This window comes from Thermobia domestica, chromosome 12 (assembly GCF_964235325.1).
Source record: "Thermobia domestica chromosome 12, izTheDome1.hap1.1, whole genome shotgun sequence".
Taxonomy (NCBI): Eukaryota; Metazoa; Arthropoda; class Insecta; order Zygentoma; family Lepismatidae; genus Thermobia; species Thermobia domestica.
Window position 1 is genome coordinate 164049367 of NC_137465.1, and position 72089 is coordinate 164121455.

Consider the following 72089-nt stretch of genomic DNA (forward strand, 5'->3'; position numbering starts at 1 on the left):
TGTGTGATACGTATTGGTATCGAACCCGGGACCCTTAACACCAGAGGTGTACACTGTATTGTACTGAAAATGAACCTGGTACCCTTAACATTATTGGTGAACGTTGCATTGTACTGGAATTGAACCCCTGGTCCTTAGCAACAGAGGTGAACGCTGCATTGTACTGAAAATGAACTTGGGACCCCCAAGCACCAGAGGTGAATGTTGTATTGTACTGAAAATGAACCTGGTACCCTCAGCACCAGAGGTGAATGCTGTATTGTATTGGAATTGAACCAGTGGTCCTTAACACCAGAGGTGTACACTGTATTGTACTGAAAATGAACCTGGTACCCTTAACATTATTGGTGAACGTTGCATTGTACTGGAATTGAACCCCTGGTCCTTAGCAACAGAGGTGAACGCTGCATTGTACTGAAAATGAACTTGGGACCCCCAAGCACCAGAGGTGAATGTTGTATTGTACTGAAAATGAACCTGGTACCCTTAGCACCAGAGGTGAATGCTGTATTGTATTGGAATTGAACCAGTGGTCCTTGGCAACAGAGGTGAACGTTGCATTGTACGGGGATTAAACCCGGGACCCTTAACATTATTGGTGAACGTTGCATTGTATTGGAATTGAACCCGTGGCCCTTAGCACCAGAGGTGAACGCTGTATTGTACTGAGAATTATTGCAATCCTTACATGTAAATTGGCGAGAAAAAAAACATATGGAAAATACGATGTGTGTGTGTGATTTGAATGGTTTATTTATTTATTTAATATTCATCGTTTTTTATTCCTTATAGTTAACTCCGTGTTTACAGTCAAGTTTGAAATACGGAGCGAATGATTGTTGTTCCGTCTCTTACAGAAGACTAGCTTAGAATGAACAGAGTTTTATTTTTGTAATTGCCATTATTTCCGGGTCGATGCCTTACACGCTTTCTCCTTGCTCCCGATAGAACTATGACTTGTGACACGCATATATAGAGTGTCAATGCACTTTCTAATTTTATTTCCGATTGTACTGGAATAACCTTAGACGCTTTCCCCTTGCTTGTTGGAACTTTGACTGATGACATACTGAAATATTTTTCCATTAACGATGATTGTCACGGCGATACTTATCGGCAGTGATGAAGAAGACAGATAGAAATTCGATGTTTCTTCCCCCTTTAGAAGATGTTTTGGACAAACACGTAAATGTATTTTTGTGGCAATATCTGATTTTTGGCAGAATATCTAATATCTGATGAAAGTTTAACATGTAAACATTTTCCTTAATTAGATGAGATCCGTACATTGGTAGAAGACTTAAATGTTGATACCATGTCTGAATGAGATTTCTCCAGCGGTTGAGGAACTTGAAAATAAGAAATTTTTAGATTTTTCGCTGTGGCAATGAATGAATAAACGATGTTAGCGGATATGATGATTTTATTTATTTATAATTAATGAAATCGGGTTGAAAACATGATGCTTGGGGGAGGGACATAATGAAATCCTTATATATATATATATATATATATATATATATATATATATATATATATATATATATATATAGTATTGAAATAAAGTTTGTTATTATTGTTTTACACAGTTCCATAGTGTGTGTGTGTGTGTGTTGATCTTTTGTGTGTTGAACTTTTTCGTCAGTGATTTTAACAAAACGAACTCTGATTTTTAAGGTGAGAACTTTTTTAAATGCTAAAGTGATATGTATTATTCACTTAATTATAATAATGAGTTTTTTTTTAATAATTATTGAAAAACTACACGAGTTGCTTTTGAGAAAGATTATCGGGGAATAAACTTACGACCATGTAAGACGGACAAGATTTCAAGTGTTTGCAATTTATTATTATTATTATTATTATTATTATTATTATTATTTCATTATTTCGCTTCTTATTTTTTTATTGGTTCGTATCTTATTTTTATAATCTCCTTTCTTATAGAAAGTCGTAATAGCAGCTACGCTGCGAACATTTTATTCGTTCGTGTTATTTATAACACTCGTTATTAAAATTGGTTCGTGTTATTTTATTTTATTGGTTCATTTGCTTTTTTTTTGTTCAATCACTTCATTAGAAGTTCCGTGTTAATTATTGGATTGTATGCTAAAACATACTCCTAAGAACAGGTACCCTGTGAACCTACAAATAATTTAAAAATTGCGAACATATTAAAAAAATGTGAACCTACAAATAATTTAAAAATTGCGAACATATTGAAAAAAATGTGAACCTACAAATAATTTAAAAATTGCGAACATATTAAAAATGTGAACCTACAAATAATTTAAAAATTGCGAACATATTAAAAATGTGAACCTACAAATAAAAGGCCTAAAGACGGACCATTTACTTGTAGAGTTTTATTTGCTTAATTATAGGATGCTTAATTACAATATGTTTGATTCATTTGTTACGATTTTTTAACTGTTATATCGATTACTTTAAAATCAGTTATACCTAATATATATATATGTATGTTGTACAGATGGGACTTGAACTGTTTAAGTAAGCTCATTTGCTAATAGATGGCATAAAAGTACGCTTTGGTAACATAGCTGATAATCTTTTAGGAAGGCAAATGTTTGAACTAAGACGAGTATTTGCAGAAAGAAAGAAATGTTTTAGTCTTGGGGGGAGCACTTTTCCCCTAACATTATTGTGTTTTAATAGTAAATATTACTGAATGTTAGCCACATAACGCATACAATAGCTTTAATGTTAAGAAAGAAAATTTACGGACCCCCCCTTAAGTACATTGGTTATTGAACATTGTCTTTTGATTTGAAAGCTTGTTGTGTATCCGCGAAGCAAAATGAAATTATATAGTCCTATTTGTACTATATTCCTCCAACTAACTGGCTTTTGCCTTTTAGATAGATTGCTTAGATTTTAAAAGTATTATAGCAAAAGGAAATTAGGTACTCCTATTTGTAGCATGATCCTCAATGAAGGGGCTTTTGCCTTTCAGATAGATTGCCTAGATTTTAACAGTATTATAGCAAAAGTAAAATCACGTACCTATAACTGGCGGGCGACATTTCCCCATTAGTTATAGGTGCCCCTAATTTAAACAGTATTGTATTACAAGGAAGCAAAATGAAATTATGTAGTCCTATTTGTAGCATGTTCCTCAATGAAGGGGCTTTTGCCTCTTAGATAGACATCCATAGATTTAAACAGTATTGTATTACAAGGAAGCAAAATGAAATTATGTAGTCCTATTTGTAGCATGTTCCTCAATGAAGGGGCTTTTGTCTCTTAGATAGACCAACATAGATTTAAACAGTATTGTATTACAAGGAAGCTAATTGAAATTATGTAGTCCTATTTGTAGCATGTTCCTTAATGAAGGGGCATTTCCCTCTCAGATAGACCAACATAGATTTAAACAGTATTGTATTAGAAGGAAGCAAAATGAAATTATGTAGTCCTATTTGTACTATATCCATCCAACTAAGTAGCTTTACCCTCTCAGATAGATTGCCTAGATTTTAACAGTATTATAGCAAAAGGAAATTAGGTACTCCTATTTGTAGTATAACCGTATAACTGGCGGGTGCATTTGCCTTTCAGATAGATTGCCTAGATTTAAACAGTATTATATTATAGCAAAAAGAGAATTATGTACGGCTATTTCTATTATATACGTTGATATGCGTTAAAGTTTTCCATTAGTTAGTTTCTATAATTGCGGGTTTTTCTGAATAGGTAATAACATGATGATAATTATGTTCAACTGAAGGGTCATATGTGTTGGTGGGTCCCCCTTAGGGATTTGTAATATAATGAACGTTTGGTGGTTTTACTGATAGAAGAATCAACTATGCCCTCACAAATTATGTTTTATTAACAGAACACAACTGCGAGAAGGGTTCTTGGTACTTATTTAATGCTATTAGTAGTATTTTACGGATAAAAAGAAATATATATCATACTGTACCTTTAAAATATAAATATATATTTAGGACTAATAATAAATACGTCAACACGACGCACAGGCTAAAGTAAACTAAACTTAATTTAAAAGTTTTCCGACAGATGTCACTGTTAGTGGTGGGGGAGGGAGAACACTTGATAGAACATGATATAACATGTATTTGATGTGTACGATTATCATTTTTTCTTACGTCGGCGTGCGTTAAAGATCACAGAGAAAGCTTCCTGATTATTAAACCTATTTTAATAGTATTAAATAAAGTATACAGGATTACCACTCTATTTATTGAGACCTGTTTTATTACAGACATTGAAGCTGTGCTAAGCGTTGTGGTGCTAGCAATTAATTAAAAGTACCAACTATCCCAGCTGAGATTTCTTCTTTTTTCTTTTTGTGGATTGTGAGCGGAGAACTAAGCCTTGAAAGGTATGTATTTCTTATGGTTATTATGATTTTTTAAATTGTATTTGACTTGTATTTAACCAATATTAATGAACAAAGAGAGATTCTCTCTCTCTCTCTCTCTCTCTTTTTTCTCCTTCTGTGTGTGTTTGTGGATATTTTTAATAGAATAGTTTACAATTCAATATAAGTGAATATATATTTACTGATTTTTCATAAAGTAACTTGATTGATTTCTATTTACATATCAATAATTAACTAAAAATGATGATTATTTTTTTTCTTTTTATATGATATTATCATGTGAGCGTTGCTTAAAAGAAGTATTTATTTGATCTTTTTTTATTATTATTATTAAACTGTAGTTGATTACTCAAAATAGTTTTTCTTTGTTTTATTTTTTAGATGGATTTCTTTTGCCCGACTGAAGAATTTAACATGATTGATGAGATCTACCTGCAAGAGGTTTTGCGCGGTCTCAACGAGTACCCTAGGGTTTTTAGTACGTGGAAAGCCATTATGGAATTAAGCAGACTTGGCCATAGGGGATCGGTGAGATGCGAAGCCCTATTGCGGACCCTTCGTGTCTTTGAAGGTAATGATACACTAATTCTCCAGCACTGTGTAAGCAGTGCTGACGTACTGGATTTGTTTGTGTACGGTTTTTTCCGTAGTAAAGAATCATATGAATTGGCTCTAGATAAACTTATGTATTTATTAGCTTGTGGGGAAGGTCAGGTAGATAGGATAAATGATAGAGTTATCTGAGTTTTTTGATTTTGGCTCGCGATTTGTTTTGGAACCATGCTTAATCCCATCTGAAAATAATAATAATGCCATAGTCATGACCCCTCAAGAAACTCATAACTTGAGTCCTAATAATTTATATTTGTTATCAAATGAAGATTTAGCTTTCCTAAATGATAAAGCAGATGGGATTGGCAATTTAAATTCCGTTGAATTACCAATTGAAGAAGAAATGAGGAGATTGGTTGAAAATGAGGACAATGCTGTGGTTATACCCACGCAACAGGTCCAGGGAGAAAATCCTGTATACAATACAACTCAATATTGTGTACAGGATAATCATGACTATGGGAACCAAATGATTTTTTCTCCTCAGCCTGGACCGTCATCTGCTAGTGTCCCACCAATGGTTGGACATGGCAACATAAATAAGAATAGTACAAGTAGTACTACTGGTAGTTATAATAGTGGTAGTACAAGTGGTAGTAGTAGTGATAATAGTCATGGCGGGGATAATCAAAGCAATAGTAATTTCGAAGTTGTAAGACAAAGCAGACAAAGGTTTCGTAAGTTTCATCTTACGGGCCATGAATTTGTCGTCAGACCTGTGGATGATGAAAGGAATATTAATAACCCAGAGGCCTATATCGAGAGTTTAATCGATTTTGCGTTGGAACATGTGATCTCCAATGCACGCCCCATGGACTACATTGGTTTATACGTTGAAAGTAGTAATAGTACTAATAACAAACCAGTGTATGTACCGTTTAGAAGAAAGGACAATTTCACTGCTAGAACAGTCCTCACTTCAATCGAACGAGTACTAAATTCGAATGAAGTGTTCCTTTTAGGGGAAGAAGTATTGTTTCGATTCCATATAGCTGAAAATTTGCACGGACAAGGAAGACCTAATGCAATGAGTGCTGTCCAAAAATATTGCAAATACCAAGATTACTTGGAAAAGCGATTAATTTGCATTGAAAATAAGAATATGTACTGCCTCCCCATGGCCATAATATATGGAATAACAAAACATACCGCAAGTAGTCAAGTTTTATGTAATTTAAAAACAAGAGACTATGATAATTGGATTCTTAAAGCAGAAGTTCTCTGCGAAATGGCAGGAGTTAACGTTCAAAGTAAGCAAGGTTGTGACATCTCTGATTTGGAACTCTTTCAAGCATATTTGAAAGGGGAATATCAAATCGTTGTTTATGAGGAGGTTGAAAAGAATAATCGGGAATATGTAGTACGTTACCCGGGAGAACACGCAGAAAATAAGATTTTTATCCTATATCAAAGAGGTAACACTATTGGTCATTTTGAACCCATTCGTAATATTACAAGTTTTCTTAGCAAACGGAAGTATTGTTATTATTGTTTGGAAGGTTATGATGAAAGATATCGCGCACACAAGTGTAAAACTCGTTGTACTTTTTGCGAACATACTCACGAACGGGACTATACTGCAAACAGAATTAAATGTAATGCATGCAATAGAGAATTTGCTGAGGGTATTTGTTTTGACAACCATCTGACACATAATAAAGCGGCTAAATCCGTATGTGATAATGTAAAGCTCTGCATTGATTGTGGTATCATCTTTGATAAGAGGGGGCGAAAATCTGAACACATGTGTGGTGAACATTTTTGTTCAACATGCCGCGCGTATGTTAATACAAATCATACATGTTTTGTTCAGAGACAGCAACCTGTTCATACGAAAAGGTTTATGTACATCACCTATGATGTAGAGACGATGTTGAAGGCGCCGAATGAGCGCGGTGAAAGGGAACATGAAGTTGTACTGGTGTGTTGTCATCATGTATGTCACGTCTGTATAAGGAAAGGTATCGATGAGCCTTGTAAAACGTGCGGTGATAATATTGGAAATCGTTCGTTTTCTTTTAAGACAATGACGGATTTTATTAACCACGTGTTAGTAGAACGTCCTGTCTTTCAGAAAATCCTGGTGATCGCTCATAATGCATCCAGATACGATGGCCTCTTCTGTCTTAGAACTCTAATAGAAGACCAGCATATTGTACCTAGTGTTCTTATTCAGGGTCAAAAGATTTTTAATATTAACATAGGTAACCGTATTTTTTTTCGCGACTTTTTCCTCTATATTGGTGCTAAATTATCCAAATTACCGAAAACGTTAGGCGTTAGTCAAAATTTAAAGAAGGGAGATTTCCCATATTTGTTTAATACTGAAGAGAATCAAAATTATGTCGGTCCCTACCCTCCGCTTAAGTACTATGACCCTGAGGGACGAAGCACAGAAGAAAGAAAACAATTGGAAGCCTGGCACCAAGAACGTGCGGAAAGTGGCGAGGAGTTTAACCTGCAGAAGGATATGTTGGCTTATTGTAAAAATGATGTTAGAATTCTAACAGAAGCGGTCATCAAATTTAGCGATATTATTGAAGAGAAAACGGAGGGTTTGCAATGTTTCATAACATCATCAACCATTGCAAGTCTTGCAATGCGTACATATCGTACCTTGCACTTACCGGAAAATACTATTCCTATCATTCCCGCGTTGGGATTCCATCATAAGACCAAGTATAGTACGAAAGCTATGCAATGGCTTATGTATATGGAAGACCAATTAGGGATAGAAATCCAGCATGCTAGGAGAGCTGGGGAAAAGTATATTGGTAGGTACAAGGTCGATGGATGGCACGAAGGACTCAACGCTGCCTTCGAGTATTACGGATGTTTTTTCCATGCCTGCCGCCATTGTTTTCCCTTTAACCGTGACGCGGTTTTGCACGATGCACAAGATTCGTACAATACGATGGAAAAACGATATGAGCAAACCATGCGCCGCCGTAAGTACCTGAAAAGTATAGGTGTAAACCTATATGAAATATGGGAATGTTCTTGGGATAATAAGATAAAGACGGACAAGGAAGTGCAAAAGTTTGTTCAAGAACGTTGTACTAATCTACCTGATTTTCTTATTCCTAAGAACTGTTACAACGGTGGTCGCACGGAGGTCTTTCGTTCTTACGTCAATTGTACGAGTGATGAGCGTATATCTTATGCCGATGTAAATAGCCTTTACCCATGGGTAATGGCACGTAAACCTATGCCGGTTAAATCACCTAAGATTCACACGGGACCGGACTTTCCAGATGTGGAAAGTATTCACGGTGTAGTCAAATGCACAATTGTCCCTGCAAAGGACCTCTATTTTCCGATCTTACCATACGTTGCGGGAGGTCGATTACTTTTCGGCCTTTGCCGCACATGTATGGAAGAAGAAAACACTAATGAATGTACTCATAGTGATGCTGAGTGTGCTCTCACAGGAACATTTTGTACTCCAGAGTTACACCTTGCTCTTAAAAAAGGTTACAAAATAATCGATATACATGAGATATGGGAATTTGACTCTTAGATCCTGAAGAGGGAAATTCAGGTGGGCTGTTCGGGACCTATGTGAATTCCTTCCTTCAGATGAAGCAGGAAGCCTCTGGTTTTCCTGCTTACTGTACCACTGAAGAAGACAAACATAAATATATCGAAGAATATTATGCACATGAAGGCATACAATTAAATTATGATAATATTAGGACGAACCCTGGATTGAGGCAATGTGCGAAACTATACCTCAATTCATTGTATGGAAAGTGGGGGCAACGCACAGATATGTCACAGAGTATAATTGTTAGTGATGAGGTCACATTTCTTAGGTATTTAACTACGGCAAGGTATGAAATTCAAAGTGTGATACCAATTGATGATGACCATCTCATTGTCACATACAGAGACATTGAAAACGAAAACGTTCCGTTAGCGTTTTCTAATGTGATACTAGCCGCATTTATTACTTCGTGGGCTAGACTTAGACTTTACGAATTACTGACGACTGTAGGACCTGACAGAGCAATCTACTGTGACACTGACAGTATCATGTATCTACAGAAAAAAGATGAGGAACCCTTGTTACCGCTCGGAAACTATTTGGGTGATCTTACAAATGAAATTCCTGAAGGTTGGGAGTTTACAACCTTTATAGGTCTTGGCTGTAAAAACTACGCAATGCGGCTAACAAATGCCCAAGGGGATGTTCGCGATATATTCAAAATTAGGGGGATAACACTAAACGATAGAACCTCTCAAAAAATTAACTTTGAGAGTTTCTATAAATTAGTGTCTGGACAATTAGAGTCCACAGTAATAGAAAACCCAAACAGTATCGTTCGTAGACCGGGGTTCCGTATCTTTAGCTGTAGAGAGACAAAGACACACCGTGAGGTCAACAAAAAACGAAAACGTATTGACGAACCTGACGTAACTGACGATGAACCAGTACAAAAACGTGCAAGTGTACCTTACGGTTATAGACCCACGAATGAATGAATGTGAGTTGTATGAATGTCTCTTTTTTAAACCGGCTCGTATGCACAGCATAACCGTTCTTAAAATATTTATTTATTTTTAATTTATTCCTAATTTATTTTAATTTATTCTTAATTTTTTTTTCATTTCAAGCTTTAATTTTATATCCCAGTGATTTTTTTTAATGGTTCGTATGCCAGAGCAGCTACGCTGTAAACTTGTAAATAATTCGTTTGCTGTGCAATTTTAGTTGGTACGCTTCTTGTAGAAGCTCATTTTATTTAAATTTTCGTTTCGAAATTCAAGCTTTAATCTTATATCCCAGTGATTTTTTATCCGTTTCATTAGTATGTATACTCCGAACAATCAACGATTGTGAAAATATTAAAATTCACATGTTTGAAAATATGTGAATGTATGAGTGTGAGTGTGTATATAAAGCAGAGTCTCTATTGTATGCATTCATTTGATTACAATATGTTAAAGTTTCAACATCCCTCTACTGTTTTAATTGCTGGTCCTTCAAGGGCTGGTAAAACTTGTTTTGTAAATCGTTTACTTAATGAATGTGATCAAATGTTTAGTATAAAATTTAATGATATTGTTTGGTGTTATGGTGCAGTAATACCAAAATTAGATGCAAATGCAAAAATACGTTTTGTAGAGGGAATACCTGACATGAATAATTTTGAAATTAAAGAAAATTCATTATTAATACTTGATGATTTAATGTCGGAAACTAATGGCGATGTTGCTAATTTATTTACAAAGTATGCACATCATAAAAAGTTAACTGTAATATTTATTATTCAAAATTTATTTCCAAAAGGAAAACATGCACGTGATATTAGTTTAAATGCACATTATATTATAGTATTTAAAAATCCACGTGATAAATTACAAATACAATATTTAGCAAGGCAAATTATGCCTCGGTATAGTAAAGAAGTCGTGAGTGTGTTCGAAGAAGTAACACGGGAGCCTCACACTTATTTATTATTTGACTTGACACAAAAAACAAACGATGCATTGCGAATACGTACAAATATTTTTCCGAATGAAATCATGCATGTGTACGCTAACGTAAAAGACATGCATACAGAAATTTTTGTTTAGTTTGCATCAAGATGTTGAAGGTGAAACAACACTACATAACTCTCCGTGCTCTGTGCAAATGCAAAAATGCAAAACGAAAACAAATTTTACAAAATGCTTCAGGGGATTTAATAAGAACAATATCACAAGTAGCTAAAAACACAATAAAAGGGAACATTCCTTTAAATTCTCGTCAGAAGCAACGTTTACGTAGACATAAAAAGATCTTACGTGCTTTTTTTCAGCAGCGTACTGCATTGAATAAAAAGAAGAAGTTGTTACTACAAAAAGGTGGTGCGCTTTTACCGTTAATCTTGGGACCACTTCTTGCAGCAGTAGGAAGTAGTATTTTCAGTCGTTAAATATGTCAGAGTTACGTAAAATGATTTTAGTTCCTGAAAATGCTGTACATGAAATTCAATCAAATCTTAAATCCATAGATTCACATCAGTCACGTTTAGATGAAGAAATGAATAATATCTTAAAACGTCATGATCTTAGTGTACAACAAAAGTGGAAATTATATCAACAAGCTTTGCATCGTTATTTACAGTATACATCTTCTTCACATAAGCCTATTACTTTACCTATCATTCAAGAAGAAGAAGAAGAAAAATTATCATCAAGTTCCAAACAAAATAGCAATACTTCTATTTTACCATTTGTATCAGACATTTTACAATCAGTACCGAAAACACTTCGTAGGAAAACAGATCTATTATTAAAACAGTTGACAAGTTCTGATAAAATTCAGTGGGATAAGTCTGGCATTGTACGTATTCAAGGAAAAACAATACCAGGTTCAAATATTATAGATTTAGTAAATGATGTTGTTCGTACAAGAAAATATTCAAGAAATCCTTTAGGTATTCATGAATTTAAAAATTTATTAGAAGATCTTAATGTTCCTAAAGAATTTATTGGTACACCTATTAGCACACCAACATCAAAAGTGAATAGTAGTAGTAGTAGACAACGTATTCGTAAAGTAAGAAAATCTACTAGTCCTGCAGTAGTTGCTAATTTATTTAAACAGTGGAAAGAATATAGTATGTAAAAAATGACAAAATTATCAAAAATATATTATGATTATTCAAATCCTGATTCTTTATCAAGTATACAAACATTACAACGCAAAACAAAGTTATCTAAAAAGAAAATTAAAAATTGGTTAGCTTCTCAAGATGCTTATACATTACATGCACCAGCTCGTAAAGTTTTTGAACGTAAAAAGTATTATGTTAGTGCACCAAATGAAACATTACAAATGGATTTAGCAGATATGCAAAATATTGCAAAGTATAATAATAATTATAAATATATATTATGTTGTATTGATATTTTTTCACGTTATGCATATTGTGTTCCGTTAAAAACAAAGAAAGGTCCTGAAATGGTAAAAGCAATAACAAAAATTTTTAAAAATTTCAAGTTACCCGTGTTTAACGTACAAACAGATTTAGGCGGTGAATTTTATAATCGTCATGTAAAACAATTGTTTAAAAAATATGAAATTAATCATTATAGTGTTCATTCCGAAATTAAATGCGCGTTAGCAGAACGTTTTATACGTACATTAAAAGATAGATTGTATCGTTATTTTACTGCAAAGAATACTTATCGTTATATTAATGTATTAGATCAAATTGTAAAAAATTATAATCATTCATACCATTCAAGTATTAAAATGGCACCTGCACAAGTAAATGATTCCAATGTGAATCAAGTGTGGGAAACATTATACGGAAATAAAAATAATAGAAAGAATATAACATGTAAATTTAATCCGGGTGATTATGTACGTGTTAGTAAGTATAAACATGTATTAGAAAAAGGATATTTACCTAAATGGTCACAAGAAATATTTATTGTTGACAAATGTATTAAGTCAGATCCTGTCACTTACAAATTAAAAGATTGGAACGGTGAAGAAATTAAAGGAATATTTTATGCACAAGAATTACAAAAAGTAATTATAAATTCAAAGAAAACATATCTCATTGAAAAAGTATTAAAACGTAAAAAAGGGTGGATGTATGTAAAATGGTTAGGATATCCATCAAGTATGAATTCGTGGATTAGATCAGATTCTATTCAGTCTGCAAAATGAATTCGAACTTTACACACGACTTTTACGTTACTCTTCCTTCAAATGCAAGTAGCAATCTTTTTAATAATAATACCACATCATCGTTTCGAGTTAAATTGGCACAACCTATTGATTTAAGTGATGGGGAATGGGGTGTTGCATTAACACAAATTAATATTCCGTGGAGTTTTTACAATGTTGGTGAAAATGAAGAAATTATAATTACTAGTGTTATCGATGGTAAAGTTGAACGCTGCCATGTTCCAATAACACCTGGATATTATTCATCAATTGAATCAATTCTACAATTAATTCCTGAAAATGTTCGTGTTACACTATTTACAAAATAAAAATCAAGTTGTTATTAAACATTCTTTAAAATTAGAAGATCAATGTATGATTGGTGTTACACCAGGTTTACAACAGATTTTTGGATTTATTAATGAAAATACGCTTGATGTTAAAAATGTTATATACACAAAAGTTAAAAATGTTGATTTAATATTAGCACGTGGAAAATTTCCATGTGATTTAGATTATAATATTCCCAATACAATTAATGTTTGCATTGATATTGTAAAACAACAACAAAATATAGGTCCATTAGTTCGAAAACTTAGTGTATATAATGTACAACACGGTCATGTAAAATCTTTTGTATTTCACACACCACATTATGTTAAAGTTGAAAAGAAATATTTTGATACAATAGAAGTAAACTTAAAAGATGAACACAAGTTAAAATTACCATTTCGTTTTGGAACTTCAAACCTACCACTTCACTTTAAACGAAAATGATTTCTGAAAGTATTGATGATAGTTTTTACATTACATTAGTTTCAAATGCTAGTGCTAATGTATATCCTACAAATAGTCCAACACATTTTATTAATCAATTAAAAAATAATATTCGTTTATCAGAATCCGATTGGTATGTAGGATTAAGTGAAGTACATATTCCATTAACATGTTATAATGTTACTGCGGGTGAAAACGTTATATGGTACAAATTTAAAAATGCAGAACCTATGAAAAGTAAAATTCTTGTTGGATATTATCCATCCATTCATCATTTACTAGAAGAATTAAACGCAATATCGAGTTTTATAAGATTTAGTTTTTCAAATGTTGTACATGTTGAATGTGATGAACATGTAGAATCAGTTACATTGTCGCCTACATTAGCTTTACAATTAGTTTTTTCTGAAAAATCAGATCTTGTAAAAGAATCTCATGTATTCAAACAACCATACATAGATATCGGATATCCACATCAAATTTTTATTTATACAGATATTATACAATATCAATTTTTAGGTGATACAAAAGCACCATTATTACGTATAGCAACAATCTCTGATATTAAATATGGAAAAGTTCAAACAATTACATTTGAAAATATTCATTATATGCCACTTGCAAAATTTTGTTTTAATACAATTGAAATACTATTAAAAGATCATGCAGGGCGAAATTTGCCATTTCGTTCTGGGACACTGACCGTAACACTACATTTTAAACGCTCTCCGGCATCTTCTAAATAATAATAATAATAATAATAATAATAAATGAGAGCAAGACGTGTTACTTATCATCGTGGGCGCGGAATACCATATTTTTCAGGACCTGTATATCAAAGGGGACATGGTATAGGTAGTTTATTTAAAGGATTATTTCGTTTTGCTTTACCATTTCTTAAACAAGGTGCAAAAACTGTAGGATGTCAAGCATTACAAACCGGTATGCAAGTTGCGGGTGATGTATTAGAAAATCGACCATTTAAAGAATCGGTTCGTGCACGTGTAAAAGAAGCTGGTAATAGTTTAAAGACAAAAGCAATTAATAAAGTTGGGCAGTTGCTAACTGGTAACGGCAAGAGACGGTCACGCAAGAGGAAAGCTCCTGCAATTGTAAAGTTTGGACCACCAACAAAACGTAAACATATACAGGACATCTTTTCATAATGGCGTTCCTAAATTCAAATAGTTTTGAATGTTGTACCAATGAATTTGATTTCTTTTCTATACCAATGACACAAACATCTATTGAAGCAACTACAAATGCTGAATATCGTCCTATTTCTACATTAACCTCAGAAGGACCTATTGAATTTGTTATTCCGGGAGAAACAGGTGAATTTATTCATCCTGCATATCTATATCTTTATGTACGTTGTAAAATTACTAAAGCTGATGGTACAACTTTGGCTGACGATGATGATGTCGCACCCGTAAATAATTTCTTACATTCTTTATTTAGTCAAATTGATATTTCGTTAAATGATAAATTAATTAGTTCTTCATCAGGATCTTATCCTTATCGTGCATACATTGAAACATTATTAAATTATTCTCATGATGCTTCTCAAACACATTTAGCATGTGCCATGTGGCATAAAGATACTGCAAAAAATTTTAATAAATTAGAAAATACAAATGCTGGTTTTCAAAAACGTGCTAATATGGTGAAAAATAGTAAATCTTTTGAAATGTATGGACGTCTTCATACTGATATTGTAAGTTTAGATCGTATGCTTCCTAACAAAGTAAGTTTGCGTGTAAAACTACATCGTAGTAAAGATAATTTTTGCTTAATGTCTGCTGAAAATACAAGTTATAAAGTTGCACTTGAGGAAATTATTCTTCATGTACGTCGTATTGATGTAGCTGCAGATTTAGCTATGCAATTAAATACACGAATGGGTTCGGAAACAGCCAAGTTACCTCTGACGAGAGTGGAAACAAGATCTTATACTATACCTGCACAAGTAAAGTCTTACAGCCTTGATAATCTTTTCCTGGGTAATGTTCCTAAAGGCCTGATTATTGGTTTCATCTCCAACACAGCCTTCAATGGGAAATCACATCTTAATCCCTTTGAATTTCGAAACTTTAACGTTAACAAACTGCAATTACAAGTCGGTTCAAATCATTTCCTCCCAACCCCCTCACACCTGATTTTAATAATAATTTATACCTTCTAAGTTACTATACTTTGATTTCAGGTACTGGTATATATTATCAAAATTATTCACATACTGTTACTCTTGATGAGTATCCAAACGGATATGCTCTGTATGCATTTATTCTATCTCCAACAGGAACTTTAGATGATAACACGTGGGATGTAGTACGCGATTCCCCTGTAAATTTGAAAGTATCATTTTCAGAAACTTTAACTGAACCTGTTACATGCATTGTGTACGCACAATTCGATTCTTTAGCACAAGTAGACAAAGACAGAAATATTTATACTGATAACACCTTCTAATTTATTTAGTTGAGTACAATGCGGGTTGTTGTTCACTTCTCGGCGTATCATGATAACGAAGATGAGTTTATTATAAAAGAGCTAGCCATTGTAAATCCTGACGTTCCCTTTTTTCAAAATTGGGTTTTTAAACCACCATTTCCTTTAAATAACTTATCTGAGCCAATCATAAGCACAAACAAATATCTAGGTGAGAATGTGTATGGCATTACCTGGCACGAAGGGGATGTAGAATATTCACATCTTAAGGAAATACTTCAAACATATTGTTCAAATACTACAACCATATACACATACGGAATAAATAGAAAGTGTTTTCTTCAAGAAATTCTACAAAGAGAAGTTACAAATTTGGAAGAAATAAACTGTCCAAAGTATACTGCATTAAATTTTCACGTTCATCGGTGTGCACATAATAAGCATCGTTTCGGACAATATAGATGTACTGTTCATGAAGCATTACTGTATAGTGAATATGTGAAAGTGTATGATTATGTGTTACATGTGAATAACAGTGATAATTACATACCTACTACAATTAAAAATAATCTTTATCATGTATAGTGATGAATTATTAAAAGTGTTACTAACTGATAAAGTGACTGGTGCAAGTGTTACTGGAATTTACCCTATTGACAAACTTCCTGTAACGGTAAAACCTCCTGCAGCACTTGTGATTAATCTTGATACATCTGATTCTGCTGGTTCCCAATGGGTTGCAGTGTACATCAATAAGAAAAAACATGGATACTACTTTGATAGTCTTGGTATGGACATTCCCAAGGAAATAAAAAACTTTTTGTCGAAAAATAATAAAATGTACTTTACAAATATTCAACAATATCAACATGATAATTCTGTGTTATGTGGTTATTTTGTCTTATATTTTCTGCATCATATTATTCGCACTCAATCATTTGAAAAGTGTTTAAAATTGTTTAACAAGAAAATTTTGAAAAAGAGAGATGCTATTGTTTATAAACATGTAAACAAATTTTTAAAAAGAAAACACAAATAATTTTTTTTAAAATTTTTTTATTTATTTATTTATTTTAAATTTACATTTTTAATTTACAATAAATTTTTTAAACTTACAACCATGCATTTTATTTACAATTCCTCATTACAATCTTGATAATGCATTAGTTAATGCTGTTGATCTTTCATATTTCCACCAATAATTCAACTGTTGTGCATTACGATATGCACATCCTGATTTCTTTACAATACTTGTGTGAAAAGAACAATATTCATTAAATGTATTTCCACATAATTCATTTAATGAAGGACAATGTTTTGTTTCTAAATCAATGACATTATCTAATGCAAATATTCTTTTAATCCAAAGAGATTTCTCTAAACCTTTACAATAAAAGGTTGAATTCTTTGCGCATAATTGATATACAAGGTTTCGTATGCATGATACAGTATATCCAGTTTTGCTATTCCATTTCAATCCATGCAAATTTAATGTTAACCAGTCAATTTGTTTTTGACATCCTAGTGATAATAAATTATATTCAACTGGTGATTTTACCAAGCAATGGAAATTTACTGTATCATCGCATGCAGTTAAGCAAAACTCACGAATAATAAATTCGTTATCAGACATTTTAAAACCTTGAATATCAATAATATACTGATTTACACATGGTGAAATTTCATTTGTATGAAAAATAAAAAACGGAATTATCTGTCCAACAAATTCTGTATTTTGTAAAAGATCACACGTTTTATGCATAAAACATAGAAATGAGATTTCACTATGTTCTTGTTCAAACACTTCAAAGAGTTCACTAAGAGGATTGTCAAGAGATAAATACTTCACTGCAAATGATCCAGTATTATGAAAATGTCTACATTCATGAGGAAGATGTAACCTGCATTCCACGCATTCCAATGGATTATTGTTGTGTAAGTATACTTTTATAGTTTTTAATACACAGTTCACATTAATGTTTTCACCATTACATAACACACATGAAACACTAGCACTATTCAAATACATTTTTTCAATCTGAAATATTCGCTTTCCGTTTGTCTTTTCTTATGAAGATCTCTAGTAATTCCGGTAAATAGTTTGTATCACTTAATAATTCCACATAGGCGTCATAAAATTTTCTCTAGTTAATAGTCTGATAATATGCGTGTTTGCGTACAAATAAAACACATCATCTTCAACACTAGGACTTGCTATAATATTCCAAGCACGGATTTCCAATAATTCTGGACGCGTCGTCATACAATCATGATCAAAATCATGATTAGATCCTGTCGTACACCCATCACATATTAGTGTTTCATTAAAATTCCATTTTTCAATAGCCTTCTTTATACATTCGCGATCCACTTTTTCACTATTACAACAACAATCTAAAGCCCAAAATCGTGATGTTCTTGATAATACAATTGGAGATGATGGCGGTGTTGATGAAACTGTTAGCGCTGGTGAATCTATTGCATCAAAATCAAATTCTTCATCTGACGATGATTCGTATATTTCTGTTTCAGCATCAGATATTGCTTCAATATTGCTATTGCAAAGATCCTTCTTCTCATACGACTGCATCATGTATCTTTATATATTTTGTCTCTTATAACCTGTATTTAAAGTATTTTCATAACCGCAAGGTAATCACGTGTTCGGCATTCCCAACATTAAAGTTATTTTTATTAGTTTGTCCCCAATTTGTGATGTTTATCTCCCACGTCTGCAATCTTCCTTTTGTTCACCTACCGCGGCGCCAAAGTTATTTCTATCAGTCTGGCGGTATTCTGTAATGGTTACCAAACGTGTCAGCAATCTTCCTTTGTATTAAAATTCAAGTTTTAGCAACGCCCTGCAAGCACACATCATCACTCTTACCCAACCGGGTTTCCAAAAGCGCGGGAAAAGTTCAGTTCATGTCTTAAGTTCACCAGCAAAAGACGTACGGAAACCACGCTCTGTATATGTACCAGCATAGTATATCATGCCAAAGTATACATATTTTATACACGACATCTTTCAGATTATTACCAACGAGTAATATTTTACATATTACGAATGAGTAAAAAGTCAGGCATGAATAAATATTTCCCTCCCATCATACAGTATTCAGCTCCAATGATAAGGGTCCCGGGTTCGATCCCAATACGTATCACACATTATAAGTGTTCTCACCTTCTAATAAAATGGTTTCCTCCCACTTTATGAGATTTCATAGAAATCAATCCATAAAATATATTAGGAAAATATCTTTTTATTCTGTCTCACATATTGTTCGAACATCTTATTTGTTCCGACTAAATTATTAGGAGAATATCTTTTTATTCTCTCTCACATATTGTTCGTGTAATATATTCAATATTATTAATTTAATCATATCAACAGATTTAATTCAAATCAAACCAATTCAAATTTCCATTATTATTTTTAAAAATAACCAGTATAGAGTCTCTACAGACACGTATACACACTCGAAAAAGAGTACATGACCTATTCCAACAATACAGACATGTCATCACAACTAAAAACAAAAATATAACAACTTTCCAACACACGTAAGCAGGTCATCAACCCATAATGACATACACGTCACCCTCTGACAACATCCATTAAAGAACCATGTTAGAACATCATTATTACGTAAAGTACCGTTAACATTCTTGCTTTCGGGTGTAGAAGTTTGTCTACAACTACTATCCTGTAATAAAGATATTATTAAGGCAAGTAAATTACAACTAGGTATCATTCACACCAGCACACAATCTTAATACCTAAAGTGAGTGAAGGTGGGTGAGTAAAGTTATAGATTTTATTGAAAGAAATTCCAAAAATGTTAAATTAAAATATTTAATGAAATTCAGATTTTCTTCAACACAATAATAACAAATGATTGAGTTCCAAAATTATTTCATCAAATCCTTAATAGGTCCTGAATTTCGAAGGTGGTGTTCAAAAATTTAATAGAAAAACCTTTACTCTAAGAATTTCAGTTAATTTTCGCAAGACAGAGATCATTTACAGTAATTTAGATCAAGAATGAATACAACACTATCAAAACTCTCAAATCATTAAATATTAAATGTTAAATTGAATTCTATAATTCAAAAACAGCAAAGGTAACAACCACGTCAATTAATTTATCTCACTGTAACAAACAGGTATCGTGACTTTCGAAGTAGCCTCGTATATTTATTAACAATTTAGTTCTGAACTATTTATTATTATTTCTCTCTGTATTTCTTAATTAAGGAATATACGCAGTGATCGTGCTACTAAGCTACTATTCAACTAACTACAATACTTCTAATTAGCATTAATACTTCACACTTACCATAACTCAGCAGGAAATAATAGTTACAGAAAGGCAGAGGTAGTTACCATTCTCATCTCCAGATCCTCTTTGGTTTTAGCGACTGTTCCATTACAATACCAAACCATACAGTGCAGTGCACGCGAATATTGCAATCATTACAAAATTTAAGAAAAAATTTATTCGGACGAACGGTATGTTCTAAAGTTTAATCAAAATTTATTCATTTATTTCAAATTTACATTCGAAACCTAGCCAAAAATTCCAGGACAACTAATATAACAGTAAATGCATTGAAAAGCAATTAATTAGTTAATTAGCTAACTAATGAAGTTTTCATTAACAGCACTGTAAGAATATTAAACTATTTCCACAGCATGAATTACCTATTTATATTTTACTTTAGTTCTTAAGAAACTATTACACTTTTAAAAAAGGAAACACAGATTAATTTAAACCCTATCTTAATTACGGTAATTACGGTAATTAACAAACATTTGTACTAAATTACTTTAGTCCTTCAATAATTATAATCACGTTATTAGAGACGGTTTAGATTTTAAAATTTAATTGACTATTTTCAAAATTAACGAAAAACTGGAGTAATTAGGAATTTAAATTACCGTTAATTAGCAACGAAGTTTAATAATGAACAAAAAGAAGTTACGAAATTCCTTCTTATATTAGTTACCACGAGAGTATGCAATTTAAGGGTGGAATTTTAACACTTGAATTTACATTTTACTTTTTTGTCCCATTTATAGTTGCCCAGTTAAATTTCTCACTCGACCTTCAATGGCACAACGAAAGCAAGAAAGGCATTAGACACGTTGACGTATCACTCGTGTTCCGTCTCTGACATAACTGCATTTGGAAAGTTAACGTATTTTCCAGCTTTTAAAAGGGTTTAATACGGAAGTATTATTAAAAGGAATTAGACCTTTTTAATATCATTTCATTCACTTGCAAAATACGTCTTGTTTAACACTACTTCACACACTAGAAACACGGAAATACCAGTAACTTTTTCACTTTTAAACTGATTCAACTTTATAGAACTTAATTAGACACATAAATTAAATTAAGCCTTTTAAAACTATCAGTAATTTAGCACTAAATTTAGAAGCACTGTTATAGTTAAGGCACTCTTCACGAAGAAATACAAGGCACAGCTATATCGAACACATCGACCACGTTTTTCTTCTTTCTAAAAAGAACAACTTTCGGCGCGAAGTAATGTAAGTCAAATACTTGAGTCCAACCCGTGTTGGCTCAATAAACTACGAAACAGTTATGAGGCGCAGCCGATCAGAATGGCATATATAAGATCAAGACTCTCGCTACTGCGCAGAGCCCAACTCATTACATACGTCACTCTAGAATACTGCGCTAAAGTGAAGTGGTTGTGAATGTTAAAAAAAAGAGAATTGATTCTCTGCCGTATTACAAGTATTACTAAGCTAACATATAGACATATATACATCATTTTAAAGCTTTTTTAACGATCTTTGCAACGAAAATATTCTCAATTCAATATAACAATGTATAACAAAATTATTCTTCAAAAACAAATTTTGTAAACTTTCTTACTTTTTTAAAAAAAAGAAAACAAAAAGAGTAATTTTCATAATGAAACTATTAACAAAAATGTAACGATTTTGCAATCGTTACAAACACCACCTCCTTGTTAAATATAAAATTTTAAGGCAGAACAAAATTTTATATACAATATACAATTCCATTTTAAACTTCCATTATTTTTATATTTTATATCATTCCTTTCACAATAATTTCTCAAAAGTCCTTTCTTTTAAATTTTAGTTACTTCAGATATTTTTTGTTTTTATTTCGGACTTTTTTGTCACTTCTGTAGGATTTTCCATTCCATAGTTTGATGCAACTTTCCACTCAAATGCAGACCAATTCTCCACGTCTGGGTTTAAGAACAGCTAGCCAAATATGAGATTTCCAAATTTCCAAGTTTACAGCTTTCGTTCCATTTTAGACCATAAACCATTCTACAGAAGGCGTTGACCATCTTGACATGTCTCCATAAAAATACATCAATGTAAGGAAATACAAAAGGCAATCTTAAAATATAAATAGAAACGTTAATTCAGGCAATTAAAAGATGTTAGCCCTGTAAAGTAACAAAAGATTTAATTTCAAAATGAGAGCAAGATCTTCGCGTTTTTCCCTTTCACATGTAGAATATTTTATCCAGATGTAACACATTTCAACTATCAATTACACTTTAAATGATATAAATCTATACTAATGCATGATTTACAAATGAAATTTTAATGAACATTAAATAAAATGAACGTGAAACGACTATGATCACTATCCTAATTCTACATGACATCTTAATTCCTACATTAACCTACTTCTACACCTAACTTAAATCTAAATTTTCTTAATCTAACCTTACATAACTAATTATAGTTTAATTTCTTCTAGTTTAATTCTACATGTGTAGGATTCTCATTTTCATTTGTTCAGTTGGTGTTTGCTCCATTTCTTCTTACAAAGTATTTTTTAAGATCACTTACATGAGCTCTCTTAGTATTGTTACCATTTTTTACATCTTCTAATAATACGGAATTATAAGTTAAGAATTTCACAATTTTGAATGGACCAATCCAATGGTACGTTAAACTCTTGGTTACTTTATCTTTCAGAGATGATTTTTCGTGGTTTTTAACTAATACAAGATCATCTACAACCAAATTTACATCTTTTCGTTTACTTTCAAAGAGTTTACGACGTTTCTCCCAAGATTTTACCATATTATCCATTGCATTTTTCCGTACATCTTGACTATTGAGACCTTTAAGATCAGCATCCATAACTTTCCATTTGATCTCTAGGGGACTATTTAACTCTTTACCAAAAAATAACTCTGAGGGTACAGCATTTAGTTCTTCGTGCTCACAAAAATTAAGATTAAACTGGAGCTCACGAATAACCTTACTCCATTTGTTTTGTCTCTCAGCAAAATAAGATTTCAAAGAGTATTTCAGAGTTTTTATGAAACTTTCTGCAATATTTGCCTCCGGATGGTATGGGCTCAGTTTTATATGCTTATTACCCAAACTATACATAAATCCCTGAAAATACTCAGATGTAAATACTGAGGCGTTATCACTAGATATTGATTCTACAAAACCGTAACGGGAGAACAAATCATACAATTTGTCACAAATTATTTTTTAAGATAATCTCCTTAGTTTTTCAAGCATACAATATCTAGAACAATTATCCACTGCTATTAGAAGATAAGTATACCCTTCAGAAGAAGGTAAAGGCCCTATGGTATCAATCATCCAATTTGAATTTACCCTTTGAGTCACATGAGACCCTAGTCGATCATATTTCTTAGTATTTAAGGGTTTAGCTTTTTGACATTCTGGACAAGATCTAACAAAATCCTTTACGTACTCTATTAAACCATCAAATGTAAATCGCTTCATAATTTTACGTAAAGTTTTATATATTACTGAATGACCACCTGTAAGATATTCTAAATGATAGTATTCGACCAGACTTCTTCTAAGATCTTTTGGAACAACGATTTTCCACTCATTGTTCTTTGCCCTAGTCTTTTTTTTAACAAACACCCATGTTTGATCTGATACTCATTACTATTCTCACCACCTTCTACCTTAACGATTAGCTCATTTATTTCAGGATCTTTACGTTGTAACTCAATCAATGGTCACTTAGAAAAGGTAATTTCCAAAGATTTGTCAAAACTAAATAGGTTTTATCATTAGTTTCTTTGACTTTAACACTATGGTCAAAATTAAACACATCGTACTGCCTAGATAGGAAATCTGCTACTTTATTCTCATTAGTTTTCAGATGGTGGATTTTAAATGAGAACTGGGAAAGTTGTTCTATAAGTGAACCGTACTTTAATAGTCTTTTAGAGTTATTAATTATCCAACTTAAAGCCTTGTTATCAGCATACAAATCAAATTCATTAAACAAAAAGTGTTTGAATCTTACTATGGTTTTAACTAGGCTTAAAAATTCAATCTCGTAGATTGATCTATGCCGGTCGGCCTCGCTTAGTTTCTTCGAATAGAAACCCATAGGAATTAAGTCTCCATTATCATTTCTCTGTGAAATTACGCCTCCTAAGCCTCGCGAGGACCCATCCACGTGAACTACGAACCTCTTTGAAAGATCAGGCGTTTTTAGAATAAGCTCTTCCGAGAAAATTGTTTTTATTTCTAAAAAGGCGTTATTTTGGGCTTCCTCCCACTCAAACTTCTTCTTAATAGATCTTAATTCAGATATAGGACCAATAATTTCTTGAAATCCAGGTATGAACCTCGAATAAAAATTAACTACTCCACAGAATCGCTGAACGGTCTTTCTGCTCTTAGGTGGTGGGAGATTAAGAATAGACTCAACTCGTTTAGGATCCATGGTGATATTATTCCCATCGACTATAAAACCTAAATATTTAATCCTTTTTTTTAAAGAAAAACTCTTATCAGGAGATATAGTCAAACCATATTCTTTAAACCTATTTAACACCATTCTAATCGCCTTTTTATGTGACTTCTTATCCCTATTTGCGATTAAAATGTCATCAAAGTATACTTGAACACCATACGGTTCAAGGTCACCAAGTATATATTTCATACATTTAGATAAAAGACTACTTCCAACCTCAATTCCAGCTGGGAGCTTCTTATACTGGAAGGTACCAATCGGAGTCACTATAGTAGTTAAATCTCTACTAGCTTCATCAAGCTCCAGCTGAAAATAAGCCTTCTTTAGATCACACAATGATATATAGGGGCATCCAGATAAGTTACTTAAACATTCTTCCATGTGAGGTGTCGGAAAAACATAATCTGACAACATACTATTTAATTTTACAAAGTTGGCAACTAATCGGTATGAGCCATCTCGGTTTTTCACAATGAAACATGTGCTACCAAAGTTTGAATGATCAGTTTCAACTAACACATCTTGTTCTATTAATTCTCTTATAACATTCTCAAAAATCTGTCTCTTTTCCCTAGGTATGGGAAAAGGTTTTTCTCGGAAATATTTTTGCTCTCGAAGGTTCAATTTACATTTAAAACCTTTGAGGCAGCCCACCTTCTCACTCACAACATCAGGATAATCCTGTTTGAGAGATCGCACAAATGACTCTATATCTGGATCAATCCAATAGTCACTGTCATCTTCCGAAGTACTACCAGTAGGATATTCATCCTCAGGTTCATGAAGTTCTTTTCTATCCAATTTAGTTTCAGTTTCTTCAAATGGTGTTTTCTCACAAACTATTATATCACTCGAAGATTCCAGTCCAAGTTGTTGTTTTAACTTCTTAAATCTTTCGCTAAATTCTTCTTCAAAGGATTCACTCCACTCGTTAGTATTTTTGGTTTCACCTGAATCTACAAGTTCTAACACTCCATCCTTATCGGCGTACACTTCACCAGTTGCTAAGACGATCTTAGATATTTGGTTATTTCTAGTATGATCACGAAGTCCATTTACACGTCCAAGTTGATCCACAAGACCAGAAACTGATGTTGGAATAGTGTTAACTAATGCATCTTCAGGTTCCAGGTAGTTCAAGTTAGGAACTGGTTCACACTGAATACCGATCTCCCTAGAATCAGACACCACTGAATGTACTGAAGTAATAAAGTTGTTTCGACGACGGAAGCCATGTAGATAAATACAAACAGGCTTCAGACCCTCATCTTTCAAACAGCTCGAACCGTGGATGCCATCTGCTTCAAAGAAATTTTTTAAAGTCTCCATCGATCTCAGAGGAACGTATCTTCTTTGGTTTCGAAAATAGTTTATTTCCAAGTACATCAAGCATGGCACCAGTTGAACGAAAAACGGAGTACCCAAGATAGCATCACAGGGTAATGAAGCTATCACTACGAAGTCCACTTCAAATTTGAATCCACCTAAGTTCAAGTCCACAGTGACTTCTCTAGGTTCTGTCACATTAGAACACATCATAGAATTCATTTTCATCGACGGAATCGATCGTTGCCTCTTAATCAGATGACTAATTTGATTAATTAGAGTCGACGATGTTAAATTTACAGAACTTCCGCTGTCAATACAAAGAGGAAGTCTCTTATCACTAATGGACCCAATCACAAAGGTTGCAGAACAATTATCCCCACTAGAAGGCACTCTGTACGTAGGAGAAGCATTTACACTATTTCTGTCATTTATGGATTTCCCAGGACTTCCTGTGTTGAGACTGAGTTGGTTAGACTTACCTGAGTACAACCTCACATTATTACCACTTACAAATTTCTTACCATACTCGGAATCCAAGTTTTTCTTATTGACATTTTTTGAAATTTTATTTTCAGACACTTTTTTAGAATCACTGTTATGTCTAGAATTCATAGTATCCTTCAACCTATTCCCACTATTAGGATTAATAGGCTTAAATCTATTGCCTTTATAAGCATTCTTAACTGATGGAACAGTACTGGCCACCCTTACCTCCTGATCCTCATTTGCAACAAAACAAGTTTTTAAGTTTCTGTTTTTAGACGAATTAATTTCTAAGTATTCCCTTTTTGATCTTTTGTACAAATCAAGTTGCTCAATTATATTTTTCATTTCAGTAATGTTTCGTGGAATCCTATCTGAAAAACATTTGTACCTATACACATGATTCAAACCATGAATGATAACTTCCAAGATTTCAAACTCGCTTGACCCTACATTTAAGACCTTGGCTGAATTGTACACATCGTCTATAAATTGCATCACATGTTCACTAGGTTTCATGGGCCTATATACTTTAACTCCTATTAAATATCCCCTAACGTTTAAAGAAATAAATTTATTCAACAAAGTCATCCTTAATTCAGGCCAAGTTTTATTTAATGTAAGACCATTCATTATTTCTGTATACAACAACCCTGAAGTTTTAACAGAAACTGCATACAAAATCATTCTTAAAGAGAAGTTGTAATTTAAAACAAGATAATCTAATATAAGCATCAATTCAAATACTTGAAAACTGTCATTACCATCAATCTTTTTCAAAGAACCAAGTTTAGTGTCAATAAGAATACTAATCTTATTGAAAACATACTTATCTATTAAAGGATTGAAAGATTTCCAATTGTCCCCACAGTTTGTTACCACCGGAAGTCTTTCAGGAACACTGTATGTGTTTAAAGGCATAAAGGCTCTAGGAGGTTCACAATATTGAGACCTTACTGATTCTTGACTATGTCCATACGTATTATGAATACCATCAAACACTTGAGCTCCCACACTATCTACATAGCCTACTGTGGAGGTTGTTCAAAGTTCCCTGAATTTTGTTGGTCAAGTAGTCTTTTCTTTACTTCAGTTTCAATTTCAGAGTCCTTTTTACAAATATTGTGAATACTAGATTTCATTTGAGACCTAACGTCTCTTACCTTAGGGATAGCACCCTTATAATACAAGGGAGGAGGTGGAACAATAAATTTTCTATCATTTCCCTGACTTTCCTGATTTAAATTTTCAATTTTTATCTCTTTCTTATTTAAACGCTGATTCTGATCTGGCATGTGACAATGGTCATTTACTCCTAAACCACTAAACACCACTGGTATGTTAGGATTATCTAAATTATGATCTTCAACATATGGTTCTTGATTACTAACTTCGAACGACCTACCAGGCTCTAACCTTACCGCCTGTTCGCTTCTATGACTATGATATTTATCAATAAAGTTAGGTTGTATTGTAAAATTTCTATTCGCATAACGATGAGAACCGACAACTCGACTAAACGGTCCAGAATTTTGCGGTAATTTACTGGAAGCACCTAATCCTGCAAAACATCTGTTTGCACCTTTACTATTACCCCCATTTTCTATTTTCAGTTTATCCAATTCATCGCTCAATTGGTAAACAATATCATTTTCGAATCTAGGTGGCGCTACAATATTCTCCTGTAGAAACTGAGTCGACATGTCAGATACTTCAACTACTTCTATCATAGGATCATCAATATTAATTGAAGTAGCATTTGAAAGAACAGATCGATTGTCAAATTCCATGTTTAAACCACGATAAATAAACAAAATGTAAATTAAACACACAGTACAATTTGAATAAGGAAGTGGTAACACAGAAATAAATTCAACTGTTAAAATATATAAATACTACAATTTAGCTACGCTACAACTACTTCTACAATCAAACTCATTCATTCAATCTCTAGCACGCAAACCAATACAAATAAAGGTTAACAAAATTTTTATTAAATTTCACTTTATTTAACAACAAATATAAATAGAAAGCATCCACAGCTGACAGCTTGTGTAGTTGCAAGTCACTCGTGTTTTTATTATTGGAGCTATGAAAAACTTCAAACTGTTTTTCCAAAAGATCTAACTCTGATAATTTTTACTAAATTCCAACTAATTACTCTTAAATTTTCAAACTCTATACAAGCAAACCCAATTTTTAGCAAAAATTTAGTTGCAATCATCAACTGAACTGAGTTTATTCAACAATGACTTCAAAAAAAGAAACGCGGAGATTAATATTAATTTAGGACCTAAAAATCCTATCCCCAAATCAAAATACCGGAAACGACTCCCACAATGAAATATCCTACACACCTTAACTTTTAAACAACTCTCGTACATTCGAAATTTCACTTCAATCACGAAAATATTAACAATTACTGTAATCCTATTTAAAATAGTCGGTGACCTTACAAAAGACTTAATCTACAGGCTAAGTTATGATTCACCGAAACCAAAACATAACTGTTTCGTAGTTTATCTTTTTTGTCACAATTCTCGGTATCGCAGTCAGAATGTTTCCTGTATCTATTAGCTATAATAGTTAAAAAGGAAACTGAATGTGACCTCGAGTGACTTAACCACACCTAATTGGACAAATCCTGTAATAAAGATATTATTAAGGCAAGTAAATTACAACTAGGTATCATTCACACCAGCACACAATCTTAATACCTAAAGTGAGTGAAGGTGGGTGATTAAAGTTATAGATTTTATTGAAAGAAATTCCAAAAATGTTAAATTAAAATATTTAATGAAATTCAGATTTTCTTCAACACAATAATAACAAATGATTGAGTTCCAAAATTATTTCATCAAATCCTTAATAGGTCCTGAATTTCGAAGGTGGTGTTCAAAAATTTAATAGAAAAACCTTTACTCTAAGAATTTCAGTTAATTTTCGCAAGACAGAGATCATTTACAGTAATTTAGATCAAGAATGAAGACAACACTATCAAATCTCTCAAATCATTAAATATTAAATGTTAAATTGAATTCTATAATTCAAAAACAGCAAAGGTAACAACCACGTCAATTAATTTATCTCACTGTAACAAACAGGTATCGTGACTTTCGAAGTAGCCTCGTATATTTATTAACAATTTAGTTCTGAACTATTTATTATTATTTCTCTCTGTATTTCTTAATTAAGGAATATACGCAGTGATCGTGCTACTAAGCTACTATTCAACTAACTACAATACTTCTAATTAGCATTAATACTTCACACTTACCATAACTCAGCAGGAAATAATAGTTACAGAAAGGCAGAGGTAGTTACCATTCTCATCTCCAGATCCTCTTTGGTTTTAGCGACTGTTCCATTACAATACCAAACCATACAGTGCAGTGCACGCGAATATTGCAATCATTACAAAATTTAAGAAAAAATTTATTCGGACGAACGGTATGTTCTAAAGTTTAATCAAAATTTATCCATTTACTTCAAATTTACATTCGTACCTAGCCAAAAATTCCAGGACAACTAATATAACAGTAAATGCATTGAAAAGCAATTAATTAGTTAATTAGCTAACTAATGAAGTTTTCATTAACAGCACTGTAAGAATATTAAACTATTTCCACAGCATGAATTACCTATTTATATTTTACTTTAGTTCTTAAGAAACTATTACACTTTTAAAAAAGGAAACACAGATTAATTTAAACCCTATCTTAATTACGGTAATTACGGTAATTAACAAACATTTGTACTAAATTACTTTAGTCCTTCAATAATTATAATCACGTTATTAGAGACGGTTTAGATTTTAAAATTTAATTGACTATTTTCAAAATTAACGAAAAACTGGAGTAATTAGGAATTTAAATTACCGTTAATTAGCAACGAAGTTTAATAATGAACAAAAAGAAGTTACGAAATTCCTTCTTATATTAGTTACCACGAGAGTATGCAATTTAAGGGTGGAATTTTAACACTTGAATTTACATTTTACTTTTTTGTCCCATTTATAGTTGCCCAGTTAAATTTCTCACTCGACCTTCAATGGCACAACGAAAGCAAGAAAGGCATTAGACACGTTGACGTATCACTCGTGTTTCGTCTCTCACATAACTGCATTTGGAAAGTTAACGTATTTTCCAGCTTTTAAAAGGGTTTAATACGGAAGTATTATTAAAAGGAATTAGACCTTTTTAATTTCATTTCATTCACTTGCAAGATACGTCTTGTTTAACACTACTTCACACACTAGAAACACGGAAATACCAGTAACTTTTTCACTTTTAAACTGATTCAACTTTATAGAACTTAATTAGACACATAAATTAAATTAAGCCTTTTAAAACTATCAGTAATTTAGCACTAAATTTAGAAGCACTGTTATAGTTAAGGCACTCTTCACGAAGAAATACAAGGCACAGCTATATCGAACACATCGACCACGTTTTTCTTCTTTCTAAAAAGAACAACTTTCGGCGCGAAGTAATGTAAGTCAAATACTTGAGTCCAACCCGTGTTGGCTCAATAAACTACGAAACAGTTATGAGGCGCAGCCGATCAGAATGGTATATATAAGACCAAGACTCTCGCTACTGCGCAGAGCCCAACTCATTACATACGTCACTCTAGAATACTGCGCTAAACTGAAGTGGTTGTGAATGTTAAAAAAAAGAGAATTGATTCTCTGCCGTATTACAAGTATTACTAAGCTAACATATAGACATATATACATCATTTTAAAGCTTTTTTTAACGATCTTTGCAATGAAAATATTCTCAATTCAATATAACAATGTATAACAAAATTATTCTTCAAAAACAAATTTTGTAAACTTTCTTACTTTTTTAAAAAAAAAGAAAACAAAAAGAGTAATTTTCATAATGAAACTATTAACAAAAATGTAACGATTTTGCAATCGTTACAAGGTTACGCGGTTCATATGAAGGAATCTTATGAAAACTTGAAACGTTTACTTCAAGCCATTAAATATTACGATTTTCAGTGGCTCATTTGTGGTGACCTTAAAGTAATAGCACTGTTGCTAGGTATGCAGTTAGGGTATACAAAGTATTGTTGCTTTATATGTGAATGGGGCAGTAGAGATCGTGGATCTCATTACCGCAAAAGTGATTGGATTACCAGAGAAACTCTTCAGCCGGGAGTGAAAAATGTGCAGCATGAACCACTGGTAGATTGTAACCGAATTTTGCTTCCCTTCCCCCTCTACATATTAAATTAGGTCTTATGAAAAGTTTTGTTAAGAGCATGAACTAAGAGGATGAGGCCTATAAGTACCTAAGAGGACAATTCCCTCAATTAAGTGATGCCAAAGTTAAAGAGGGTGTTTTCATAGGGCCACAGATTAGGCAACTATTGAAAGATCACTAGTTCTACGAAATTCTCCAAGGTGAGGAGAAAGCTGCGTGGGAAAGCTTGAAGAGTGTTTGTTTACAGTTCTTGGGAAGACACCGAGCAACAAATTACAAACAACTGGTAGCAAAGTTGTTATTGTGCTACGAAAATCTTGGTTGCAATATGTCTCTGAAACTCCACTTTCTTCATTCACATCTAGACTTCTTTCCGAAGATTGTGGAGCAGTAAGTGACGAACATGGTGAGCGTTTCCATCAAGATATTGCAGCCATGGAGAAGAGATATGAGGGAAAGTGGAGTTCTAACATATTGGCCGACTACTGTTGGACTATTGCAAGGGATGCTCCAGATGTAACCTACAAAAGGCAAGCCAAGCGAAGACGCTCAAAATAAAATAAACATAATCCTGTACAAGGGATCACTTGAAACTTTTGTCTACATTGCAGTGTAGTTCTTGCACAAAAAGGTATTTGTACATATTTTTCATGTTTTGATGTTAATACTGATTTTTATTACGGAATTGTTAATGTTTAACTTGACCACGGTTACTTTATTTTCTGTATCGCTGTGAAACTGGTATTTGCGCAATTTTGAAAAAGGAAGTTCAAGGGTACAGAAAGCTATAGGTTAGGGTACTTCTTAACTCCCCAGCTTATCACATCACAGTGAAATAGATAAAAAAAAGTGAAATGTAGGTTTTTACAAGGATTTTGCTTAAATGTTCTATAAGTATTTATACATTTGTATATATACAGCTACTGTTGTACAAGGGCGTTTTTTTTACAACCTGAGTTAAGAAAATTCTTCTATTATCATTTCCTTTCATATTATGCTCAAATGAATGTAAAAATCGCAATTTCAAAGAATTTACATACTTTCGATCAAAATTTGTTGAACAGTGTAATTAGTTTAGAATGACTCAGCCCCTGCAGGCCCCTGGTGTGATAACCTCAATATTTAATCACGGACCCCGCTGTAACGAAATCCTGGCTACGTATTCGTCTGCCGGCTTGCATTTTAGCGGATTCCAAGCATTTTAGATATCCTCTGATCTTATTGGCCGATACAGATAGGACATCAAGAGTCATGACTTACATACAGCAGAAATTAAGGAAAACTGCTGTCGGCCCTCGCGGGCGACCTTACTAGGGAAACACTCTAGTAATGAAAATAGTTTTTAGCCTGGGTTCGAACACTGCCCAAGGATTTTTTAAATTTTCATAACACTTTTTTCATTAAAATAGGCTTGCAGTTTTACTACACGGATCCATAGTAAAAGTAATAATAATAATAATAATAATAATAATAATAATAATAATAATAATAATGATAATGATAATATAATAATAATAATAATAATAATAATAATAATAATAATAATAATAGTAATGGTAGTAGTAGTACGAACGGGTTAGAAGCCCCGCAGGGGTTGGCTAAGTTCTGTTCTCTTGTTCAAATCTTTCTGTACATTTTACATGACCAACTTCAAACAGCTGGAGGGGCCGCGGTGGCTCAGTGGTAGAGCGTTCACCTCTGGTGCTTGGGGTCCCGGATTCGATCCCAGCCCCGCCAAGTGAACTTTGTGGTGGACAAACACCGTGTCCGTGGGTTTTCTTGGGGTTCTCCCGTTTCGTCCCAGTTTCTTCATTCCACCATTTCATTCGTTTCTCATAATCACCGTCTCCTTTAGCCTAACCGGTATAATCGTGGGACGTAAAAGTCAAATATTTCAATTTCATTTTTTGAAACAGCTGGCTAGGGTAGTGCGCGAATACTGAAACTCTTGGGATCGGCGTAAATGCTGCCAGCTTTTCTTCTTTGGAAATTAGAAGTTACGATGAGGAAGAATAGTAGTAATGTAAATCGGAAGCAGTTAAAAACTACGGTAGTCTCAACTTGAAGTACATTTCGTGATATTTTCCTCATTGACGATGGTCTATATAACTTGTTTTTGAGTTAAAGAATGAAATCTAGAGTAAGTCACTGTGATACTCATAACGAACGTCTTCTTCTACGAGCATTAGTATTTTGTATAGTCTTACATGGAACGATTTTAACTATCTAAAAGTTTAGATAAAAGGTGAACTGACGCTGTAGGTAAGTGGTTAGCGTATTGAACTTCTGTTTGGCGGACCCGATTTCGAATTCCGGCAAGATTGGAATTTTTTTTAAATTTCAATTTCAATACATACTTAGTGTGACAAGGAAGATCTTCTGTCCTCCAGAAAGAAAATGATGTTGAAATGAGAAGAATTGGAGAAGGTCTCAATGGAGGCAGTCATTTACAAACTTATTTCCAGCAGTTGTTTGTTCTAGATTTGATATTTTCGGCTACTTTCAAGCATTTCCTGATAAATGAATAGTCAATATTTTTATTTGTCTAAATATACAGTATATAAAGAAATAATACATTACATACACAGCAATATTGAGATTAATATATTGTGTTCTTTTATAACAAAATACTTTGGATTGAGTAATAATTACCTGTACCTTGGGCAGAAAGTGCTCATACATGTGCACTATACTTAGTAGAATGTTAATTTCATATTAACAGAAGAAGAATGTTTTTAAGATATGTAAAGTATTATTATGGGATAGTTGTTGCTATGTACATGTTTATGGATACCTAGTCAGCAAGTTTGTGTGCTTGACAGTTTTAAGGAAAAGATATTATAAAGTATATCAACTAATAAACCATTTTTAACACCGTTCACCGACTTTATGATTCTAATAGTAAAGGTGAGAATAATAATATATAATTATAATTATTGAAGCTAATTTTTACAGGCAAAGAAATACTACCACTCGAAATTTGTATATCTTACTTAGCCGAACCAGGTTAACGACTATTCTTGATAAGAACGTTCGTTAAAAATTTTGGTGCCGAAACCCGGGATATACTGTAAATTCTCATCCCGAAGCATAGTAGGAGTGAATTTACTTTTTTTAGTTAATGAATACGAATTTCACCATATTGAGAAGTGGTAGAATAATTGTAAGAAAAATGGACAATGAAACAATGGAGCATGAATCAAATAATAGTGACAACGGTGAAACTAGTGTAACACCAGGATTGACATCGGAAGACCGAATCTTGTTAGCTTTACAGCGACAATTGATTCAGATGTCTACCGAGATAAAGCAGACCATAGAACAGAACTCCGAAAAATCCAATAAGCAATACGAAGAATTAAAGCAGACGATAGAACATAACTCTGAAGAATTAAGTAGACGAATAGAACAGAAGTCTGATGAATCTAACAAGCAATATGAAGAATTAAGTAGACGAATGGAACAGAAGTTCGACGAATCTAACAGGCAATATGAAGAATTAAGTAGACGGATAGAACAGAAGTCAGATGAAACGAAACAGACAATTGTCCAGGTGGTGAATGACATATCCTCACAGTTCGAGGAAAAGTTAAAAAGAATATCCGATGATTGTCAGGAAAAGCACAATCACCAAAACCAAGAAATCAGTGCTGTAAAAAAAGATTTAGAAGTAATAGAATCTTCCGTCCAACAGCAAAAGATCCAGATCATCAACAATTCTAACAACATACGTGTAAATACGCAATTGTTAGCTACTATACAGGAAGAGATTAGAACGCTACAGGTTAAGGACAACACATACCGTAATAACTTGGGTAGTGATCGCTTGGGGTTTCCCCACTCACCAGTGATGAACTCACCTTCGCCGGGGTCTGATGAGGATATTATATTGGACGAAATACATCCGAAGAGTACAGATGGGCGAAACATAGATGGTGTAACAACACATCACGTAATGGATAGGAACTATCACTCAACAAGTACACGGAATGATAAAAGGAAGGTAAAATTAAGTGTTAAGATGAGTGAAATACGAGCTATGAGCAAATTCAGTGGTAAGTGTAACGAGAATGCTACTTCTTTCTTAGAGAAATTCCAGGATGAGTGCAATATTATGTGTATAGATAGATCACAATATATGAAACTAATCCCTCATGTATTACTCCCACCTTGTTCATTATGGTTTAAAGCAGTACGTGATCACATCAGTACTTATGAAGAATTCAAAGCGGCACTAATCGCAAATTATGAAAATGACTTTTTGCTTGCGAATAGAGATGCCACCATTAGAAATCAACACTTCAATCCTCGATTGCATAAATCTGTTGTAGAATTTGTTGTCAATACATACAACGAATTAAAGGTTGTTAATCCATTGCAATCGGAATCGAGAATAATAGCATCGATTCGAAATTTGCTTCCATTTAAGTTACAACAGATCTTATTTTCCACCCAGTGTATGAGTTTCAACCATTTATTAATGCTTGTCCAATGCTATGAAACTCAATACCATGCTATGAATCAACAAGCCGGAATGGGTAAAAATAAGAATAATTCAGATCATTTTGTGCCAGTTCGGAATTTAGATATCCGAAGTGTGAATAATACGAAACCTAACCTAAGCCGAGTATATTCTAGCAATCAAAACGCGCAAAATAGACAAAGTTATGTAGGGAATCCGCCTAACCTAACTAATCATGGTAATCATGATGTCAGATCACCCAACAGCAGTAGATATAAAAACAATCGAAGTACTGAGCGAAATTACAGGAATACAACGAACTACGTGGATAGACGTAATTGGAGAACAAGAGATGGCATTTCATATCAAAATCAGAATCACGACGTAATACATGTACAAAATAGTACGGAACCTAATCATGATTGCGCAGTACAATGTACTTTATTAGAATCGTATGCAACTACGAATGTAACCTGATTACCGTTAATGAAATTTGGTTAAACCGATATCAGCTATAGATTTTCATGAACATTTATTTTATTTTTAATCAATTTAATTCTCTTTAATTCTCATTAATCAATGATAATTCTCAAATGTTTTTAATATATGTAAGAATTATAATTTAATTCATAAATGATTAAAAGCAAAGATTATTTATATTAGATTGATTTGTGTTGAAAACTTAATTGTCAAAGATTATGTTAAGAATAAGATCCATTCTATAAAACTAATTATTCAACGACTATCTTGAATGAGATTCTTCTATGTTTTGATACCTTAGGAATCCAATGTTTATTTTGAAACATCTAACTTATTTATTATATAATGCGCCCTGACTATTTGTAACTCATGTTTGTCCTTTACGATTTTTGAATTCGCACCCTTCAACGATTAATTAAATGAGCGACGATATTTTAATAAGAAAATATAATAATAATATAGTGAATAATAATGAAATAAATATAATTATTGTAATAAAAGATAAGTATTGATGAAGTGTAAGATTTGTTAAAAATATATATATGTGAAATGTAATGAAGAGATATACGAGGTGCGATCAAAATGTGATGGACATATGCAATGTAAGAACACTATTGTAAACGGACCAGTGGTTCTTGAAGATAAAAGCCAAGCTCACTCATGACTTTTATATTCAGTCCATTTGTCGGGCGACATTTTATATAACAAAATACTTTGGATTGAGTAATAATTACCTGTACCTTGGGCAGAAAGTGCTCATACATGTGCACTATACTTAGTAGAATGTTAATTTCATATTAACAGAAGAAGAATGTTTTTAAGATATGTAAAGTATTATTATGGGATAGTTGTTGCTATGTACATGTTTATGGATACCTAGTCAGCAAGTTTGTGTGCTTGACAGTTTTAAGGAAAAGATATTATAAAGTATATCAACTAATAAACCATTTTTAACACCGTTCACCGACTTTATGATTCTAATAGTAAAGGTGAGAATAATAATATATAATTATAATTATTGAAGCTAATTTTTACAGGCAAAGAAATACTACCACTCGAAATTTGTATATCTTACTTAGCCGAACCAGGTTAACGACTATTATTGATAAGAACGTTCGTTAAACTTTGGAAAACACTATCCGAACCATAGAGATTCATGTTAAAATGGAGAACTGTTTCGTTAGTCACCTACTTTACAATTTTACCTGCATAAACACATGGATCAGGTCTACCAACTGCTGTCAGTGTCGAGAAAAGTTACGTATAAGTTCGGTTGCATCTGTCTAGGCGTTCTCACAACTACAATTGACCTGGCTCGTAAGTAATGTAGTTGAGTTGAGTTGAGTTTAGTTTAACGTCCCTTTTCAGCAGCGAGGCTATATGAGACGTGGACCTACTGATTTATGTGGAATCCGAACCACATGAGCTCCCGCCGGGAATCGGACCCGGGCCTCCCACGCCAAAGGCGCGTACGCTAACAGCTCGTAAGTAATGGAATTAGAGCACTTAGGGGGGAGATACTTTTGTAAGTGGCTGTACCTGAAGTATAGCAACTCGTCTAGTGTGATTGATTTCACACACATTTAATAAAATTTTAATAAAAAAACTTCTGCAACACTTCTGATAGCTTCTTGTTTGGCATTCTCTTCGTTGAATATTCTCATCGCTTTTCTTAATTATTCATGCTTCTAAAGAAGTCTGAGTCCTCTAAATTTACCTTTATTATATGTACTGATGTTGTGTCGCATCCAGTCATGGACTTAGAAAACCCAAAAAACTTCACAATCCTCCCCAATTTTCCTCTTCTGCATTGAGATGTTAAAGATACTTGCTAAGCTGTTGGATTTTCCTGGTTTCAGAAATCATAGTTCTTCAAAATCTTCAGACGCTAAGGTAGTTAAAAGGACAAAAGGATCTGTGTCCTGTCCGACAACACTGTTGTCTTTTTACTATGGACTTGATTCAGAGCAGTCCTAACAATTTGAGTATCGGCATCACTCTCTGCCTGTAAAGCATTATAGCCTTCGGCTTTGAAGGCATGCATTACAAATGTAATGAGAACTCTTTTGTTGTTTATGTTTGCAAGAAAATTTGTCTGTGATATAGTGGTAACTGTATGATCATCAAAAATGATGTCCCCAAAAGATCGTTTAGTTGCTAGTCGTTCTTGCTCAACTCTTTTTGTTCCAGGGCAGGATTCAGGGGAACGGGGCAATCGCCCACTCCCAGAATAACAAACTTTCTTATTTTATATATAGCCTATATAAATAAAACCCATCCTAGAGTTTGGAGCCCTTAAAAGTAGCTCTAAGTAGTAGTATTACAACCCACCGTCCCCCCAGAAGCCCGTCCTAGATCCGCCCTCTCTGGACAGCTACCCAATACCACTGTACAATTTTCACCATAATGGCACTTAATATATGTTACCTACAAGTCAAAGACGTATTTCACCTAACGTAGCTAGTTTTGGCCAAACCTAACAATGTAGATTTCCTCCATCAAATCATAGAAGCATCTTAAAGTTGCAATCTCACTTTGTGCATGAAGAGCACTTATAATGGAAGAATTGTCGCCTTTTCGTAATAATGATCAATCAAATAATGATGGAGGCAACTTTGTCAGTTTATACTCAAAGTATGCTTTCCTTTCTGTTTTGCTTTTGTCCAGACATACCATTTTCTGGAGGAGCTCTCGTGAGGATTTCAATATAACTGTCTCATGGATTATTTTTATTGTACCTGATGTCAGTGTCAATAAAGAAATGATTTTCTTCTTCCGTTGCATACGGATATCGCAAAAGTTACTCCCTACAAGTGATTTCATTGTGTTTGTCCCAATCTCCAGTGCCCTATCCATGTCATCGATTAGTCTGCTACCAGCCCATTTGAAAGATTCACCAAGTGTCCTGTGGATTTAGCAAATGGGCTACCTTGTCGTAACCAGCTTACTAATTGCAGAAAGTCTTTGGAATCTCATAACTGACGAGATTTTCCCAATTCTGTGTTATGATGTAATTCCAGTGAAATCTGTTAAGATTAAGCTATTTCAATACAGGCTGGAGTTGATGAAACCCATCTGTGATTCCTAAGTTCACCAATAGTCTTAAAGCTACTCATTAAAATCTGGTCAATGCACTTGTCCATTGAAATTCCAGACCAAAATCTATCAGTCTGCCTTACGGAAAGTAACCTTGTGTTGTAAGTCTTTCGAAGTCCTGAAATGACATTCTGTTAGCTACAAAAAGATGCAAGTCTGTACACTCAGAATTGTTGTGCTCAGCAATGTGTGGACAGTGTGAGGGAACAAATTGTGAGAATTCATTACTGGAAATACTATTTGAAACCTATGAGGACTAAATTAGCCTGGTAAGAAAAATATATAATAATAACAATTCTACTAGAAAAAACATTTGAATTTTATATATCCTCAATAACATTCCAAATTGGTGATCTTCAATCTTGTGTAACTTTTATTTTTCATCCAACAGAAAAATGTTATGCATAAAAATTTTTTGTTTTTTTTTTCATGATGAATATTTTTTGCCTCTTTGCATTTTTTGTTATCTGTAGCAGTTGATTCCCAGAAAACATAAATTTGACGGCCATTTTTCAAGATTGCAGTCGAAGTACAAGTTGGATTTCAGACGACTTTTAGTATTTTCATTCATATGAGCTAATAAACAAATACCTCCTTTCTCTATTTCATTCTAATTTGTTCGGTCGATTTGACTTTTTTGGCCTGAAATTGTTGGGCTAAAAGAAGTTTCACTAATGTCATATAACGTATTTTTTTGTAGTTTCTTCTGTTTTTCTTTTAACGTTGCTTCCTTTTTCTTGCTGAAACTAAAAATATGCCTGTTGTTTTTCAATATTTTGTGTACCTACTTCCACGTTTTGTGAGCCACTGGAAAAGAGCCGAAATGATTCCTAAAATGTCGAAAAGCATAGGGCTGAACAGCCATGCTTTTCGGCACTATTTGAGGTAATTATCGACCCACTTCCGTTGACACACAAAAGGTGGAAACAAAGCATAAAACGAACACAATGTAATACAAAAGGAATTATCTCGAAATTCCATGGAGTTGGAGCAAAATTAATTTGTTCCATCCACTTGGGGTATTTTTGACCCATATCCAGTAGTGCACAAACATAAAACAGACATAAAACTAGCACAAAACAATGGAATAAGAATGGTGTTGAATTTTAGGTGAGATGGAACAACTGAATGACACTTGCAACAAACTGTCTCACACCTTCAATACTCTCAGGCGTGGGAGCACTTTTAGGTTGACCAAATTCAATATTCAACGCTAAACTCATTGTTCGGAAATTCTCGACCAACTGCAAGACTTGCCTCCTGATCAGAAATATTTTCATTGCTTGCAATTGCAAACTTTAAGTGAAAACCTCTTTCGGCTCTCATTGTAAAAGTGAACACACACTTCGAAAAGCATTTCGACAAGCAGCTTCTGACCAAACCATAATGACGGCCGAAAACAGAAGAAGAGTGGTGAGGGGAAGCGGCGACTCTACTTCTCTCGCCCCTTCATTGACAGCTATAGCCGATGAAAAAATGGGAAGTTTTATTGGGCCAACCTGTATAATTATTTCACTTTTTCAGTTCAGATAATAACGTACTTTGTGGGCAGTAGTACCTCTGATTCTAAATTTCTGACCCGATCCGGGAAGTCCACGTTCTTTTTCTTATTTTGTCTTCTCTTTTTTCCTGGTTTGAAGGGACACCAATTACCTTTTATCCTACTGTTCTTCTTAATATTAAACCATTTTTCGTTTGCTGAGGAGCTGGTGCCTCTGCTCAGTTTCAATTGTTTCAATTACTCTTCTTCTTTTTCTTCTTATACTATTATTACTAGAATTATCCCGTCTCTATACGACATAGCCGCAAACACATTTTACATATGATTCTATCTAACTAAGGAAAGTTTATTTAAGCATGTATATTGTTACCTCAAAAATAGGCACATCTTCTCAATACAAACGCTAACCATCAAATGATAGGATATTTTATATTGTTATATCCAAAATATTCGAGCTCCTGTTTGCCATTTACAACCGAATAATAAGGACCAATCCATCTTTATGATAGTAAAGCAGATATTACAGATTATTTAAACCAATGCGAATATATATCGTACGACAAAAGTTCTAATTTTGTTATGTAGAGCTGGGCCTTGTCTTCTTTTCCTACATATTCAGGCATATTGTATCGAAAAGCAGATTTTGCCCAATACTCTCCATCGTTTTTTTTTATTTTCAATTTTTTTTTTACCAAATATAACCTTTTCGGATAGTGAGGTTCCAAGCCCGGTTTGAGCAATTCAATTTCCCTCTGTTTTCAACAAATCCGGATCCCACTTTGTGGTAGCCATTCTCTCTTCTTCGATCATCAAACTTTGCTGTCAAGATTCATGATCAGGTATAACGAACGATTGAAATTAAAAAAAAATCTTTATTGCAAAGATTCTCAAGTTTTTTATTGGTGTATAACCATACTTAACGTAGAGAAGGTTAATGGAAGTTATTCTAGGAAGGCATGATTTCTTCGTTCCGAGGGCAAAATTATACATTTATTGATTTATTTTGTAACGAAGTAACTACATTTATTTATTTATCTTATTTCTTAATGCCGTGATATAATAAATAATCAACTATTTCTTGTAGATTGCTTATTAAAATAACTATTAAAATAATTATGGAAGTTTTCCAGCTTCGCCACATGAAAAAGGATGTCAGGAAATTTCCTAGGATTACGTTTTGATTCGAGTATATTTCACTTCTTTTCTCTTTTGTATTAAGAAAGAGAAGCTTTCACATATTCAGAGCTTAAAGATTCATGAATTATTGTCAATTAACAGTGAAATGACAACGATCTTGAAATTGGAAAAGTATATCGGAGTGAACAAACAGAAGGGAAGAAACATGGATTACGAAAGAAAAAGGATAAATTATTATTGTTATTATTAAGACCTTTAATCTTAATTAAGAAATTAGGAAATGAAATATAAACCTTGAATCTTGAATTTTCAGTTTACATTTTATTGTTTTATAAAAAACAAAGTCCACAATTATTTACTTTACATTATACAATTTGGTATCTAAGAACGTCACCCCAATACAGTATATAAACCCGACTATCTTTGATGTTTATAGTTGGGACAGTACAATATTTCATAAGTATTACCACCAGCTTACCATAAGAATACTATCATAATCTATAAACATTCATCTTCCTCTGTAAAGTAAATCAATAAACATTTACATTTTTATATATATATATATTTATCATCATTGAGATAATAGGGTTTCCTATGATGCTCTCAACATGTATATATTTGATATATAGTCTCTGATGAAACCTAACCTCATTGTCTCTCAAGCTTCTAACGCCTTGTAGACTTATGTCGACAAATCCTAGCTCTTACCTCTTCTTTTTAGGATAAGAAAGCGTAATTTATGATAGCATGTATTAGGATAGATTAGTTTGTTTCAAGATGATTGATTAGTGTGCATTTCTCTTTATATGTTAAAAGCATTTTGCTTCTTCTTATCACTTGGTTCCATGCAAGTTGAGCTATGTATCGCTGGTATGATAGATTTACAAGTGCACATAATTTGCAGTTCCACATTAGGTTAGATATTACGCTAAAATGGTTATGCTGGGCCATTATTGCATAATTATTCACACAATCTTGCTTGGAAATCTACTTCAATAACAATAGCTTCAAAAGTGTCTTCCGTGCTTCTAAAACGTTTGAAATATTCATCACTTAATGAGTATAAAAGTATAATTCTTTCAAAGTTTAAAAAAATTCAAACTTACAAAACAGATAAAAAATATTGCAAATGTTCAAAGTACATATAAATTGCTGTTTGTTCACTTTTATGTTATCAGCCTCTACGAAAGGGAAGTCAAAATAGTGTACCACTACCCAAACAGCACAATTACATAGCAGGCATATGCCTATTATGTTCACTCAGGTTCATGGAAATGTGTCCAGTATGTGCCTTATGTATCTCAGAGAGAAATTACATGAGTTACAAGTGATAGTCACAATCTATGTCCGTCCCTAGGCACATGCCTGATATGTACCTGGGAAACGTGCCCAATACATATTCTAGGTATGTTCCCCATGCCGTAAGCGTCAATGAACCACAAAATTACTCACCGAAAATATGTTATATCGAATATTTGCGTAATGTGTTTACATCAAGGTGAGTCTAAACAACACTTTAAACAAGTAAAAGAAAATTATATCCCAGGGTAAGCGCGAACCACAAAACCTTTGGATTACTAGCCGCGTGCTTTTCCGACTTGACCACGGAGGCAATGAAGAAAATTTCGCTTGTAGAGGGATAAATTGTTAGGTCTTTTGAATTTGGCAAACCAGAGTGCTCCTCTTTTAACCGCGTATATTCGACGATAACCGTTTGGGATCAGATAAAATCTGCTCGCCATGTAATTTTATAACCAATTGACGAGTGTCTATTTACTTTATTTTATGGTTCTTCCATATTCACTTTCAAATAATCGGTGACAGTTGCCATCTAATAAAGTTGATGCGTTTGTTGCTTCTAGTACACAATAGCCTAGGAAAAGAAGCATCAAATGTGGAAGATGAACTTAGACCACCTAAATGGCACATGCTTAGCACATCTTGTGCTGTTAGGGTATTTGAAACAGTATACCTAAAGGGCGTACCTAAAACATGACAGATATATGTCCCAAGTGACGACATGAAAACAAATGACTGTTAGAGTGCGAAACTGAGCCAGGTATATAAATGCTATATATTTGTGGTACATAGTTGCAAATATCAATTAGGTGTAACGAGTACCTAAAACTGTAGGTAGCTGAAGTACACATTTAACACATGAATATCATATGTGCCAAGTGTCGGGTACCTAAAAAGTAGCTGGGACACCTAAATGGCATATGCCTAGCACATCTTGTGCTGTTAGGGTATTTAACTATTTTCTCCATTTGACACATTTTTATCAAAATTTTTGAGAGTGTAAAAACTTCCTAAATTGCTGTGCTGTTGTTGTTTTGTAAAATGTAAGACTAATTATTAGCTAATTTTGTATAAATCCACAATTATTAACTTTACGTCATTATACAACTTGGTGTCTAAGCACGACATCCAAACACAGTATATAAACCAGTGAGATGAGATTTACAATTGGTACAGTGCAATATTTCATAAGCATTGTCACCAACCTATCACAAATGAACTATAATACCCTTGCAACATTATTTGCATTTTCTACTACATTTTTACCTCTCTTACAACTTCATAACTGTATTGTTTTATCTAAATATAACAAACAATTTAAGAACACTAGATTTTAATGAACCGTTATCGGCTAGTTAATTTTACCAATGTTCTATTACTTGTGTTAACACTGACTATAATGCATATATGCTTACATTGAGAAAATTATGTTCTATACTGACAAATTATGTAGCAAGTATGTTCTGCACTCTGTATGGAATTATGCATAATTTAAAAAATAAAATTTGACCAATGTAAACCACTTATTATTAACAATGTCATTACTCCATCACTTTATCAGTTCGATAAAGACAATGGGCCTTATGCAGAGTGCTTTAGACGTATGATTAGCGTCATACTAAAGACAGGAAAGGTATGTTAATTAAACTCTTTAGTATGGCGCTAATCACGCTTCAGAACGACTCTGCCAATATTTCTAATGAAGACATGTCCGATAATATGTCTGACGAAAACAGTATATCTGATATTGTGTATGATTAAGGCAATGTGTCTAATAATATGCCTGATGAAAACTATATGTCCCATAATATGTATGATAAAGGCAATATTTCCGGTAATATGTACGATGAAGGAGATATATTTGACATTGTGCCTGATAAGGGCAATGTATCTAATAATATATCTGATGAAAACAATATGTTCAATAATATACATATGATGAAAACAATATTTCCCATAATATATATCATAAAGGCGATATGTTTGATATTGTGTCTGATTAAGGCAATATGTGTAATAAAAATAAGACCAACAACACGTATGATGAAGGCAATATTTCCTATAATATACACGGTGACTGGTAATTTGATGTCTTCCCTGCAAGTGAATATTCCACAAGTACTTTCGAACATTTTCACCTATATGAAGCGGGGGTCGCAAATCAGTAGTTTCTGAGTAATTTGCACCTATGCGATTTTTTTTTAATTTCCCTTCTAACTAGATTTGCGTAAGAAACTTTTACCCTGACCCATTTTCAGACACCGTAGAGCGATGAAATTTTACATGTGTAATTCTGTGTACCTATGTAGTTCGTGTGGTTATGTACAGCTCGTAATTATACGGAACGTGAGTAAGGTATAGTGGTTCAAAATCCATTACTGCACCTCAGAAAGCAGCTTGACAACATCGTACAGGTACTTACTTCTAGGAAATGACTACATGGTTGGGAAGATGTGCAATGAAGATGGTTGTTGGTCAAGAGAAAACGCGAACTATGACGGATATCATATCCAGGGTCTGAGTACCATTCGAGCAATTCCGTTGTTTTCCTGAAGGCTTACACTTTTTGTCAGCATGTCATGCTTTGATATTTCCGGTTATCTCGCAACGCAAGGAGCAGTGAGGCATAGTGTATCCTGGTAAATGTGGTACTCTTTTCCTGGAAAGCAAGAACTAATACCCCCACAGACTTCTTTTGGTTGTGGTACGACGGCACAGTGTCATTGGTTTGACTAAATTTTCCCTGTTTTTCTTAAGTCCCATCAGGCAAAGGCCGGGATGGTACCTTCCAGAAGGCCAGGACTAGTTCCTTTCAAGATCTTAACCTGCCTAAAAGATCGATGTGACCCCGGACTTGGAGATCCGAACCCTTCCTTCAGTCATTCTCTTCCATAAATAAATAAAGGAAGAGCGAAGTAAAGAAATAGTAATCGAATACATCGCTCTAATAACTCAAACAAAATTACGATTTTTGCCGCACCAATTGCTACAATAACAACCTAATGTTATAAGAATTTACAAAGGTAAAAATGTAAAGCTTGGATATCATAACAAAATAACACAATTAGTACTGTAGCACTAACAAAAGCTTGTGAAAAATTATTTATTTATGTATTTATGCAAGGGAATTACTCAAGGAAGGATTCGGACCCCAACTCCGTGGTCACATCGGTCTTTTAGATAGACCTTGGATTTGGAAAGGAACTAGCCCTGGCCTTCTAGAAGATACCATCTCGGCCTTCACCTGGTGGAAGCGAAGAAAACCTAGTCAAACCAATGATAGCGTGCCGACGTACCACCACCAAAGGAAGTCCGTGTTCACCTCTGGCCGACTAAAGTGATGATCACTTTTTTTTTGGGATCAGCACAGGGTATTACTATTTACTTTCCAGGCAAAGGGTACTACAATTACCAGAATATACTATGCCTCACTGCTCCATGAAATACCAGAGCATGACATGCTGACAAAAATTGTCCGCCTTCGGGAAAACAACGTACTCGCTCACTGCTCGAATGTATCCCAGACAGAGGCACGACCTTGGATATGGTATCCGTCATAGTTCGCGTTTTCTCTTTACCGACAACCATCTTCATTCTACCTCTTCCCAATCATGCAGTCATTTCTTAGGGGTAAATACTTCTGCGATGTTGCCATGCTGCTTTCTGAGGTGCAGTAATGGATTTTGAACCACTACACTTTACTTCACGTTTGGATCTATAACAAAACAACATGTATAGTTACGAGCTGTACATAACCATTCGACCTACATAGGTACGGAGGATTACACGTTTAAAATTTCATCGCTCTCCGATGTGTAGAAGTGGGTCTGGGTAAAAATTTCTTACGCAAATCTCGTTAGAAGGCAAATTTCAAAGAAATCACACATGTGCATATTATTCAGACACTATTGATTTGCGACCCCGATTCATATAGGTGAAAATGTTCGAAAGTACTTGTAGAATATTCCCTTGCAAGGAAAGCATCAAATTACCAGTCATCCTGTATATGATGAAGACGATATGTTTGATATTGTGTCTGATTAAGGCAATATGTCTAATAATATGTCTGATGAAAGCAAGGCGTTTGATAACATATCTGAATGAAGACACTATCTGATGAAGGCAATGGTATATTATCGAAACTGTAACACAGAGTTTTAATAATAAGTGTTTGCTTTGGACAAACTTTCTTTTTAACTGACAAATCATTTATGTGTAGTAATCATGGACATAATTACCTTCTACTTGACTTTCTTAACAATATTGTCGTTAAGATTGTTCTCGTTTGAATGTTTATTTGATAGTGTTTCTGTGTAAAATATTCTAAAGAGTACCATGTTAGGAACTATGAAGGTAAGAAAATTACATGTCCAAAATATTGATGAGAATAAAGGGTCATCTGGAATTCTGTGTTTCTTCTCTGTCATCCAAAGGAGACTGCCGCCAGTTATGTATGCTGCAGTCTATAAATGATAGAGTGGAAAAAGAAAAATATAAATAAGTTACGTAAACTGTTAAAAATGCACATATTCTTAAAAAGAAGTTTAGCATAAAGTATCTCACAAATTATTTTATTGGTTTATTGCGTTTCTGAGTATACTAGTAAGATAAACCAAAAGTATGAAATGTTTCGAACCAACGTTTGATGCATGGTAATGAATCATGTAATAAATGCATTTTACTGATGTAAATAACGAAATTTTCTTGTTTTAATTTTGACTACTAACTTAAGTGAACATACGTTTATTTCAACTTACTGTGCTGAATTAAATAAGTTTGCTAGACGCCCAATTAGAAAGAAATGTCCCGTTCTTTTCTTGGGTAGAAAGTTAATAACGAAAAAGACGAAGCATTCATTTTTTGTGTGAGTGGCTGAAAAATAAATCAGACTGGAAATTTATGACAGTAACAGAGCTACATGATAAAATGAAAAATCTAGCTGGGAAATTTTTTTCTATGAAATGATTAAGAAAAAACTTATATAACACGCTAGGAACCCTATAAAATGTTATCTGTATTTTATTACTGTTCCTGGTAAGCCAGAAGTTGTATGTTAGCGTGACATGGTGAAGTATTTGATCCAAAGGAATTGGTACGAACATGCTCACAAAAATGATGACGATGAGAAAATTCGAATAGTGACATTAACTGCAAAGATTATAAAGGCAGAGATTCGTGAGCGCTCGCGAAATCAAAATATGGGCAAGTCATCATTTCCTACAACATTGCAAACATTGCTGTAGCACCTAGTTCTCCTGCGACGAAACAGGCGTCACTTGGGCATGTGATCATTTATGCTTCCAGACCTAGATCTATGATCACTCCCAACAATACTTGGTGTCGGAATCAAATGAATCATGTATATGGAACTCGCTGGCTGAGAGAAGAACTGTTCCAACTCGGATTTTCAGTGCTTTACAGTGAAGTCATGCTTTACAAACATCGGTAGTAGCTTCTGATAGTGGCGACAACATCTTGAAAAAGCTCTATCCTGAACATTTTATTCAATGGGCTGCAGACAACGTTGATCACAGTATCAACATCTTGGACGGAAGAAAAAAGTTCCATGGCATGGGAAAAATAGCAATGGCAACTCCAGTAAAACCTCATTCAGTTACCAGACAGTAAGCGATAAGACTTGTATATATTCTACTCTTAAATATATCGAGAACCCAACTCGTCAGCTCAATGTTGAAGTTCTATGTGTAACTTTTGATCACCCATTGTGGATAAAAGCGGTGAATATAGTCTTGAAAAAGAAAATTAACATTGTCGTTTAGGTGGATTTCACATGTTTATGAGCTTCATCAGTAGGATTGGAACGATTATGGTTCTGGACTTGAAGAAGCATTTCATGGGAACTATGTCCCAGCATCTGAGAATTGAAAGCTCATTTCCTAACTGAAGCTGCTTTAATGAATTATTGCTAAATAGAATAATTCCTGACAAAAAGTCTTGAGTATAAACAGGATTCGGTACTTTTAACCGGTGCTTTTATCGGCACTAGACAAAGATAAAGCTATCACTGACAGTGGCGAGATGTGTAAGTCAACAGTTTTGACTGGAAGTACGAATGAGCACGTTGAGACTGTCCTTTGAACCACAAGCTGTTCCATTTAACTCAGATGAAGACCTGAACAATCTGAAAGACCTATGCAACAAGCTAGAATCTCATGAATGTACTCCGAATGCTGCCAGTGAATGGGCCACACACCTCAAACTACAAGATGAACTTCGAAGAGAGATGGAACACCTATCTACAATATTGCAAACAAAAAAATTGTGGATTCAGTGCTTTGAGTACATAAAAATAGTGAAGATATTCATTCGCACAGAAATAACTGGAAGTTGGCGTCTTCACCTCGCAGCTGTCGAAAATATGCTGAACCTCTTAGAATCAATACGCTAAATGTGACCATCTCTATCTCTAAATGATGACAGAGCTGCATGAAACACATTCATGGCTTAAAAAAATGCAGAACACGTCTTTCACATAGTTCGATGCTCGAATTGAATGTGGGCTGGACTCTGGACAGATTTAGTCATTGAGCAATGAATGATGAATGTTCTCTAAAGCCAGGGCGGATTAACCAGGGATCATAGTGTTTCAGAAAATAATCATCTATGGATTTACAGTTTGCTCATTTTCTGGTGTAAGTGTCAAAGCATCGGAACTGCATATTGAAATGGGAGTATCAAGGATTAGAAAGGATTACGATGATCTCAGTAAACTCACTGATTGGTTTGAAGTTCACAATCCGTTTGACACTGAAAGTATTGTATTGAGGATCATAACTTCTGGTATTAGTGCTACAGGTAATTCAGAGTGCACTGTGACGACGCTAAAATAGTAGGAACTGGATAATGTATCGTTGGCAGATGTGACTTTAAAGAAAAAGAATCAAACGAAGACACTGTCACAGAATGTAAACCGAATTAAAGTGGGAAGGAAGTCTATTCAAATAGACCCGACTGTATTGTTCAATGTATTCTTAATTTTAATCAAAGGAGTCCTGCTTTTCTATGGGCTTATCTCTATGCCAACATCATTGTTCAAAGACGGATTCATGCGGAGGCCAGACAAAGGAAGTTTTGCCACAGTGATTACAAAGGTTGTCTCACGGTGTCCTTAACCAAAAGGTAGGGTTAAGTTCGTTTTGGACGGTGGAGGTGTACTTCTTCGAGTTCGCTGGACGAAGAAAGTTCAGAGATACGAATGGATGAAATTGTCAATAAATAACGCTTATTCGTAATGTCGGCGTCCCAATGTGGAGTTTCCATTGTATTTGATGGATATGATTTCCCGAGTACGAAAAATCATGAACAAAAAAGATGTAAATGATATAGTTATGCTCCAGATGTGCTTTCTTTGACATCTGCATCAGCCATGAAACATTTTATCCAATAAACAAACAAACACAGATTTATCGTACTAATTTCTTAGACACTTACATTAGATGGTGATGAAATTCCACATTCTACTGGAGATATCGACTGCCTAATTGTCCAAACTGCTCTGAAACATGCCGCCTTGGGTAATTTTGATATTGTCAATGTGGTTGCTGATGATACAGATATCTTGATTCTGCTAGTATACCACTTCAGACCTGATATGTCTGATATCTTTGTTCAAAAGAGATATGGAACCAAGAGCAGAGAGCGCACACATGTGAGTGTCGATGAAATATGTAGTAATATAACACCGGCTATTGCATTACATATACTGACGATTCATGCCAGCAGTGTATGCGATGCCGCATCTGTGCCTTTTGGTGTTGAACAACCTACTACATATAACAAATTCCAAAGTTCGCACAAGGCTAGAGAGTTAAGTAGCTCACTCCTGATTTGTCCAGAAAACCCTGCAGATGTCGCTGGAACCTGCATACCATTACTGTTGATACTTTATGTGGAGACTCTCACACATCTTTAAACAAACTTTGGTGCTTGAGTTACTTGCGAGTTATCGCCGGATCAAAGAAGTAATTATTCCGGAAAGACTGCCTCCTACGGAGAATGCTGACAAGGAAGGGTCACGCAGTGGCTCCACTGAGATCCGAACGAGACAATTGTCTTTGCATTTGATATGTTATAACTAGACGAATCCCAAAGTTATAGTGCCACCGGGCGGAATGTCGTGAATTACAGCATATTTTGTAATATAAAAGCTACAAAGCTGGAAGAATAGTTTGAACCGAATCATGTGTTCGGAAACGGTTGGGTAAATGGAAAACTCGAACAATACTTATCCCATCATTTTCAAGGACATACTTTTTCGGATAAAAAAAGGTTTGCCCCATTGTCCTCGCAGTGTCCCAGACGGGGTCCAACTCAAATTTTGTAAATGGCAAGGGGGGCTAAGTGGCACATCGTTTGAAGTCTGTTGTAAAATGAAAGAAAATGCAGCAAGTCTCGACTTTCTATGATAACCCTGTCCAAAATTGCGGCGGGTCAAGCAAAAGCTTAATTGAAAAACTATAGCCACCTTGAATCCAAAATGGCAGCTTAAAACCTATGTCATTCATAACAGTACAAGTCTAAACCTCTATTTGTCTCTATTATGTATCTAGAAATAATAGGAAGCCTAAAGAACAATTGAATTTTGATTCACTTCAACTATTATTTCATTCGGTAACAACACATATATATTTTGTTCTTAATGCACGTTCGTCACCGTTCTCTCGACATTATTTACTTGAATATAACGAATATGCGATGAACACACAACTCTCACTTCCTACTCATACTGTTAAACAAAAGTTGAATGCTTTCGGGTATTTTTCTAATTTTGTCATACGTATATACAAACTCATTTTTCACGCTGACAGCCATATTGGATTACAGATTATACTCTTCGATATTTTGTGGATATCTACTATTAACCATAAACGTTCGCTTCTCCAACACCAGTGGTGTGAGCTGGATATGTGTTCGATACATAGAGTGAAATCAAGATGTCACGTTTTTGAATATTTTGCATATTTTAGTCACTTACTATTCAACATTAATGCCAATTTTTTTCCTAGCTTCAGCAGTTTGGTATGCTTATCCTTTCGATATAGGTTTTAAGAAGCCATCTTGGGTTCAAGGTGGCCGCAGATTTTCAATTAAGCTTTTGTTTACATTTTGACCCGACGGACAGGGTTGTCGTAGAAAGTCGAGATGTGCTCCATCTTCTTTCACTTAACAAGAGCTTTCAAACGATGTCCTACCTCTCTTGCCATTTGCAACTTTTTAGATGGACCCCACCTGAGACCATGTGGTGACCCTGGGACAAGACGTTTTCACTTAAATCGTTGTCCTTTGAAAATAATGCCACACTTCCTTTCCTGTTTTCACATTTCTCTCACCGTTTCCGATTTATAGGGGTGACCATGGACTTTTCAATTAAGTTTTTGTTTACACTATGACCCGACGGACAGGGTTGAGGTAGAGTCGAAACTTGCTGCATTTTCTTTCATTTTACAACAGCTTTCAAATGATGTGCCACTTAACGCCCCTTGCCATTTGGAAATTTTGAGTTGGACCCCGTCTGGGACCCTGCGGGGGATCCTGGGAGAAAGTTTTTTACCCCAAAAAGTTTGTCGTTGAAAGTGATGGGATAGGTGTTGGCCGAGTTTCCCACTTACCCAACCGTTTCCGAACCAATGACTCGGTTCAAACTATTCTGCCAGATTCTTTTTTAGTTCTTACATTACAAAATATGTTGTAACTCACGACACGACATTCCTCCCGATGGCATGTATAGCTTTGGAATTCATCTGGTTATGACATATCAACTGCAAACACAATTGTCTCGTTCGGATCTCAGCGGAGCCACTGTGTGACGCTTCCTTGTGAGTATTTTCCATAACTTACTAACATATCTACAAATAGTACTTTGGAAAACACTTACTTGCAGCGCCCTCTATCCAACTAAATGAGTCTAGATGCTTCACAATAACACTTACATCCCAATTCAAACCGAACTGGCACCAGCGAAAGAGGCTCTCCTGAAGGTAGTTCGCTGCAATAGCAAATCTTCATCCAGATATCAATGCAGCACAAATATCTACTCATGCTGAAAGCATGGGCTGAAGTGTGTATCATCATGTACTCAATGTCACAATGGACCACCTTGCAGTGCTGATACTCTCGATTTGTGTGACAATGAAGATGAAGATGTCGACAAGAAAATGTGAATTTGTACATTAGGTTATGTATGTAATAAAATTTATTTGAAATGAACTCTGTGCCCTATTTCAGTTAAATTCAGACAGCCTGCTTATTTATAAAGAGTCAGATATTAGTTTCTTATTACGTATTTTTACTTTACCAAATTCAGTTAGTACGGTAGTTGTTCTCACACATAATTACACATTGAGGAGCGTGCATTTCTCTCATACTACAAAATATTTCCAACATGTTAATTCACCGAAATTGTATTTAGACTAGTTTTATATCTTTGGTAAAATGTGTTTTGCTAGTTCTTTGCTTGCATTACGTATTTTTGTCCACCCTGTATGTGTGAATAGACCTGTGACTTGAAGGGAATGTATATGTAAAACTGTACAGTGTTCCACTTTGAAGGGATTAAAGTCCTCATGTGAGTCATATTTTTAGTGTATAAAGTTATTCTTTACAATAGCATTTTAAGCACTTTATATGGCAATTTCAGCAACTTTGGACCACACTATATACATTATCTCAACTTGGATAGAGATGGGCTTTTAATGTGTCAATCTTAGATGGATTCTGCACCAAGTAAGACCAAAGCCAGCTTTATACCAATTAGTTTTAGATTGACCCTAATTTTTAGCTGGTGCGCCTACACTAATAATAAATTGGTTACTTACATAAATCTGTTGCGACATAGGTTGCACATGCATATGAGGATATATAAACTTTCATGTACGCTGTTTATATCAACAAAGCCATTATCATGAAATGTTAGAAAAAATATACTTACCATAATTGATGCACCGGCTGTGAAAGCTGTCAAATTTTTGAACCAATCTGAGTGAGGTGAATAAAATAAGCCAAAGGATAAAATTATGTAGGCGGGTACCATATAGAAGAGAACACTCATTCCATGTACTCGATACAAAGGAGCAGAGTCAAATTGTGTGAGTATTGGCTCTATGTTGTCTCTGTATACATTCACAAGATATTGTTGGCTGTCAACACAAACCTACAGTAAGCAAAATCATATGTGTGATAATCTTATTGTTGAAACAATATTTTCATTGTTCCATTGCTAAATATATTTTCCTTACCATACATGACAAGTATTAGATGTAAATTTAGAGAAATATAATTACATGATTTAGAGAGCACAAATGAATTCTTGATTAAAGGTTAAATATAAATAATACTGCGTCGAGAGAAAACAGATTTTCTAATGCTCAGTTTACCAAGTTTGAAAGATCTAGATCAGTAATGGTCCAATAGTACCCTGCAAGTATGTTCTATCCAGCCAGAGAATAAAAATTAGAAATGCATGATTTGTTTCTCAAACTCTATTAAAATTTTTTTGGACAAACCTAATTCATTTTAGTAAGGTCCACGTCTCATATAGCCTCGCTGCTGAACGGGACGTTAAAATCAACTCAACTCAACAATTTCACTTCTAACAAGACATTCTTTTTTCTTTGTTTTTTAAATTGACTTCTACCAATGCATTTTTCAAGTGATTTCGTGAATACCTAGGTACAAGTTCGCTCTATGTTGAGGGAAGCATATATGGCATTTGAAGACGACATTATGAGTTCTCCTCTATGCTTTTGCCTGGAGATGTAATGAGTGGCCTGTGATGTTGCGAAAGAACGATATGCATTGGTCACCTCCTAGGCAGTGTTTGTAGTTTGAGGGAAATTTCCCTAATCTAGGGAAATCTTGTAGGTATATTTAGCAAAGTGGAATTTTTGAATAAAAACATTAAAATCCAGGGAAATTCATGCGTTGACTGATTGACTAATATAAATGCTTAAATTTTTCTTTGATCTTCAGAAGTAAACCAACATAGTAGCAACAGTTTGTCTCTGTGTATTCAAAGTAGCATAATTTGCACCCATTGTCCACTAGGTGTATTTTTTTTTAAGAAAAAAGAAAAAATAGAAGCAGAAACCAAATTAATAAAAGTGCTTGGCACTTCCTTTAATATAGTTAAATTAATCTTCTCACATAACTTCTGTCAAAGGTATTGGACACTCAGCAAACTAGGGAAAATTTTGAGTGAGTTGAAGGAAATTTTCTTAAAGAAACCTACGAACACTGCTCCTAGGAACTGTAGTGCATTTGATTAGCCACACTCTACGACATCGCAACGTAACGTCCCATTCTTCCTTTAATCCGCCTGTCTCACATACTATTGATTAGTGCTCTCAACGGGTCGGGTTGATGATTGACTGACCCGACCCCACCCGATGACCCGACCCGAGCTGACCCGATTGACCCTACCCGCCAACCCGACCCGAATAACCCGACCCGAGCTGACCCGACTGACCCGACCCGAGTTGACCCGACCCGGTTGAGAGCACTATAGTGAATACACTGGGTGAACGCCAAAATGCACTCCCATTGGGAATTAAAAAACCCGGACCACGTGTACCGAAGTCTTACACGTTAATCACTAGCCAGATCAAGCGGGGGATTTGTATATGCATCTTAATGAATATTTGGCACTTTTGAGGTTTTCTTATTTCTTTTTATAACTGATACCACTGTCCGACGTGGGAGAAATTTATTTTTTCTTGCTTTAGTTCTATGTGACGAAATTTTTATTCAAGATCACTGTTCTCACCTGCTCGGACGGCAGGGAGTCTTCTCAGAAGGCAGTAGCAAGAGTCCCTTGGCGGAGACAAAAGGAAATCGTTTAACTACAATGATAAGGGTTGAGGAAACGGGAGAACACCTGTGATTTTTTCCAAACCTTCAACTTTCATTCCAAAATAGGTTCTTATGATTCCGGGACCCGCGCCACTTTGATTTTTCTTTCTCGGCAATTAAAACGTATTTTACAGTATATATAGTTGCAAGTAAGACGATACATAATATGAATTTTGTAATTTAAAATTTAAAAATACGGTATGATAATAAATTATAAAGTACTAGTTTTATTTCATCACTTTCAGCCTAAAAATGAAATTCAAACAATTCGCACTTGGGTCTTTGACATCAATTCTGCGTCTTATTCTTTGTCTTGCACAGTCAAATCTTGGTCCGCATTTCGTAGTCTTGGTGGTCTTTCATGCTATACAAGAGCCAAGAATGCTCGCCTCATCGGTACAAATGAAGACCAAGTGTGATTTTGATTATGGTCTTTCATACTATACGGAAAGCAAGAAAATATGCTCATCGCTACTTCGTTATCACCAAAACAAGGACAAGAGCAAGATTACTATGCACTTCGTCTTGCATATCCAATCTTTATCTAATTCTTGTATCAATGTTCTTGGGCTTGGTGAAATAAAATGAAATATTCAGTTTAAGGTCCCTCGATTCTGCACCGAGGCTAAGAGATATGGTGACGATGGGAAATGAATGCAATGATGGAATGAAGAAAGTGGGAGGAAACAGGAGAACCTCGAGAAAACCCACAACACGGCGTTGTTCCACTACAAAGCCCACTTAGCACAAGCTGGTATCGAACCATGGACACCATGCACCGGAGATGAATTCTCTACCACTGAGCTACCGCAGCCCTGCTTGGGCTTGGTGTCCATATCCAATCTTTCTTTTGGCCTTGCTTAAACAACTTCTAGTTTTGTTCTAAATCCAGACTCCATATTGGCGTAGATATTAATATTACAGACAATTGGTAAAATCAATCTTCCACATTTAAAAATTAAAGTACACACAAGTACCAAAATAAGCATTTTCCATAAAAACACTAGCTGCAAGCGTTCAAAATAGATTTATGGATTCTATAAAATCAATTGAAAATTGCTATTTTTAATTAGGCAGCTAGTGAAAACAGCACCTTTCGACTCCAGCCGAGTTTAAGCTCAACCTAAACTCAGTTGACCAAAGTGAACTGACCCGACTGAGCCGACCCGACAACCCGACCGATAACCCGACCCAATAACCCAACGCGAGCTGACCCGAGTGACCCGACCCGACAACCAAACACGATAACCCTACCCGAGCTTACCCAATTGACCCGACCCGAGCTCATCCCATTGACCCGACCCGACAACCCGATCCGAGCTGACCCGCCCCAGTAGCCTGACCCGACAACACGACTACAGCTGACCCGACTGACCCGACCCGACAACCCGTCCCGACCCGTTTGAGAGCACTACTATTGATTCTGTCTCTTAGGTTAGTTCATATAATATGTGGCACGTAGTCATAGTTATAACGTACCAGGAACTCGTAGTGAAATTAATTGACTCATTGGTTTGCTTCATCCACTACTGGGACTATATGGGACATAGAATCTACAGCTTAAAATGGAATCGGAACTACATGAGCACCCACGGAGAATCCATTCTGCACCTTCCGCTGTCAAAGGTGCATACCCTATCTATTTAGCTACGAAAAGGTTCTAAAATTAATTGACACAACTAAGGTGTGGTGAACATTGTAAAGAAAAATATTTTCCCACGAAATACTCCTTCGTGTTGTTTGTACTTGCAAACAAGCCTTCAAGTCACATCATGCTATTTATGGATCGAATAAAATGATATACGTAGTAATATAGATAGTTAAAATTACTGAAATGAGCGAGAAAAGTACTTACCAATCCACGGAAAATTGCAATGACCGTTGCAATTAATAGGAGGATACACAACGTGATATCAGCAATGTTCATTGCAATACTATTTTTGGAACTGGATCTGCAACTATTTTCTCTGTATCCGTTAATAGCATAGTTCGGTCTCCCATTAAAACATCTAATATTGACAAAAATTGGATAAAATATATACGGCAGGTTCAAGCTTGTACACCACTGTAAACCATTTCGTGATAAACACGCTGCAATTAGAAGGATGAAGACGGTAATAGTAATGCCTCCACTCCAATAGAAACCAAGGGTAGTGTAACTGGATCTGTACAGAAAGAGTAAAGTTATTATTGATAATTGGAATTGTTAATTACGACTAGGGTTAAGACTTTCAGTTGCTCACTTTATTTCTTTGAAGCAGAAAAAAGTACCGAATATATCAAAGGATAAAGGTAAATTTCTCTACAACGTTTCCCCTTCTTAGGACCTTGATTCCCTTATCACGTAAACTTTTCCTTTCTTCTCTTTCCTCCGCTTATTTCCTCTTTTAATTTATGTTCTCTAAAAAGGTACTCCAATAATTATAATTAAAAAAAATATATTTTGTATTGAATAATTACTTTGTTGTATAATAACTGTACATGACAATAATGAAAGCAACACACCATTTACGTATACAGGTGGGCATTGCTCTTTTTCCATGTTCCATTTATTCCTATTATCAATTATATCCTTGGTTTCAATCGAGTTTTTTTCTTTCTTTCAAATTGTAAAGTAAACTGTAGCATTTATTGTTAGTGTTTTAAATTTTCAGCTTCACAATTTACGAAACATTAGAAATGCCCAGCGGCGCTTTTACGGTTAGCTATCGGGCTCAAGTCCAACCCGTCAATAAATTTGTTAGTTTTTCGCATTTCACATACAACAATAATCCTTCTTACCATTTCTAAGAATTTCATTGACCATCCATTTCCTTATGCTCTTTGTTCAAAAATAGTACTGTAGACTATTCATCAAATTTCATTCCATGTAAGAACTGTGTTCTTTTTTCTTTCTTTCGTCTATTCTATTCTTCTGTTTCTTTTTCCTAGTTGTTACTTTCTTTCGTATCATACTTTCGACCGTTGTTAATTGTGATTGAAGTCGGCCGCCGTCAGTAACACCAAAACTAAGAGGAGCTGATAAGCGAAACTGGTATTGCACACCAACTTGCACGGATATCAATTTAACCTTACTTTAGTTATTATAGCAAAGAAATACAGTATTTACATCTTTTAGTTATAAAGAAAAGTAAATGTTTGAATTAAAGAAAATCAAGAGCGAGAAATGTGTAGCCCGGGAAGTTAGGTAAGTCAAAAGATAGTTCTTTTTATCTTCTATGAATAGAATAATATGTTAGATTCACTACTAAATTTTTGTATGTATTATAGCACATAAGATTCACCAGTCTGCAACTCTTGCCTTTAAAACTGCAATCAAAATATTTCAACTTCAACTTGTCTCAAGATATGAAACTGAATATTTTAATTTCTTTTTCTAAAATGAAATCAGTTAAGTTGAAATGATTTTACAAATATTCAACGTGTCTTTGCAGAAACGTCATTTCAGATTTGCCTGGAGAGGGGGGGGGCGTAAGATCCTCCATCGATATACGAGTTTCAAGTTTTTCCTTAGTATATTACTAGACAATCGATTAAAATATATTTAATTCTCAAACTCAGGTGGGCAATTGCCGCCCGTGCTTCCCAGTGTTTGCACCACGAAACAAAATCTTAAATTGGCCACGCCATAGGTGAATAAATGACAACTCTGAATTAAAATTCTACAAAATATTATTAACATTTAACGGTGTGAAAAATGTCCAGAGATAAGACATATATGACCCGATAAACCTCATCACACTGAACAAAATGATATGAGTAAATGTGAATTGTCGTGCACAGTTTTTGAGAATTAAAGAAAACATGTCTTTCCTTATAAGTCTAAAAATTAATGCTCTACGTTATCTACCGAACACGTTATAATAAAACTGATCTGGAGGTACACTCATCTAGCCAACTATTGGATTATGATACTGCTAAGACGACAGGACATAGAATGATAAATGAGAGATGCAACCGAAACTTACGCTTAACTCCAAAAGTGGATTTTTGTTTAACTACAACATTTTTCCAAAGACAAGACAAATAGCAATCGATATTTTCTCATGTCTCCAATTAAAAAATGCCAGATAATTTTCGTACAAGAATTGATTTTCATGCAATATGGCACAATATTTTAGACATTACAACAATTGCCACTACTTGGATTTAAAATCAATACAGAACTATGTGCAAAACTCTTCATCTCTGGTGCATGGGGTCCCACATATATATATCCCCCCTCCCTCCCCTTCGTGGCATTGTAAAAGTGAAACGAAGAAAGCGTCCTAGAACTGAACCTTATCTATGTTAAAAATTAGATCAAGATCGGTCGCGTAGCTCAAGAATTATTTTTATTTATTTAAATATATTATCCCTCCTCAGTAGTTGTTGGTCATCTTCTCCTCAATCATGAATACTCATGAGTGAGGAGATTTTTGGCATTGTAGCAGTTAATAATGCACGAGTGGTCGACATTTTGAATAATTGATACACCTTTTTTCCGCATATTAAGGATCTTGTAAATGACACAGAAGAAATACGATATTATACGCAGTTGCGGACGGATGTTGTATATGGAAAAGAGAACATGTCGTATAATGAATGTTTTCCGTTCTTAGAATGGTTAAGAAATGCTAATTGGACAAGCAGAATATAAAAATACCTTTAGGAAATAAAAGATACAGATCACACACGTATAACAAGGTAATATATTGTTTGATTCATTTAAAAGCATGACATGTAACACGGCAACGGACGTTGGTCGTTGGAATGGGTGAAAGAAAATGCTGGATGGTTCCAGCTTTTTCTCAAGGGTATTAGACTTATAAAAATACTGATTCATTTGCATGATTCGTACAACGTATAAGAGATAAGAACTGCAAGTATAGTGTTGGAAGAAAAAAATTGACACGTAGAAGGCACTGCAAGAGAAAATTATTGGTAGGTATTAACTTTGTACTATTCCCATTCGTGTTTTATACTTGCTTATTTTTATATGAGAAGGGACATTGGAAATGAAATACATGTAAAAACATACTGTAATTATCGCGAGTATAAGGGGAAGGAAGTGTTTGTCTTTTACCGGGAATGGATTGCGGATTTTCCGCATTGAATACCATATGACTCGGTGCACTTTTATGGAATTATAACTTGACTAAGATATAGTGTAATGTACTATGCAGGGTAGAGGGAATCAAAATTCGTCATTGCACCGGGACTCGAACTTGGATTTTCCCAGGTGGAAAACCGTACGCTAAGCCTTTTGCTTGCAGTACGGAGTCTTTACTTATAAATGTTATAAACGTTACTGCATATGAATAAACTTATATTGAACAGGAAGTCAGGAGAATCCGTGCCAGGAATTAAATCACGGCTCACCCACGTTGAAAACCGTACGACAAACCTTTAGTTAGCAGCTGTTGTTACTTATAGGTAGCTATGAATTGTGTAAGACGTATAACTGGTATTTATAAAGTATATGTTAAGATAAAAGTTATATTCAATAGGGAGCCATGACACTTCGGGGACTTGAACCAAGATTTCCTGCGTGGAAAACCGTACGCTAATTCTTTCTTATGCTTCCACTGTAGACTTTTCACTTATAAATGATATAAATTCTACTATGTAAGAACAAACTTTTATTGGATAGGTAGTTAGCAGAATCCGCACCACAAATCGAACCAAGGCTCTCTCACATGCAAAGCCAATATGATTGGAACGTTAGTGTTACTTTAAGTATTATATTTTTATATTTTTGTAATTTGAAAAGTCGTAACACGGCAACTAATTGCAGTTTTCTTCTCTTCTAGGCGCTGAAGCAAATAGAAACTGCTGTAGTTAATAGAAACACTGGGGAATAAAACCTATTGTAGTGAATTGTTTGTTGTTGAAATAGAGCGGAGGTTTTTAGTGTAAAGAACTTATAGATTCGTCGTATAAATATGGATTTACTGAAACTGAAATCTTGGTTGTATGAAATATTGAAATATTGGATAATGTTCGATATGGATATTGAATACTGAAATATCGATATAAAAGTTATTATAAGTTTTACGTCCAACCAATATACTGGCTAAGCTAAAAGAGTCGGTTAAATAAGGTACACATTTAAAATTTACTGAAATGAAGTCAAGACAACGAGAGAACTCCGAGAAAATCCCACACACCGTGTTTTTTTTACCACAAAGCTTACTTGGCGCGAGCTGGGATCGAACCAAGGACTTCATTCACCAGAGGTGAACGCTGTATCGCGTACCCACCACAGCTTTTTTATGTATTATATTTTACGGTAAAGGAGAGGGATGGATAAAGTACGCATTTATAATTTGGTGGAACGAGATTGTAGATGAAACGCGTGAACTCCACACACAATTTTTAAACTAGAAATACACGTTGAATGGGCGAAAGCGTTTGGTTTCAGAAGTGAATTTTTTTTATGATCAGCGCTATTTAATGTTTATGAACGAGGAAAGATAGTTGCTGTAGCAGTTAGTGGAGAATTATCCTCTTTGAAATTCTTTGCACAAAACTAAATTTTTATTTAACTTCATACATACCAGTAAAAAATATACCTAATAACAAATAATGTATGTTAGGGGCAATTTGGACATTATTTAAACAGTGTATGTAGAGACACTTTTAAGGAATACAAGAGACGGACAATTATCTGACAACGCAGATCGTGATAGTAATGGTGCGCTTGGTTTATTAGGATTAGATTTATTTGCTGATGGAAATAATTGCTTTAAATAAAATATAGCACTTTGAACGTATAGTTGGAATAAATTGCTTTACTCTAGGAATCTCTTAACATTAAGTACAAGGTAACAAACACCATTGGCGATAACTATTAGCATGACTGTGAACTATTTGGATTAGCTTGTCGTTGAGACAGATACATTTTACGTATATAATGATGAGTATGAATATTTCACTTTGGCACCTAGAAGATTATGAGATCGACACGTTAAAATGTTTTGAGGATTGCATATTGCGTTCGCACGGTCGGATACGATTTTGTATTTTACTTGAAGTGTAATGAATGTTCGTTTGAACTAAGAGGGTATTTTATTTATAGATGTCGTTTGTAAGTTAGAAAAACAAGAAAATATTCTTTTAATGGTGTTACGACCGCCAGAAATGAAATAATTTAATAGCTAACAGATAATAGCTATTACAGATATTAATACCGATTACAGTTAATAGCTAACATGTCCTTCTTGCAGTTGAAATAGATGTCTGTCAATTTTAAACTTTAACAAAAACTATTGTGGATTTTGACAATTTTAAACTTTATTGTAATTGTTACAAATGCCTAAGAAAATAGTATTTTTAATGTTTCAGTTGTCTGCGTATACAGAGTAGATACATTTGTGAGTGAATACATGACATACAGTTATAACAGATCAGAAGGGTCGTGCTCACAAAATTAGATCTTCCTAAACCTTAAAGAGACTATATTGTGCAGTTTGCACTTATTGAATTAAAGTTGGTAATTTAAGACTAACTGTTGTTTCGCTCTTTTACCAACTGCAATTGTATTGGATTGAAATACTGAACTTGCTATTTTCTGGAAAATTTTTAGTTACTGTTTCGTTCGTTCTTTGAGTGATTTAGTAGGGCTATTGTTTAAAGTGGAATTTGAACCATTAGTAATGGTTGTGACGAGAAAGTATATCTACTGGGAAGTGTGGACTCTGTAACGCTCCTGTCCCCCTGGGGAACAACCGAACATAGAATGCAGATTTAAAAAAAATAAAATAAAAAAAAATCGAATTCCAATCCATCAAACTTAGGAAGACGGAACTAGTAGTGCAAGAACCTCAACCGTCTTACAGTGGTGTGACAACTAATTAAATTTAATCAATAAACCCAATATATCCTCTTCTAAGTGAACACAAAAATCAATATGATAATTGAAAAATAATAACACAAGAACAATTCAATTTTCAATAACAATTTTATTAAATAACCAAAATGAGGGCTGTGTATATGCACCAATGCGTTAGATTGACGCATATACACAATTGTAAACAACCAACAAATTAATTATATAAAATAAAAAATATAACCAACAACAATCGATAAATAGTTGAGGATATAATGAGTCTAATCCTTCTCTGCGATTTGTTTCTTTATACAAAATCTAGTGCTCTCTCTTAAAACTTTTTTTTTCAATTGGATACAAGTCCAGGTTAACTAGCTATATAGCAAATAATCTTTAGTAGAGGTTTAATTACTGTATAGTATTCTCAAAAATAAATTTCAATAACGTTATATCCAATTTTAATTCAATCTAGAATTTCATTTATATAGTCAAATCAAATTATCTAGCTTCAAATTAACAAATTGTTTCAATGTCTTTAAATCCAAGTTAAAGTTACTTCCTAAATACCCTATTAATATTATTAATATGTTCAGAATATTCAGAAGTAATCTGATCTTAAATTAATTCTCTATAATCACCTTTCGGAAACGTCAATGTCGTTTCAAAGAGTTGTCGTAATCGATAAGTTGAAGGATCTAACAACGAGACTTTAATACTAGGGAAAAGGAAAAAGTAAAGAAAACTTTTTATAGAATAAAAAATTTTCCTTTGAAGACGAATACTGGATTGTAATAATTACTATTCAATTAAAAAAATCAAAAATCGTTTCAGTCAAAAAATATAATGGAATGATAATGTGGGACGACAAAATATTCAACGGAGGAAAGTAATACAAATTCCTGACGGATATGATTATCGAAATTAAATTTAAAGTTTTCCATTGCAAAGCGGAATGAAAAACGAGTTCTACTTAAGACAACCTTCACATACGAGAACTGAACACAACACATTTACTACCAAAAATATTTTTCACTCACCTCTCAGAATAATTCTTTCCGTCTTTAATTTACCTCCTGTTTTTACTCCTTTGGCAGCTTCTATGGACTTTTCACTGACTTTTCTCCTCATTCACGCTCTCAGAACTAATTTGATTTGAATGCCTTCGACTACTACTTTGAATAAGGAATGTCTAAGTACCGGAGAGTAATAGTAGACTAATTTTAGGTCTAAATAGAAAGAAAAATGAAAGTTTAGAAAGGAAAGGGCTACTTCAACTGATTTTCCAATTTTTAGACTTTCACTATTATAAGCATGCTACTACTGAGGCATTATGCAAATGCCATATAAAAATAATACACGAAAGGCAAATGACCATATTAGGTTATCGACTACTGTTTGGATTGATTTTTTTAAAAAAATTATGTTTTATATAACAACAAATTTATAAAGAACAGTATATTAACAGTAATATGGGTTCCGAACGACAATAGAAACAACTCCAATGCAGTTGGTGTGTATATGAACTGTTCTGGAAGATTAATTCTCGTAGTAGGGCCTATATAGCATTTCTTTTATATTATCGTAACTGCAAGCGAACTGTATTATAAGACTACGAGTGTTTTATGATAAATTACATGATATAATATCATACGTTTCAGTTATCTGACACGGTGAGGTATTGGTCTAGTTACCACTGTTGTAGACAATTATTGTAGGTAACAATTTAATGAAACATCTAGTCAGCAGTTTGAAGAACATACCATAGTATATTGTTTCGTAATTGAACCATTCCTTTATTTGTAAGTCTTTAGCGGTGGAAAGAAATATGTTAACTCTTAAATGTTTAAAAATGGTTATAATTATAAGTTTAATTGGAACGATTACTTTGATATTTAGTTTGAAAGCTGAGTATTATTTTAAAGTTTGTTATATAGGTATAGGCAAATGTTTCTATTCATACTATTTTAAAAGTATTCATAATACAGTTTTCAATGGAAAGAAAAGTTTATCAGAAAAGTTAAAAATAATATGTAGTATAATTTTCTGCTATAAAATAAACCTTCTGGAATTTAGTTTGACAAAAAATGTTAGTACCAAAATATTGTAGTAAAGAAATTAATGCAAATTCACTTTGTTTACTTCTGTAACAAAACAGTTCCTGCATTTTAGTGTTCAAGAAAACTTAAGGAAAAAGTGTGTAATATTATTTCCAGCTAGAAAAGGTGTTTAGATTTCATTTTTGCTCACAGAGCTGCTCTGATGCCATATGGATGCCATCTGAGAAGTCCAGAAGGATATGCTTTGCTGAGCACACTTTGAATATCACTGCTCTATATAAATCCTTTTCAAATTATAGCAGATGAGTATATGAGACTAATGTGGGAATTAGTGTTTTCGCTTTGCCCTCAAGCCAGAAAAATAAAAAGTCATGTCCTCGAAACTCGTGAAATTTCTCGAGTCGCTACTTCGGACTTCTCAGATTAAACATTAATCCGAAATGATGTGAACTGATAATCGGACACTATACTGAGAATCTCAGAGTATTATAAAATATTCTGCATTGTCTTCAAATCGTTCAACTCCGGCCCGTGGACAGTGCATAATTCGATCCAACATCATCAATTAGATTATCATGATTGACAAAGACAATATGCGTGAGTTTTCTCAAGACACTTTCATTTTCTAACACTTTCATCAAACCATCTGATTTAAGATTTTTTATTGGTGTCAAAGAAATCGTGAAACTAAATCTAAACCTTTAACTTGTATTATTTAATGATTAGTACAAAATATGTTCATAGCCTGAAAAGAAATCATTATAAATTCATAATATTCAAGTAAAACTGTAAATAAGAAAATGAACCCTAGGGTTCAAAGAACTGAGGGAGAGTAAGTTAATTGTGCTCCATGAAGAGTTGTAATTCAATTTTCTGAAAAATCAAAACAGGTGTTCCAAAATAAAATTTTAACAGTCACGTCTTATTAAACGCTTGTATGGATCTGTTTTTCACTTGTAAATGTATAAAAAAAACAAAATACATGAAAGTTCCTTAAAATGGTAACACTGCAAATTATGGATGCGTTAAACATAAAATAATTTCTTTTCGGCAAAGTGGATAACACACTTTGAATAGATTGAATCTAGTCTAACCAAATGTAGTGTCAGAAAACAATTCAGCAAACATACAGGACTTTTTTGGTTTAATGGAATCACCTGGACTTCGAAGCACATCAAATGTCAAGGAGGAAAACGTTCAGTTAACAAAGGCATCTCGTGGGCTCTTGTGGATGTTGTGTGTTAAAATAATCCTCCTTCCAGTTATATAACTTGTAGTACTTCTACATGCTCAGGATGCATATCCCTATAAAATACGAGCAAAGTTGCTTTTTTCTTTCTACCATGAAAATAAAATCCAAACATAATCCGTTCAAATTTCTAATGAGTAAAATGTCTGAATAATACATTATTCTCGTAATCGCAATAAGGAAAAATATGTCACTGGCATTAAATACTACCAACAAACAAATAACATGGTGAAAAGAAAAATCTATATATTTTTTTTTTCAACAAATGATCTACATGTCAACATTATTTTCTTCCTTTCCATGATTTAGACCCATCCAAAATTCTTTGCAGATCAGTCAAGTACATTCCATTTGTTACTTATGAGTTCTTAAGATTATATTTTAATACCTCATAATACAATTCTCTATTAATGTATACGTATTGCGTTCTGCGTTATGGGTCACTCTGTACTTATTCATTCATTTAAACTTGATCGCATTTTCTTAGTTGGAACTTTTAACAAGGGTAAGCATGGTTACAAGGAAAACAAGGGTATAAATAAAAGTTATACCAATTCTAATGAGTTATATAAATGTATTACCAGTAATATAAACTATTTTTCATTTCCTTCAAATCGTTCACTTCTCACGCGTAAAGAGTTTCTGGTTCAATCCCAACTCTAGCCAGGTGATCTTTGAGTTAACATACATTATGCGCATTTGGTATTCTCAGGATCTCTCATTCCCTACTACTTTCATAAATCAACCTAAAATAAAAAAAATTGTTACCAGAAGAAATCGTGAAACTAAATCTAAAACTTGAGTATGTATTATTTGATGATTAATATATGGTATGTTCCGAGCGTGAAAACAAATCAAGGATAATACAAGTTTCATTAATTCAATTTCTTAAACAATGTAAAACAGATATTTCAAAGATGGAATTGTATATTGATAGTCACATCTTATTAAATGATTGATACAACACGGGTTTTACTCGTAATGCAGAAAAACAAACTACATGGAAGTTCGTCGAGATCGTAATACTGCAAATTATGGATGCGTTAAGTATCAAATAATACTTCTCAGCAAAGTGGAAAATGCACTTTGAAGAGATTGAATCTGGTCTAACCAAATGTAGTGTCAGAAGACAATTCAACAAACATGCAAGTCTTTCCGGTTTAAAGGAAACACATCAAATTTCAAGGTTAGAAACGTTTAGTCAGTAAACGTATCTCCCAGGCTCTTTGAGTGTCGTGTATTAGAAAAATCCCTGTCCTATGTGAGGAGCAGAAGTACGATAATTTGCAAGCTAAAATAGGTAAAATTCTATTTTCAAAGAAGCAAATGTGTTGGAAATTGTGATGGTTTAAAAGTTCAGAACAAAACCACATCAACGAACAGAGAAAGTCATCAACGAAATCAGTAACAGGTCCTACTAAGCATTTAAGGTGAATTGTCTCTAAATCCAGCCTGCAGTTGGGGTCTAAGTAAATGAAATCAACTCATGCGTTAGCTCCCACACTCATCAATCGTGTGTTACGTGACATGAAGATAAGGATTTAGGTTACAATGACAAAACCGTTAATAAGGAATCATCACGCTTTAGCAAGGCTCCAATGGTGTTACGGTCATTCAAAAAATTCTGATTATGAGGGAAATCCTGTAATATAATTGAACGATTCATTGTTCACCTTATTTCAAACTCTTGTTTTTTATAGTAACCTTCCAAAAGAATACGACTCGTGTTGTCTCCGTCCAACTATAAAGCATGGCATCAACTCTGTGATGTGATATGCAATATCATGATTTTTCACTAAATCCTCTGATAACGCTTACCATTTGTGTCACTGTATATGATATAAAATCAATCCAAACAGTAGTCGATACCCTAATACAAAATAAATCTCAACACCGCTTTAAAATATAACTTACTAATTTTGCTTATCAATCAAAATCCCAGGTACAGTTAAAATGAATCTTGGTGTGAGAAATAGTGATTCAATTCGTTGTGTAAACATTCGTTTTCGTAATGCTCTCTTAAACACAGGCTACTTCTCATCTGCGTAAAAGGGAGTCCACACTTCCCAGTAGATATACTTTCTCGTTACAAAATTATACTTTCTCGTTAATATTAGTAAGGGTTCAAATTCCACTTTAAACAATAGCCCTACTAAATCACTCAAAGAACGAACGAAACAGTAACTAAAAATTTTTCAGAAAATAGTAAGTTCAGTATTTCAATCCAATACAATTGCAGTGGGTAAAAGAGCGAAACAACAGTTAGTCTCAAATTACTAAATTTAATTCAATAAGTGCAAACTGCACAATATAATCTCTTTAAGGTTTAGGAAGATCTAATTTTGTGACTACAACCCTTCTGATCTGTTATAACTGTATGTCATGTATTCACTCACAAATGTATCTACTCTGTATACGCAGACAACTAAAACATTAAAAATACTATTTTCTTAGGCATTTGTAACAATTACAATAAAGTTTAAAATTGTCAAAATTCACAATAGTTTTTGTTAAAGTTTAAAATTGACAGACATCTATTTCAACTGAAAGAAGGACATGTTAGCTACTAACTGTAATCGGTATTAATATCTGTAATAGCTATTAACTGTTAGCTATTAAATTATTTCATTTCTGGCGGTCGTAACACCATTAAGAGAATACTTTCTTGTTTTTCTAACTTACAAACGACATCTATAAATAATCTATATATAAAATACCCTTTAAGTTCAAACGAATATTCATTACACTTCAAGTAAAATACAAAATCGTATCCGACCGTGCGAACGTAATATGCAATCCTCAAAACATTTTAACTTGTCGGTCTCATAATCTTCTAGGTGCAAAGTGAAATATTCATACTCATCATTATATACGTAAGATGTATCTGTCTCTCCGACACGCAAATCTCCATAGTTCACAGTCATGCTAATAGTTATCGATAATGGTGTTGGTTACCTTGTACTTAATGTTAAGAGAGTCCTAGAGTAAAGCAAGTTATTCCAACTGTACGATCACAGTGGTATATTTTATTTAAATCAATTATTTCTATCTGCATATAAATCTAATCCTAATAAACCAAGCGCACCATTACTATCAAGGCCTGCGCTGTCAGATAATTGTCCGTCTTTTGCATTCCTTAAAAGTGTCGCTACCTACACTGGTTAGATAATGTCAAAATAGTCCCTAACATACATTACCTGTTGTTAGGTATATCTTCTTTACTAGTATATATGTAGTTAAATAAAAATCTTGTTTTTGTAGAGTTTCAAAGTGGATAATCTCCATTAACTACTACAGTAACTTTCCTTCCTCGTTCATAAACATTAAATAGCGCTGATCATAAAAAGAAGTCACTTCTGAAACGAAACGTTTCCGCCCATTCAAAGTGTGTTTCTAGTTTAAAAATTGTGTGTGGAGTTCACCCGTTTCCTTCTACAACCTCGTTCCACCAAATTATAAATGCGTACGTTATCCATCCCTCTCCTTTATCCTAAAATATAATGCATAAAAAGCTGAGATGGGTACGCGATACAGTGTTCACCTCTGGTGCATGAAGTCCTTGGTTCGATCCCAGCTCGGACCAAGTAAGCTTTTTGGTAAACAAACACGGTGTGTGGGATTTTCTCGGAGTTCTCTCGTTTTCCTTACTTCATTTCAGTAATTTATAAATGTGTATCTTATTTAACCGACTCTCTTAGTTTAGCCAGTATATTGGTTGGACGTAAAACTTATAATACCTTTTATATCGATATTTCAATGTTCAATATCCATATCGAACATTATCCAATATTTCGACATTTCATACAACCAAGATTTCAGTTTCAGTAAATCCATATTTATACGACGAATCTACAAGGTTTTTACGTTAAAAACCTCCGCTATATTTCAACAACAAATAGTTCACTACAATAGGTTTTATTCTTCAGTGTTTCTATTAATTACAACAGTTTCTATTTGCTTCAGCGCCTAGAACAAAAAAAAGTGCAATTAGTTGGCGTGTTACGACTTTTCAAATTACAAAAATATAAAAATATAATACTTAAATAACACTAACCTTCCCAACCATATTGGCTTTGCATGTGAGAGAGCCTTGGTGTGATTTCCGGTACGGATTCTGCTAACTACCTATCCAATAAAAGTTTGTTCTTACATAGTAGAGTTTATATCATTTATAAGTGAAAAGTCTACAGTGCAAGCATAAGAAAGGATTAGCGTAAGGTTTTTCACGCAGGAAAACTTGGTTCAAGTCCAGGAAGTGTCATGGCTCCCTATCGAATATAACTTTATCTTAACATATACTTTATAAATACCAGTTATACGTCTTACACAATTCATAGCCACATATAAGTTACAACAGCTGCTAAGCAAAATGTTTGTCGCACGATTTTCAACGTGGGTGAGCCCTGATTCAATTCGCACTGCAAGCAAAAGGTTTAGCGTAC